At 47.5% G+C, this 72,089-nt stretch overlaps 1 protein-coding gene across 1 annotated transcript; it reads left to right on the forward strand.

The window, feature by feature from the left end:
• Window positions 1–1,269: 1,269 nt before the first annotated feature.
• Window positions 1,270–52,119, forward strand: LOC143785022 (uncharacterized). The gene is made up of 3 exons (XM_077273707.1): window positions 1,270–1,283; window positions 38,881–38,956; window positions 50,381–52,119. Exons 2-3 carry the CDS (start codon window positions 38,923–38,925, stop codon window positions 50,776–50,778), a joined length of 432 nt encoding a protein of 143 aa, XP_077129822.1. The 5' UTR covers window positions 1,270–1,283; window positions 38,881–38,922; the 3' UTR covers window positions 50,779–52,119.
• Window positions 52,120–72,089: the final 19,970 nt, after the last annotated feature.

The raw sequence follows: 72,089 nt of genomic DNA on the forward strand, positions 1-72,089 counted from the left end.
AAAGTGCAGCACAGCAGTGACGTCACCCCTCTGCTGTTAGGGCCGGCGCTCAGTCAGTGCAGGAAGCGGACGCCGGGGGACGCGAATGTGAGTATGTACTGTTTGTTATTTTACATTTTACACTGGTAACCAGGGTAAACATCGGGTTACTAAGCGCGGCCCTGCGCCTCCTAAAACTCATTGTGGACAAAATGGAACTCATCATATATCCTCCATCTCATTTAACTTCCCTACTCTATCTATCATAATAAATAACATCATGCCTTCCCCTGTACCAGAAGTCCGCTGCCTCGGAGTAACCCTTGATTCTGCCCTGTCCTTCAGACTATACATCCAAGCTCTTGCTACCTCCTGCTGCCTCCAAATCAAAAATATTTCCATTATCTACCCTTTCTTCAACCCTCAATCTAATAAAATGTTAGCGTATGCCCTCATCATCTCCCACCTTGACTACTGCAATATTCTCCTCTGTGGCCTCCCTGCTAACACTCTAGCACTTCTCCAGCACATCCTTAGCTCCGCTGCTCTATGCTCCAGTATGTCCCTAATCCACCTCTCTCCTCGCTACTCCTCTACTTGTCCCCTCTGCAAATCCCTTCATTGGCTCCTAATTCCTCCAGTTCAGGCTACTAACATTGACCTTCAAAATCATCCATAGTCTGTCTCCTCCATGTACCTCTGAACTGACCTCCCGATATCTTCCACACATAAACACATAATCACTGGTCCTCCCAAGATCTTATCTTTTGTTTATGTGTAAGTTCATTTTTGTGCTGTGCTCTCTCTTTTTGTATATTGTACAATCATTGCAGCTTGCACCTATTCACATTATATGGAGGTAATGGTCAGGTACCAGACAATCAGACAGGTCTGGATTGGGATTTAAGGTACCACTGGAGTGGTTTTGGAATCCGTCAGATCGGCAACAGAGTTCAGGGACAGTCCGCATAAGAACCAGGGGTTCGGGTTCAGGGACTGGCAACACAAGGACCAGGAGTTCAGGAGATAACTACACAAGGGACCTGGCAACATACAGTTGCAAAAACACTATACACTATTCAGGAACCATAGGGGTTGCTCAAGCATCGCCCTATTAGGGAGGTTGCCTTTTATACTAGATGGCTACAACTTATTGGCTGGGGCCATTTTTGCAGGTGCATGCGATGCCGCTTTAAGAAAGAGGAAGCACGCGCACACACTAGGCTTGCCGTCAGAAAGTGCAGTGTGCACAGAACGCAGGAAACATGCTAAGAGACAGAGGAAGTGACTGCACAGCAACGGCGGTGAGTATGTCGGCTTCCCTGCAGTGAGAGGGATGGGGAACCATGCAGGCATTAGCATTACATCCTACAAGACGAGTTACTTCATGCACTCGAATACTATGGGTATGAAAAGGACGACATATTGTTTCAGCAGGACAACAACCCAAAGCATACAGTGTTTCTTCAACACAACCCACAAGTGTTCGAGTAGGTTGAGGTCTGGGGACTGTGGGGGCCTCTCCAGCACCTCTACTTCAATCTCATTGAACCATTTCTCCGCCAAACTTGACATACAGTGGGGGAAATAAGTATTTGATCCCTTGCTGATTTTGTAAGTTTGCCCACTGACAAAGACATGAACTGTCTATAATTTTAAGGGTAGGTTGATTTTAACATTGAGTGACAGAATATCAAAAATAAAATCCAGAAAATCACATTGTATAAATTAAACAAATTGATTTGCATCTAATAAGTTCAAACGCATAAACATACAGTAGGTACGGAAAGTATTCAGACTCCTTTACATTTTTCACTCTTTGTTTTATTGCAGCCATTTGGTAAATTCAAAAAAGATCATTTTTTTCTCATTAATGTACACTCTGCACCCCATCTTGACTGAAAAAATCAGAAATGTAGAAATTTTTGCAAATTTATTAAAAAAGAAAAACTGAAATATCACAAGGTCATAAGTATTCAGACCCTTTGCTCAATATTAAGTTGAAGCACCCTTTTGAGCTAGTACAGTCATGACTAGTGTTGAGCATTCCGATACTACAAATATCGGGTATCGGCCGATATTCGCTGTATCGGAATTCCGATACCGAGTTCCGATATTTTTGTGATATCGGAAGTTCCTATAAGTTCCCAGGCGTGTGCGGTGCATATGGTTCCCAGGGTCTGGAGGAGAGGAGACTCTCCTTCAGGCCCTGGGATCCATATTCATGTAAAAAATAAAGAATAAAAATAAAAAATATGGATATACTCACCCCTCCGACAGACCCTGGACCTCAGCGGTGCAACCGGCAGCCTCCGTTCCTAAGAATGCAGTGAGTGTAGGACCTGCGATGACGTCGCGGCTTGTGATTGGTCGCGTGAGCGGTCACATGACCAATCACAAGCCGCGACGTCATCGAAGGTCCTTCACTCTGCATTCTTAGGAACGGAGGCAGACGCTTGCAGCGGTGACAGCCAGGGCTCGTGCGAGGATGAGTATATCCATATTTTTTATTTTTATTCTTTATTTTTTACATGAATATGGATCCCAGGGCCTGAAGGAGAGTTTCCTCTCCTTCAGACCCTGGGAACCATCCAGGATCACTTCCGATATTTGTGTCCCATTGACTTGTATTGGTATCGGATATCGGTATCGGCGATATCCGATATTTTTCACACCTGGATTTGGGGATCTTCTGCCATTCTTCCTTGCAGATCCTCTCCAGTTCCATCAGGTTGGATGGTGAACGGATAGTCATTTTCAGGTCTCTCCAGAGATGCTCAATTGGGTTTAGGTCAGGGCTCTGGCTGGGCCAGTCAAGAATGGTCACAGAGCTGTACTGAAGCCACTCCTTTGCTATTTTAGCTGTGTGCTTAGGGTCATTGTCTTGTTGGAAGATGAACCTTCAGCCAAGTCTGAGTTCCAGAGCACTCTGGAAGACGTTTTCATCCAGGATTGCTCTGTACTTGGCCACATTCACGTTTCTTCCAATGACAACCAGTTGTCTTGTCCCTGCAGCTGAAAAACACCCCCATAGCATGATGCTGCCACCGCCATGGTTCACTGTTGGGATTGTATTGGGCAAGTGATGAGCAGTGCCTGGTTTTCTCCACACATACCACTTAGAATTATCACCGAAAAGGTCTACCTTCGTCTCATCAGACCAGAGAAGCTTATTTCTCATAGTCTGGGAGTCCTTCATGTGTTTTTTAGCAAACTCTATGTAGGCATTCATATGTCTTGCACTGAGGAGAGGCTTCCATAGTGACACTCTGCCATAAAGGCCCAACTGGTGGAGGGCTGCAGTAATAGTTGATTTTGTGGAACTTTCTCCCATCTCCCTACTGCATCTCTGGAGCTCAGCCACAGTGATCCTTGGGTTTCTTCTTTACCTCTCTCACCAAGGCTCTTCTCCCACGATTGCTCAGTTTGGTTGGACTGCCAGGTCTAGGAAAACTGCTGGTGGTGGTCCCAAACTTCTTCCATTTAAGGATTATGGAGGCCACTGTGCTCTTACCGTGTTTCCCCGAAAGTAAGACCCTGTCTTACATTAATTTTACTCCAAAAAGTCCCACCCTGTCTTACTTTCGGGGGAGGTCTTACATTAGCTGCAGAAATACGTTACCAACGTGTGGTGTCCTCCCCCAGATCTTGCGTAGTTTTCCGTTGGTGGCGTAGTGGTGTGCGCATGTCCAAGGTCCCAAATCCTCTGCCAGGGGATTGAAAATTGCAGCGATGTCCGTTATTCCTTCGGTGGTCGGTGGGCGCGGCCATCTTGCTTTGGCCGCGCGTGCGCAGAAGCGGCGCTCTACTGGCCGCGGCTTCAGGAAAATGGCCGCGGGCATCCGCGCGTGCGCAGATGGCTGTCGCGGCGGCCATTTTCCTGAAGCCGCGGCCAGCAGAGCGCCGCTTCTGCGCACGCGCGGCCAAAGCAAGATGGCCGCGCCCACCGACCACCGAAGGAATAACGGACATCGCTGCAATTTTCAATCCCCTGGCAGAGGATTTGGGGGACAGCGGCGGCCCAAAGGTAAGGGCCTTATATTTCACAGCGGCCCCCCAACCCTGCCTTACATTCGGGGGAGGCCTTACATTGAAGGACCCCCCCGTAACCCCCACCCTGTCTTACTTTCGGGGGGGTCCTACTTTCGGGGAAACACGGTAGGAACCTTGAGTACTGCAGAAATTCTTTTGTAACCTTGGCCAGATCTGTGCCTTGCCACAATTCTTTCTCTGAGCTCCTTGGCCAGTTCCTTTGACCTCATGATCCTCATTTGGTCTGACATGCACTGTGAAGTCTCATATAGACAGATGTGTGCCTTTCCAAATTAAGTCCTATCAGTTTAATTAAACACAGCTGGACTCCAATGAAGGAGAAGAACATCTCAAGGAGGATCACAAGGATATGGACAGCATGTGACTTAAATATGAGTGTCTGAGCAAAGGGTCTGAATACTTATGACCATGTGATATTTCGATTTTTCTTTTTTCATAAATTAGCAAAAATTTCTACATTTCTGTTTTTTTTCAGTCAAGATGAGGTGCAGAACGTACATTAATGAGAAAAAAATGAACTTTTTTGAATTTACCAAATGGTTGCAATTAAACAAAGAGTGAAAAATGTAAAGGTTCTGAATACTTTCCATACCCACTGTAGGAACAGCAAAGTTTCCCAGAACCTTAGTGGTAAACAGAGCTTTTTAATGTTGCACTGAGCTTTTCAAAATTATTTCATAATTGTATGTGCGTATAAATTTTTAAATTCAATGAAACATTTTGAAAAAAAAAAAAATACCCACAACTGGTTTAAAGGACACTGCGGATACATTGCAGGATGAGAAATCAATACAAATGTACAGGTTACATGTGATTTTTTTGTTGAATTTTGGTTTATTTAATAAAATAGAATGAAGGTTGAATATTTTCCTCCTTGCAGCAGCTTTATCCGCTACTTCAATTAGCGTGTCCTTGTTAAGAAAATGTTTTCTGTTTTGTTTATATCGGTTTGCTATTTTTTCAGCTTATGCTGTATTGCCACCTAGTGTTAAAATGGTTTTTGAATATTTACTTCCAGTTGCAAAAGCATTAAATTCTAAAATCTTATATTGACTCAAAACCACTATTCATTTGCATTTACAAGGATTCCCTGATATGCTACCACTACCAGAACAACTCTCTGTATAAACTGGAGCAATCCCAGTAGTAAAGCAGTTGCTACAACACAGTAGGTCTTAGGCCATGTGCACACGTTCAGGATTTTTAGCGTTTTTTTTGCGTTTTTTCGCTATAAAAACGTGATAAAAACGCGAAAAAAACGCTAACATATGCCTCCTATTATTTACAAGGTATTCCGCATTTTTTGTGCAAATGTTGCGATTTTTTCCGCGAAAAAATCGCATAGCGGAAAAAAAAGCAACATGTTCATTAAAAATGCGGAATTGCGGGGATTCCGCACACCTAGGGGTCCATTGATCTGCTTACTTCCCGCACGGGGCTGTGCACACCATGCGGGAAGTAAGCAGATTATGTGCGGTTGGTACCCAGGGTGGAGGAGAGGAGACTCTCCTCCACGCACTGGGCACCATATAAGTGGTCAAAAAATAAGAAATAAAATAAAAAATAGGCCTATACTCACCCTCGATGTCCCGCGCAGTGTTCCCGCCTCCACTGCACGCTGCCGTTCGGTTCCTGTAGCTGATGTGCGGCGAAGGACCTTGCCGATGACGTCACTGTCCTGTGATTGGTCGTGAGCGGTCATGTGACCGCTCACGTGACCGTGACGTCACGGAAGGCCCTGTGCGCACAGACCAGCTATAGGAAGACGAACGGACGCCGGTGAGGAGATGTCTGGGTGAGTATAAGCATTTTTTTATTTTTTTTATTATTTTTAAACATTCTATCTTTTACTATAGATGCTGCATAAGCAGCATCTATAGTAAAAAGTTGGTCACACTTGTCAAACAGTATGTTTGACAAGTGTGACCAACTTGTCAGTCAGTTTTCCAAGCGATGCTACAGATCGCTTGGAAAACTTAGCATTCTGCAAGCTAATTACGCTTGCAGAATGCTAAAAAAAACGCGAAAAAAACGGAAAAAAAACGCAAAAAAAAAAATGCGGATTTCTTGCAGAAAATTTCCGGTTTTCTTCAGGAAATTTCTGCAAGAAATCCTGAACGTGTGCACATACCCTTAGTCTTCACTCTTCAAACAATAAATGAAGATATTTGAGTTATAAAAATAATACATAATAATAATCTTTATTTTTATATAGCACTAACATATTCCGCAGCGCTTTACAGGTTGCAGACATTATCATCACTGTCCCTGATGGGACTTACAATCTAAATTCCCTATCAGTATGTCTTTGGAATGTGGGAGGAAACCCACACAAACACGGAGAGAACATACAAGCTCCTTGTAGATGTTGTCCTACAAGTTGGGGATTTGAACCCAGGACTCCAGCGCTGCAATGCTAACCACTGAGCCACCGTGCTGCCCATAATATTTTGGACAAAGGCACATAAATGAACTGAAGGCGCCACACAGAACAAAAATATATGGTGGTCTCACTGAAATTCCTAACAGTCAGGAACAAACATTAATGACAATATTTAGGTGATACATACTTCATTTTTATAGATCATGGCAAATGAGTAAAGTTACAATATACTCATTTGTTTGGAACCATTTACTTTTATTTAATATCATACGTCATGAAATCAATCAAGAGATGTTAAAGTTTAGCTGTTATTTCAGGTAACTTTACAGAATAATTTTGCAGATGTGTTTACTTGAGGAATAACACTTTTTTGCCATCATATGACTTGCATTTTGTATTTCTCACAAGTTTTCCCCTCTGCAGGCTTTATGTTTGATAATCAGTTGTCTCAGAGCTAGTTGGTGGAAACAATCTGCCATGATGCCTCCCATGCACAGCACACAGAGATATGAGGGATTACTGCTCTCTTGTCTCTATGTATGTACATGTTCAGCAGGAGCAGCAGCCGGGATGATATTATACAGCAGTACTGAGCATCAGGGTCGATCTAGAGAGTTTACCTAACAGGAAGAACTTAAAAAAAAACTCATCTCCATGTGCAAATCTTTTAGCAGCATAGATCACAGGCAAGGGTGAGATTAAACATTTTACTTTTTCTATTATTCAATTTTCTTCTAGCCAGCCAGTAAATTTATGATTACAGTCTCCCACACACCTATTGCCAACATACATGTGCTGGGTGTGACTAACAAGCCTATTAACATCTTATCACCTGTTTTGCATCTTAAACAGGTTGTTCTAGAAGTTTTTAACATTTTTCCCTAAGCTATACCTCAGCTTAAAAAGTTAACAAACTTTTAATATACTTGTATGAGAAATTCCGTACCTGTCTAATGTTATATTCACCACTCATGTTGGCTGTGACATTATTCCAGTGACATTACATACACAACCCATATGGTATTGCCACGTACAGTTTGGGGAAAAAAAACACGCCCTAGGGAAAAAAAACATACACAGATAAAACCACGTGTCAGCTTTTTTTTCCTAAATATGCACAGAGGGTGATAATGTCACAGACAGTATGGGAAGACTTTGTGCAACACGAGGGAAAGAGGGGAAGAAAACCCAAACACTAGGCAAAGGGGGAGAGGAGACCAATATGCAGAACATTCTGCCTCCTCTACCATCTCTATATTGGTTCCACACCAATCGCTGAGCAGGAACCTAATCCAGGTATATCCCTAGAGCTAGGCCCTGTATAGGGAAGGAAGGGGGATGCAATGGTCAGTCCCCACTGAACTAAAGAGAAGGGAGACAAAAAAGGGGGAAGCAACTTAGCTTGAGCAGACTCAGAGAGGTAACTCCAAACGTCCTCCAAAAGCACCAGAGAGGAAGTTAGCCGACTGTTATTGCTCCAAGCCTTCACAAGGGAAAATGTGAATAGCACTGGCGACTCCCTGAAGCAGACTGGGAGTCTATAAACACCCAGGTCCAGGTGTGTTAATTAGAGTGGGAGGGAGGTTGCCACTGGGTCCAAAAGTCAGAAGGATTAAGAAGACGTCTGCAATGCCAAACACAGAGACCTCAGTATATAAGGTGTTGCATGCAATAAGGAGAGGGAGTGGAGTTTGCGCTACTCACACTGAGAGGAGTAATGTGCTGCAGAATGGAGCTGTTTATCCAGGGGGTAGAAGGAGCAATGTAAAACAATAGAATATACAGTGGATGAAACAAATATTGAAAACATCACCAATTTTTAAGTAAATCTATTTCTAAAGGTGCTATTGACATGAAATTCTCACCCAATGTCAGTAACAAACCATCCAATCCACACAGTCAAAGAAATCAAATCATTGATGTCTGTAAATTAAGTTACCATATATATTCGAGTATAAACTCAGATTTTGAAGCCATTTTTTTAGGCTGAAAGTGCCCCTCTCGGCTTATACTCGAGTCATTGTCCCAGAGGATCGGAGGGGGAGGGGAGCGGCAGCTATCACATCATACTCACCTGCTCCCAGAATGTCTCTGCATGTCCCTGCTTCTCCAATGGTCTCCGGGCACTGGCAGTTCTTCCTGTGTTCAGGGGTCACATGGTACCGCTCATTAAAGTAATGAGTGACTCCACTTCCATAGGGGTGGAGCGCATATTCATTACTTTAATGAGCGGTACCAGTGACCGCAGAACACTGGAACAAGTTGCTGGTGCCAGAGAGCATCGCATCGAAGAAGCTGCCAGGGACCGCGCCGGGAGGGTGAGTATGATGGGGGAGGGTGAGCATTGCAATATTCACCTGTCCCCGTTCCACTGCCAGGCTCCATCTTCCACGTCCTCTGGCTGTGACATTCAGGTCAGAGGGCGCGATGACATGTTTAGTGCGCGTCCTCTGCCTGAAAAGTCACTGCAGAGAGCCGGAAGACACAGCGGTGCACGGCGGTGGAACGAGGACAGGTGAATATTGCAAGTGCCGGTGTCTCTGCCTGCTCAGGACAAGAGGTGAGTATGTCATTTCTTTTTTTGATCACAGCAGCAGCATATGGGGCATAATATTCTATGGAGCATCTTATGGGGCCATAATCAACCTTTGTGCAGCATTATATGGGGCAAATGTTTCTATGGAGCATCTTAAGGGGCCATAATCAACCTTTGTGCAGCATTATATGGGACAAATGTTTCTATGGAGCATCTTATGTGGCCATAATCAACCTTTGTGCAGTATTAAATGGGGCAAATGTTTCTATGGAGCATCTTATGGGGCCATAATCAACCTTTGTGCAGCATTATATGGGGCATATGTTTCTATGGAGTATCTTATGGGGCCATAATCAACCTTTATGCAGCATTGTATGGGGCAAATGTTTCTATGGAGCATCTTATGGGGCCATAATCAACCTTGTGCCTCATTATATGGGGAATATTTTTGTATGAAGCATCTTATGGGGCCCATAATAAACTTTATGGAGCATTATATGGGGGTGTATTTTGTATGGAGCATTATATGGGGCGTATTTTGTTTTGAGCAACTTATGGGGCCCATCATAAACTTTATGGAGCATTATATGGGGTGTATTTTGTATGGAGCATTATATGGGGCTCCTGATTCAATATGGATATTCAAAAACACTTAACCTACTGATGTCTCAATTAATTTTACTTTTATTGGTATCTATTTTTATTTTTGAAATTTACCAGTAGCTGCTGCATTTCCCACCCTAGGCTTATACTTGAGTCATTAAGTTTTCCCAGTTTTTTGTGGCAAAATTAGGGGTCTCGGTTTATACGCGAGTATATACGGTATGTGCAATAATGAGAAATGACACAGGGAAAAAGTATTGAACATGCGTACTGAAATTTATTTAATAAAACTAGAAATGTAAGGCTTTTTAATACAAAAGCCCTTGTTGGTGATGACAGCTTCAAGACACCTCCTGTATGGAGAAACTAGTCGCATGCATTGCTCGTGTGATTTTGGCCTATTCTTCCACACAAACACTCTTCAAATCCTGAAGGTTCTGTGGGCTCCTCCTATGAACTCTGAGTTTTAGTTCCTTCTATAAATATTCTATTGGATTCAGGTCCAGTGATTGGCTGGGCCATTCCTGCAGCTTTATTTTCTTTCTCTGAAACCAATTGACAGTTTCATTGGCTGTATGTTTGGGATCATTGTCTTGCTGAACTGTCCACCCTCTTTTCATCTTCATCATACTGATAGATGGCAGCAGATTTTTATCAAGAATGTCTCTGTACATTTGTCAATTCATCCGTTCTTCAATCACATGAAGTTTGCCAGTGCTGTATGCTGAAAGGTAGCCCCATACCATGATTTTCCAACCTCAAAACTTCACTGTTGGTATGGTGTTTTTGAGGTGATATTCAGTGCCTTTTGACCTTAAAACAAGGTGTGCATTATGGCATCGAAAGAGTTAAATTTTTGTCTCATCTGACCCGACTACATTCTCCCAGTATTTCACAGACTTGTCGAAATGTTGTTGACTGTTGAGCAAACTTTAAATGCACTTGAATATGCTTTTTTGTTCAGCAAAGGAGTCTTGCGTTGTGAGTGCGCATAAAGGCCATTTATGTTGACTGCATTACTTATTATTTTCTTTTAAAAAAATTGCACCTGATGATTTCAGGTCTTTCCGTAGCTGGATTCCTCTGTGAATAGCAATCTTCAAGTCTGACCACAGATTCTCAATTGGATTAAGGTCTGAGCTTTGACTAGGCCACTCAAAAACATTTACACATTTCCGCTTAAACCACTCGAGTGTTGTTTTCGCAGTATGCCTTGAGTCCTTGTCTTGTTGGAAGGTGACCCTCTGTCTCAGTCTCAAATAACTGACTGGTTTTGCTCAAGAGAATCCCTGTATTTCATTTTGATAAATGTGTGAAATGAACTCAATTTTGACACATACCACAGCACCCTTAGTCATGTATAATTACACTCCCACAAAATATCTAAGATGAACAAACTTATTCACCCAATAGAATAATCAACTATCAATAGGCAAATAAATAGACATGGGGCATCCAGTACTTAACTAGGGACACATTATCCCCCAAAACCACCATAGCCACATAAACATGTCACTCTTTGTGAGCATAGCAGGTTCAATAGCGATTCTTGTGAGTTGTAATAACCCTTTAGCATATGAACATTATGTCACTTAGCTTTAGACGAAACTGCATCCCATCCCGAAGCATTTCCCTACCTTTTTAATGGACTAAGGAGTTCATCAGGGGTTTCAGAAGGGAGGGGCTTCAATCAGCTCCCGGTCACTTTCACCGCAAAAGCAGGTTTCTGCCAATCTGTGGACCCTCATGTGGTCATGTGGGAAAAAACAGAAGTAGTTTTCCGGTCACATTACCACTCACTCCGGAAGTGATGCTCTGGTCACCATATGACACAAACCCGGATGTGGTAATACGGTGACACACATTGCGTTCCATGAAGCCGTAAGTGACAGAGTGAAAATCTCAATACATGATCTCCAGAGTAAGTGGCCAGTCTAAATAATGGATACCGGATATGGTAAGGGGGTGGAGAGCATAGCATATCAAGACACTCGGAGGTCATGGAATAGTGAAATGCATGCTATGTAATATAACGCGTTCCACCAAAAAGGCAGACGTGATGTGGTGGAACGCATATTGCGTTCCACCATAGGGCAGAGGTTCGGTATATTAAGCACTTTTTTTCCTTTTTTCACCATATCAAGCTCTGAGAGAGAATTAAATTCAATTGTCATAGATATGCTCCATCGTAAGATACATAACAGATACAGGGCAGCTCTTCATAATATAAATATAAACTGATATAACGCTCCCTTTATTTTTATGTATATATTTATCTTTATATTCTTCGAGGGATACAATAAAGATGCTCTCCCTCAATCATCGCCTGGAGCAGATATAAGTAAATGAATAGATATAGTATGTGTCTATCCTAAACTACTACAAATAAGGGTCACAAATATTCAAGCATAACGCATTTGGCTCAAAAGACTGCATTAATTGGGTGTAAAAAAGATGTGCAAATAGGCCTAATAAAGGACCAAGTTAATGGCAGGATCCCTAAAGGATCAAATAAGCCAAAAGCTAGTATGGCCAGTCAAGCCAATTAAAGGTAGCTAGCGAAGCTCAGTTGTTCATTGATCCCCCTGGACTCATGGACTCAAACAGCCATATCCAGCATGCCTCTCTTTGGAGGATCCTTTTATCCCAGTCACCTAATCTCTTTGGTTGGGGTACTGATTCAATTACCTTAAAGGAAAATGACTTCAGCCTCCCCTGATGAAAACTGGCTATATGACAAGCCAGAGGCGTGTCCCTACCATGATTAATATCACCGACATGTTCCCCAATCCTCACTTTTAGGGGCCTTTTGGTCTTCCCTACATAATTCCCCACATAATTTTGTGGGGGCAGGTGCAAGTGCAGACATAAACAACCCCGGCCGTTTTGCAGTTGGCAAAGTCACTATTTCTATACACTCTGCCTGTGACTGTATTAGAAAAAACCTTTGATACAATGATATAGCAGCAGAAGCTGCATTTTCCACACTTGTAAGTACCAACCTCCCTTCTATCAAGCAAAGTCCCTACTGGTTTTGGGGAATTAAAGTGGCTATGAACCACATAATCCCTTACGGACTTTCCTCTCCTGTAGGAAATCGATGGTCTCGATGTGATCTGATCTGAAATCTTCTGGTCTGCCAAAAAGATACCCCAGTGTTTTTGCAAAATTGACATAATTTTGCCATTCTGATCATCAAAAGTGCCTATCAGGCGTGAAACATCACCCGATGTCTTTCTGGTGACTGGGATAGGCAGGCTCGTATGATTACTCCCTAGTGCGTACTCATATCCAGCATTGATGACTCGTGCTGGGTATCCCCTATTGGAGAATCTCTTTTTCAGATTTGACAATTGTGCCTCAAACTCACCCAGAGAGGAGCAATTGCTTCTTAGCCTAAGGAACTGTCCCTTGATACCCTTCCTAAGGCTAAGTGGGTGGTAGCTTTCCCATCTGAGGAGACTGTTTGTAGCTATCGGTTTACGATAGATTGATGTATTAATGTATCCTCCCGTCCCCCTTGTGATCATGAAGTCCAAGAACACAATTCGATCACCTCCCACTTCACATGTGAATATATAGACTCACATTACTGACATTCAGGTATGAGACAAATGACTCAAAAGAATGTTTATCACCTGACCACAGGACGAGGATGTCATCAATGTACAGCCCCCAGAATTGAACCATGTGACATCCTCTTCCTGGAAAACAACCATGTCCTCCCACCAGCCCAAGAGCAAGTTGGCATATAAGTCACCCACCAGGGCAATGGGGATACTCCATACTGGGTCCAGTTGCTCTTAAAGGGGATGTCACGGTGGCTGCGACCCGGTCCATGGCCCTGGGCACTCAATAAAAGGGGATATGTCTTTAACCCCTTTCTGACCTCGGATGGGATAGTACGTCCGAGGTCAGAAGCCCCGCTTTGATGCAGGGCTCCGGCGGTGAGCCCGCATCAAAGCCGGGACATGTCAGCTGTTTTGAACAGCTGACATGTGCCCGCAATAGCAGCGGGTGAAATCGCGATTCACCCGCCGCTATTAATTAGTTAAATGCCGCTGTCAAACGCAGACAGCGGCATTTAACCGGCGCTTCCGGCCGGGCGGCCAGAAATGAGCGCATCGCCGATGCTTCTGCAGAGTAACCATAAAGGTCCTTGAGACCTCTATGGTTACTGATCACCGGTAGCTGTGAGTGCCACCCTGTGGTCGGCGCTCATAGCACACCTGCATTTCTGCTGCATAGCAGCGATCTAATGATCGCTGCTATATAGCAGAGTCAATCGCGTTGTGCCAGCTTCTAGCCTCCCATGGAGGCTATTGAAGCATGGCAAAAGTAAAAAAAAAAAAGTAAAAAAAAAGTGAAAAAAATAAAAAATATATAAACGTTTAAATCACCCCCCTTTCGCCCCAATCAAAATAAATCGATAAAAAGTAATCAAACCTACACATATTTGGTATCGCTGCATTCACAATCGCCTGATCTATCAATAAAAAAAAGAATTAACCTGATTGCTAAATGGCGTAGCGAGAAAAAAATTAAAAACGCCAGAATTGCGTCTTTTTGGTCGCTGCGACATTGCATTAAAATGCAATAATGGGCGATCAAAAGAATATACCTGCACCGAAATGGTATCATTAAAAACGCTAGCTCAGCACGCAAAAAATAAGCCATCAAACGACCCCAGATCATGAAAAATGGAGACGCTACGAGTATCGGAAAATAGCAATTTTTTTTTTATTTTAGCAAAGTTTGGAATTTTTTTTCACCACTTAGATAAAAAATAACCTAGTCATGTTTGGTGTCTATGAACTCGTACTGACCTGGAGAATCAGTTTTAGCATTTAGTGAACCTAGCAAAAAAGCCAAACAAAAAACAAGTGTGGGACTACACTTTTTTTGCAATTTCACCGCACTTGGAATTTTTTTCCTGTTTTCTAGTACATGACATGGTAAAACCAATGATGTCGTTCAAAAGTACAACTCGTCCCACAAAAAATAAGCCCTCACATGGCCATATTAACGGAAAAATAAAAAAGTCATGGCTCTGGGAAGGAGGGGAGCGAAAAACGAACACGGAAAAATGGAAAATCCCAAGGTCATGAAGGGGTTAAAGGGAATTTGGTAATAACGTCTTTTCATGATGACACCTCTGGTTCTCGGTCACTGGAACCAACGCTGCTTAAAGGGGTCCTCTGAGGTGATGTTGTTGCAGCAAGATGGTGTCACTTCCCACAGGTGAAGCGGGGTCCCCAGGGCTCCCAGGGTGTATGGCAAGGGTGGTGTATGCCGCTAAATAAGTGGAGGACACAGAGTTGTTAAGTCTTTACCTGGCTTACTGGTAGGAGCAGTCCATAGTCCAGGATACCAGGCACAGGTGGTGCTGTGGTCCGGCCGGCTTGGAGGCAAAGGTGATCCCTCTCCCAGGTGAGGTCCGTAAGCCTTTCCTACTTGCGCTGATGTGCGAGGTCCCTGCTGCCTGAAGCTCACTGGCAAAGTACCCCTTCCTTCTCCTGTCCTGGTACAGGTACCTGTATGTGGAGCGCCCCCAGACGCAGGGCCGTGGGGTACTCGATACCGGGCCTCAGTCTCAGTCCTGGGGTTGTCACTGTGGCTAGACCCAGTCCGTGACCCTCCTAAGGGGCGTCCAATGAAAGGTGTGATGGTGGTGCGTGGTGCAAGGCGCGATGAATAACGAGGACACAGGGTTGCAGTCTCTTTACCTCTTTACTGAAGGCTTCAGGACCCGCAATCCAGAGCACTGCTAACAGGGCTGGCTGAGACCGTCCGGTCCGAAGGCACATCCAGAGTTCCCTTTGCAGGTGGAAATCAGTGCCTACCTTCTAGCGCCTGTGTGTTGTAGTACCTCCCTGCTGAGCACCATGGGATAGTCCTCACAACTGTTGTGTCTGTTTCTGATGTTCTTTCTCTCTCTGTCCCCCAGATGATATGGCTAGGACGCACCCGTATGACGGGGTAGGCCTGGAGTTATTCTGGGACCCTAGAGACGCCTCTCTCCCACAATTGCCTCCGTTGTCTTCGTTAGGTGTAAAAGGGTGAGACAACCAACCTGAAGTTAACTGTCCTGCTGTAGTTCGAAGTAATGTGTAGAGTCTGTTACTTCCTCGATGCCCCGGCCACCGGCTATGCGCCTCAGTAGGATGTTGCCACGATCTTAAGGCACGACTCCTACTGGTTCTATTCTCCTTTGCACTGTGATCTCGCTTCTCACTTCTCCACAATAAACCTCGCTTTGTGTCCTTTCTAAGAAGCCTGCCGCTATATCACTCAAGCACGGCTCTGTAACGATCTGTTCTTTTCGCTAGGCCGCTGTCAGGATCCCACCCCTGACAGGTCCTCTCCCGAACTCTCCCGGGCTGCTTTCTCCCTAACTTCCTGTCCAACCCCCAGTTTTACCAGAGCGTGAGGAGTGGCCTACTAGATAGAACCACCCCCCCTGGTGGCCGGAGTGTGAAGTGTAGTGTGTGTGTGATACCTGGTCAGGTGAACTCCTTTAGTGCAATCAGACGTAACATCACTCCCCTTAGCGGCAGAGCAACATCACTGCAACGACCAGGACTCTGGGGTGCTGCACTCCCCCCCAGTTAAATCCAGTACTCCCGGACTGGGAAAATAAGAACGACAATACATGTTAGCAGAAAACACATAAAATTTTGAAATACTATAAACAATTAAACACTATGAACAAGCAAATATAACAGTGCTTCCCTTTATGGGAGGTGAGAACACTTGAACGTTGCGAAAGTTTCAGTCATGCACAGTTCATGACTCCCAGTTCAGTGGGTGCAAACTTAAAACAGCAGGGATCCCGGGTAAACAAAGGGATCCCTTTTGAAAGTTTTGGAGCAATTCACCATCCATACTCCATTGTCCATTGTTTTAAACTTGTAACAAAGATATTTACACAAACACTTTTAACCAAATAACAGCTATCATTAGTATCTCCAAGTTTTGTAGCGAAGTGGAGTTTGATTCCTGGTGCTGCGTGTAGACCTCCGCAGCGCAGGGGTTGCTATTGACCTAACAGGGCCCGCTATACCTGCTACCGCTGGTGTAGTGCACTGCCTTCTAGCTACACTTCTAGTGAGTCTGGGTAGCACTGGCAGGCTGGAGCCCTCAGGGCCGCTTTCACCACCGGTGGGTATGGCAGATTCACCGATAGCAGAGGGAGGATTTGCCGGTTCAACGGTTGGCATGGCATCCTCCGGTGGGGTTCGCTGTGGTTGCGGGTCCGGGTGACCTGGCTCCACATTTAGTTCTGGTGGTGTCAGTTGACGAAACGTTAGGACAGGTACCACAGTGGCCTGGTTTATTTGAGTCCAAGACTGAGGAAAATCGCCAAGAACAGTGTGTATCATCTTCTCCTCTTCCATGGGCGGAGACGTCCCGGGGTCTGTTTCCCCATCTCTCAGCTTATCAGGGCATATCTTAAGGTGGTCTCTGGATATTGCTGTTGATGTTTCTCCTCCATCTTTGCTGATGAGACAGACCTTTGTATTGTCGAAATCAGATGGCAGGATGGTATATGGTTCCCTTTCCCATTGATCATCAAGCTTGTGTAGTCTCTGCTTCCATTTGAGTACCTGCTCCCCGGGTGGCAAGGGAGTCGCAGGAGCATGCTGGTTGTAATCCCTTTCTTCTTTTTGTCGGGCTTGGGCGAGACTTCTTTCCACACACTCTTGTACTTTGCGGTACCTTTGCTGCCTCTCGGTATCCCAGTCTGCATCTAGCGAGATATCTTCGGGGGTCAGGACCCCCATGTCCAGATCCACAGGTAACTTGCTAGACCTTCCTCGCATCAGGTACGCTGGAGTGCAGTTGGTGGAGTTCACCGGGATGTGGTTATACATATCCACCAAGTCTGGTAACTTTGTGGGCCACAAGTTCCGTTCCTCCACAGGTAAGGTCTTCAGCAAGTCGATCACCACCTGGTTCATCTTCTCGCACATCCCGTTGGTTTGTGGATGGTATGGCGTGGTTCTGATCTTCTTACATCCATACAGATTGCAGAACTCCTGAAACACTTCTGCTTCAAATGCTGGCCCCTGATCGGTCAGTACCTTCTCCGGATACCCATGGGGTCAACAGAAGTACTGCTGGAAGGTTTTGGCGGCCGTTCTTCTAGCCGTTAGGTCTTTGACCGGAACGACTACCAGGAATCTGGAGTAGTGGTCCACGATGGTGAGAGCGTAGATATAGCCTGACCGGCTGGGTTAGTTTCACGTGATCCAGCGCGACCAGTTCGAGCGGCTGTTTGGTGATGATGGGCTGCAAGGGAGCCCGCTGGCTGTCACGATCCTTCCGGCGTAGGCTACATGGGCCACACTCTCGGCACCACTTCTCGATGGCTTTCTTCATACCAATCCAGTAGAACCTCCCTCGGAGCAGCCTCTCCAGCTTCCTCCACCCGAAGTGTCCTGCCCCATCGTGGTACGCTCCCAGGATCATTGGCACATTTTGTCTTGGGACCACGATCTGCCATACCAATTCATGAGTGCGTGGGTCAATGCTCCTCCGGCACAGCTTACCATCGTGAATAAACAGTCTGCCCCTCTCCTTCCACAATTGTAATGCCTCTGGTGGGTCATCCGGGCCGGGATGCAAACCTGTCTGCGTCAGGAGCTCTTTCACCCGATGGACCGCAGGGTCACCATCCTGGTTCTCTGCCCACCCGTGATGGGGCAGGTGATTCAACGGGGCACCCCGCTTATTCTTGCGCCTGTTCTCCACCTGATGGGAGCACTGGGTGGCCTTGGGGCGATGGAAAGCGGGCAGCTCTACCTCTTCAAATGCTTCTGGATCTTCCTCCGTTTCGGGCAAGTGGGGCATTCTGGACAATGCATCGGCATTCGCATTCTTGTGCCCTGCCCGGTACTTGATGGTGAAGTTGTAATTGGACAACCGGGCCATCCACCGCTGCTCCAAGGCACCGAGTTTCGCTGTGTCCAAATGCGTTAGCGGATTATTATCCGTGAAGACGGTGAATTTTGCTGAGGCCAGGTAGTGTTTGAACCTCTCCGTCACGGCCCAGACAACGGCAAGGAACTCCAGCTTAAAGGAACTGTAGTTGTCAGGGTTCCTTTCAGTGGGGCGATTACTCTTTCCTTGCCTTTCTGGACCTGGGACAGCACAGCTCCCAACCCCACGTTGCTGGCGTCCGTATACAATACAAACGGTTGGTCATATTCAGGGTAGGCCAGTACCTCTTCTCCCATCAGCGCCGACTTTAAACAAGAGAAGGATCCCTCCAGTCCATCGTTCCAGTCAAATGTGGAGTATTCTTACACTTGGTCTTCTTGGACTCGCCCACCAACAGGTCTTGTAAGGGCGTGGCTTTCTTGGTGAAATCCTTGATAAATCTCCTGTAGTAACCTACCAGCCCGAGGAACTGCCGGACTTCATGGAGGTTGTTGGGCTTCGGCCAGTCTTTGATCACCGTAACCTTGTCGGGGTCTGGGGCCACTCCTTCAGCACTCACCACATGGCCCAGGTATTGCACTTTGGGTTTTCGCAGATGGCATTTGGACGGTTTCACCTTTAAGCCCTACATTGCTGGCATCCGTGTACAGCAAACACGGTTGGTCGTATTCGGGGTAGGCCAGTACCTCTTCTCCCGTCAGTGCCGACTTTAAGCAAGTGAAGGATCCCTCCAGCCCCTCGTTCCAATCAAATGGGGTGTTCCTCCCCTTGGTCTTCTTCGATTGGCCCACCAACAGGTCTTGCAAGGGCGCGGCCTTCTTGGTGAAGTCCTTAATGAACCTCCGGTAATAGCCTACCAGCCCGAGGAACTGCCGGACTTCATGGAGGTTGTTGGGCTTCGGCCAGTCTTTGATCACCGTAACCTTGTCGGGGTCTGGGGCCACTCCTTCAGCACTCACCACATGGCCCAGGTATTGCACTTTGGGTTTTCGCAGATGGCATTTGGACGGTTTCACCTTTAAGCCAAAGTTGGACAGGGCTTCAAACACCTCGGCCAGGTGCTTCAGATGGTCTTCATAGGTCTTGGAGAAGACAATGACATCGTCCAGATATAGCAGCACGGTTTCAAAGTTCTTATGTCCCAGACAGCACTCCGTCATCCTCTGGAACGTTCCCAGGGCATTGCACAATCCGAAGGGCATGTAGTTGAATTCGCAGAGACCCATCGGCATCCTGAAGGCCGTCTTCTCTTTGTCCGCCTCTGCCACGGGAACCTGCCAGTACCCACTGGTGAGATCCAAGGTAGAGAAGTAGTTAGCAGATTTTAAAGCAGCCAGGGACTCCTCTATCCTGGGCAGTGGGTATGCGTCCTTATGTGTAATGCGATTTAGCTGCCTATAATCAACACACATCCTCATTGTGCCATCTTTCTTCCTAACGAGGACTAACGGAGCTGCCCAGGGGCTACAACTATCCATCACTACCCCAGCCTCCTTCATCTCTCGCAACATGTCTTTCGCACACTGATAATGAGCTGGGGGTACAGGACGGTATCTCTCTTTTATGGGTCGATGATCTCCTGTGGGGATATGATGTTGAATCCCTTTTACCTGCCCAAAATCTAGGGGGTGTTTGCTAAATACCCGCTCGTATTCATGAACCACCCTGTAGGCCCCATGTTTCTGGTGAGGTGGGGTAGAGTCAGTGCCCACGTGCAATTCCCGACTCCAATCTTTCAGTTGCCCTGCAGAACCATTGTTCTCCGCCGGATTGGACGGGACCAAGGGTCCAGGTGCCTGTATCACACTATTATTAACAGTAAACAGTTTGGCAAGTGTGGCATATTTGGTTAGATGGACTTCCTCCTCCCCACAGTTAAGAACACATACTGGCACCCTCCCCTTGCGGACGTCAACCACCCTGTTATGATCTGGTGGCCTAAGAGCAGCATGAGACGTACTCTGGAGAAGGTGGTACCTGTACTGACCGCAGACCCTGAACTTAACACCGCAACTAGAAGTAGCCGTGGAATGTACCTAGCACTCCCTGGACATCTCGACACAGCCGGAGGACTAATTACCCCTAGAGATAGAAAAGGGAAAACTATCTTGCCTCAGAGAAAATTCCCAAAGGATAGACAGCCCCCCACAAATATTGACTGTGAGAGGAGAGGGAAAAAACATACACAAACTGAAATCAGAATTTAGCAAAGGAGGCCACTTCTAGCTAAATAGAAAGGATAGGACAGAGTACTATGCGGTCAGTATTAAAACACTAGAAAATATCCACCACAGAAAATACAAAAACTCCACAGCTAACTAAAGATATGGAGGGTATATCTGCATCTCCAGAGATACCAGCTTGGCTAAACAAATCCTTATACAGACCAAGCTGGACAAGACAAAAACATGGAAAAGAACTGAACAATAAGGCCACAGCATGTGGACAGCAAAAAATCAAGGCCAGAACTTATCTTTGTTGAAAAGAACTGCAAAGCAGGAGAGACCAGGCAGAGATGTGAATCCTCCAGGAACAATGGACAACTGGCACTGACTAAAGGGTGAAGCAAGACTAAATAGCCCAGTCAGATTGGCAAAAAGTGAACACACCTGATAAATGCTGCGATTCAGAAACAGCAGCGCTACCACTTACAACCACCGGAGGGAGCCCAAGAGCAGAATTCACAACACCACCCCTCTGGCTGTCAGGAGGGTAGGCCTATTATCTGAATATACGGGTTCTACCAGGGCCTGATAGTTTTTACCCCTGAGGCCTATGGCTGCCCGACACCATATTAACATTTCACTCCTGGGGGGTATCGCAATGGGGTTTGAATCACTCACTGTGACACGACCAATTTCACCACCAGTCAGCTCCACCTGCTGCCTCTGCATCAGAGCCCTGATTTCTTTTTGCAGGGCGCGTTGTTCACTGTAGCCAGCTGTTTCTGCTACCTGCTGTAACAAAACAATAACTTCTGCAAGACAATTTTCTATGACATTAGTACCAATGGTCATCATGGGATTACATTCACGGCGGTCAATATCAACAATTACAATCCCTTGGGCCTCCAATTGTACCCGCCCCACTTTGATGGTGACCTCTTTATACCCCACTTGTGGCAATGGCTGACCATTACTGGCTATGATGGTGAAATCATCATCGGGGCCACGAGTAATGTCGGTGTCCTCCCAATAACGTCTATAAAGGATGTAAGGCATAGTCGTCACCTGGGAACCGGTATCCAGCAAAGCATTCATGGGGATACCGTCGATCACGATGGGGAGAACTGGCCGCCCTCCGATGTATTTGGCTCTCCAATTTTGCAGGCCTGACCGTCCTACTCCTGGGGGTTGGCCCTCTGCCCCAGGGGTTGCTCGTTTAAATGACAGTACCTTGCAAGATGGCCCACCTGGTGGCAGCGGCGGCAGATAGGTCGTCCGTCCCGATGAAAACGATCGTCGTCTCTACCTCTGGTCGACGGAACCCTCCTCTGTCGCTGCCAGGGGACATCCTCCGGTCTGGAAGCCAGCTGGATCTTCTCCTTGGGGGCCTCCTGCAGGGATTGGACGGTCCGGGCTAGGGCAGCAACGCTCCTGGTCAGCTCCTGCATCTGGAGGTGCAGTCCTGCAGGGGAATCATCTTCCAGGGTCTAGGCATCGGCCTCAGCGGAGACGGTTGCTTCTGGCGCCACCTCCTGGTGGTACGTGAGGGCTTGACGCCTGGGAAGTACGGCACGGCTGGACTGTCGCTCTGGCAGTGCCTCGATGGCTTTATCTTTGAATTGCGCAAAAGTCAGGTCTGGATTCTGCATGGCCAGGAAGTGTAGCTGGGCCCTTTGGTGACTGCACAGGAGCCCCTCGATGAACCGCTCTTTCAGGAGTTTATCTTCAAATTGCATGCTGTTTGGGTCACTCTGCTTGATGGTCCGCAGTGCCTCCTGGAGATTAAGGGCATAGTCCCGTAAGCTATCCTGCGGCCTCTGCTTGCACCCATAGAACGTCAATTTAATTTCCGTAGCGGTGCGGGTGTCAAAGGTGGCTTTGAGCTTTGCAAAGACCTGCTGTGCAGTTCTCTTATCCGTGGCGGGCCAGGACTTCACTTCTCTCAGAGCCGCTCCAAAGAGTTGGCCGGTTATCATATGGACTTTCTGAGGCTCCGTCAGGGGATAAAACTCAAGTAGGCTGCAGATCCCTTCTTTAAAGTCAGTTAATGTATGGGATTTTCCAGAGTATCGCGGGAGCCAGGCTGCTCCAGGTAGGTACGGCATGGAGAAGGGCATGATGGCTGCTGTAGCCGCGGCGGTATCTGGCGGGCTGATGGGGGCGGCAAGCTCTACGGCATCCGGCGGTGATACAAGGCCCGCAGCTGCGTCTACTGCGGGGCCTGGAGGTGCCCCTGCGGCTGCAGCCGCCGCCTCTGCTTCTCCCGAATCAGACATGGCCGCTCCTCCCCTCTGCTAACCTGGTGGAAGTTGGGGTTCTTCTTCCAGAGTCGGCACCTCACCGCGTCTCATCGCTCCGCGCTCTTTTCGGTCGACAAAGCTATGGCGGATTTTGGCGGGCACTTTTGGCGGGAATCGGCAATGCACAGTCTTTGCAATAAATCACAGTTCAAGCATAACTCAGACACAGTTCCAAGGCACACATGACCTGATTCTTCAGGCTTAAGTAGATCCTGTTCATGACGCCAAATTGGAGCGCCCCCAGATGCAGGGCCGCAGGGTATTCGATACCAGGCCTCTCAGTCTCAGTCCTGGGGTTGTCACGGTGGCTAGACCCGGTCCGTGACCCTGCTAAGGGGCGTCCAATGAAAGGTGTGATGGTGGTGCGTGGTGCAAGGCACGATGAATAACGAGGACACAGGGTTGCAGTCTCTTTACCTCTTTACTGAAGGCTTCAGGACCCACAATCCAGAGCACTGCTAACAGGGCTGGCTGAGACCGGCCGGTCCGAAGGCACATCCAGAGTTCCCTTTGCAGGTGGAAATCAGTGCCTACCTTCTAGCGCCTGTGTGTTGTAGTACCTCCCTGCTGAGCACCACGGGATAGTCCTCACAACTGTTGTGTCTGTTTCTGATGTTCTTTCTCTCTCCGTCCCCCAGATGATATGGCTAGGACGCACCCATATGACGGGGTAGGCCTGGAGTTATTCTGGGACCCTAGAGACGCCCCTCTCCCACAATTGCCTCCGTTGTCTTCGTTAGGTGTAAAAGGGTGAGACAACCAACCTGAAGTTAACTGTCCTGCCGTAGTTCGAAGTAATGCGTAGAGTCTGTTACTTCCTCGATGCCCCGGCCACCGGCTATGCGCCTCAGTAGGATGTTGCCACAATCTTAAGGTACGACTCCTACTGGTTCTATTCTCCTTTGCACTGTGATCTCGCTTCTCACTTCTCCACAATAAACCTCGCTTCGTGTCCTTTCTAAGAAGCCTGCCGCTATATCACTCAAGCACGGCTCCGTAATGATCTGTCCTTTTCGCTAGGCCGCTGTCAGGATCCCACCCCTGACAGGTCCTCTCCCGAACTCTCCCGGGCTGCTTTCTCCCTAACTTCCTGTCCAACCCCCAGTTTTACCAGAGCGTGAGGAGTGGCCTACTAGATAGAACCACCCCCCCTGGTGGCCGGAGTGTGAAGTGTAGTGTGTGTGTGATACCTGGTCAGGTGAACTCCTTTAGTGCAATCAGACATAACATGACTCCCATTAGCGGCAGAGCAACATCACTGCAACGACCAGGACTCTGGGGCGATGCATATGGCGGGTGTTATGATCCTTAGTGGCTGAGGATCACAGAACTGACGAGCTAAGTAACTGAACATAGAACGAGCTCTAGGGAGGTGGTAACTGGACTGACCGCAATCCTGATTCTAACCAAACACACTAAAGGTAGCCGGTGAACGTGCCTGAATTCCTAGACATCACGACGCAGCCTGAGAAACTAGCTACCCCTAGAGATAGAAAGTAAGACCTCACTTGCCTCAGAGAAATAACCCCAAAGATATAGAAAGCCCCCAACAAATAATAACGGTGAGGTAAGGGGAAAATACAAATGAAGAAATGAAAACAGATTTAGCAAATGAGGCCCGCTAGTACTAGATAGCAGAAGACAGATAGGAAACTGTGCGGTCAGTAGAAAACCCTATACAAAATATCCACGCTGAGAATTCAAGAACCCCCACACCAACTAACGGTGTGAGGGGAGAAACTCAGCCCTCTAGAGCTACCAGCAAGCAAGGAAATCACATATTAGCAAGCTGGACAAGGACAGATAATAAACCAAGAAACATATTGAACACTGATGATCAAAAAATGAACAAACAGAAACTTAGCTTCTCTTGGAGCGACTGATAACGAAGGTAGTCAGGAGAGATCAAAATAGCACTGAATACATCGACAGCAGGCAACAACTGAAAGTCCAGGTGAGCTAAATAGGAAACCAACCAGCAGATAACGAGACAGCTGATCCCAGCCACAGACCTGCAGAATGACAAAAAGAGCCACCAGAGGGAGCCCAAAGATAGCAATCACACAGTACCACTTGTGACCACAAGAGGGAGCCCAAAAACAGAGTTCACAACAGTACCCCCCCTTGAGGAGGGGTCACCAAACCCTCATCAAAACCCCCAGGGCGATCAGGATGAGCAACATGGAAGGCATGAACCAAATCGGCCGCATGAACATCAGAGGCGACAACCCAGGAATTATCCTCCTGACCATAGCCCTTCCACTTAACCAAATACTGAAGCCTCTGTCTAGAAATACGAGAATCCAAGATCTTCTCCACTACGTACTCCAATTCTCCCTCAACCAGCACCGGAGCAGGGGGCTCAACAGAAGGAACCACAGGCACCACATACCTCCGCAACAAAGACCTATGGAACACATTATGAATGGCAAACGACGCTGGGAGGTCCAAACGAAATGACACAGGGTTAAGGATTTCCAAAATCTTATAAGGACCGATGAAGGGAGGCTTGAACTTAGGAGAGGAGACCTTCATAGGAACATACCGAGAAGACAGCCATACCAAATCCCCAACACGAAGTCGGGGACCCACAGCGCGACGGCGGTTGGCAAAGCGCTGAGCCTTCTCCTGTGACAACTTCAAATTGTCCACCACATGGTTCCAAATCTGCTGCAACCTATCCACCACAGAATCCACCCCAGGACAGTCAGGCGGCCCCACCTGACCCAAGGAAAAACGAGGATGAAAGCCAGAATTACAAAAAAAAGGCGAAACCAAAGTAGCAGAACTAGCCCGATTATTAAGGGCAAACTCGGCCAATGGCAAAAAAGTAACCCAATCATCCTGATCAGCAGAAACAAAACATCTTAAATAAGTTTCCAAGGTCTGTTTAGTTCGCTCGGTTTGGCCATTCGTCTGAGGATGGAAGGCAGACGAAAAAGACAAATCAATGCCCATCTTAGCACAAAAGATCCGCCAAAATCTGGACACAAACTGGGATCCTCTGTCAGACACAATATTTTCAGGGATGCCGTGCAAGCGAACCACATTCTGAAAAAATAGAGGAACCAAATCGGAGGAGGAAGGCAACTTAGGCAAGGGCACCAAATGGACCATTTTAGAAAAACGATCACACACCACCCAGATGACAGACATTCTCTGAGAGACTGGAAGATCCGAAATAAAATCCATGGAAATGTGCGTCCAAGGCCTCTTCGGGACAGGCAAAGGCAAAAGCAAACCGCTGGCACGAGAACAGCAAGGCTTAGCCCGAGCACAAATCCCACAGGACTGCACAAAGGAACGCACATCCCGCGACAAGGAAGGCCACCAGAAGGATCTAGCCACCAAATCTCTGGTACCAAAAATCCCAGGATGACCTGCCAACACCGAAGAATGAACCTCGGAAATAACTCTGCTGGTCCATCTATCTGGGACAAACAGTCTCTCTGGTGGACAACGGTCAGGTCTATCCGCCTGAAATTCCTGCAGCACCCGTCGCAAATCTGGGGAAATGGCAGACAAAATCACTCCCTCTCTGAGGATACCAGCCGGCTCTGAAACTCCCGGAGAGTCAGGCACAAAACTCCTAGAAAGAGCATCAGCCTTCACGTTCTTCGAACCAGGCAGGTACGAGACCACGAAATCTAAACGGGAGAAAAACAACGACCAACGAGCCTGTCTAGGATTCAGCCGCTTGGCAGACTCGAGATAGATCAGATTTTTGTGATCAGTCAAGACCACCACACGATGCTTAGCTCCCTCGAGCCAATGTCGCCACTCCTCAAATGCCCACTTCATAGCCAACAACTCCCGATTACCAACATCATAATTCCGCTCGGCAGGCGAAAACTTTCTTGAAAAGAAGGCACAAGGCTTCATCACAGAGCAATCAGAGCTTCTCTGCGACAAAACAGCCCCTGCTCCAATCTCAGAAGCATCAACCTCGACCTGAAAAGGAAGAGAGATATCAGGCTGACATAAAACTGGAGCCGAAGAAAACCGGCGCTTCAGCTCCTGAAAGGATTCCACGGCCGCAGAAGACCAATTAGTCACATCAGAACCCTTCTTGGTCAAATCCGTCAAGGGTTTAACCACGCCAGAAAAATTAGCAATGAAGCGACGGTAAAAATTAGCAAAACCCAAGAACTTCTGAAGACTCTTAACAGATGTAGGCCGAGTCCAGTCATGAATAGCCTGGACCTTGACTGGGTCCATCTCAATAGTAGAAGGAGAAAAAATAAAACCCAAAAAGGAAACCTTCTGTACTCCGAAGAGACATTTTGAGCACTTCACAAATAAGGCATTAGCACACAGGACCTGAAATACCATCCTGACCTGCTTCACATGGGACTCCCAATCCTCAGAAAAGACCAAAATGTCATCCAGATACACAATCATAAATTTATCCAGATATTCTCGGAAGATGTCATTCATGAAGGACTGAAACACAGAAGGAGCATTAGAGAGTCCAAAAGGCATCACCAAGTACTCAAAATGGCCTTCGGGCGTATTAAATGCTGTTTTCCATTCATCCCCCTGCTTAATACGCACAAGGTTATACGCACCACGAAGATCTATCTTGGTGAACCAACTGGACCCCTTAATCCGAGCAAACAGATCAGACAATAATGGCAAAGGATACTGAAATTTGACCGTGATTTTATTTAGAAGATGATAATCTATACAAGGTCTCAGAGAACCATCCTTCTTGGCCACAAAAAAGAATCCTGCACCAAGAGGGGATGAGGACGGCCGAATATGTCCCTTCTCCAAAGACTCCTTTATATAACTCCGCATAGCGGCATGTTCTGGTACAGACAAATTAAAAAGTCGTCCCTTAGGGAACTTACTACCAGGAATCAAATTTATAGCACAATCACAATCCCTATGAGGAGGCAGGGCACCGGATCTGGGCTCATCAAATACATCCTGGTAGTCCGACAAAAACTCAGGGACCTCAGAAGGAGTGGAAGAAGCAATGGACACCAAAGGAGCATCGCCATGAATCCCCTGGCAACCCCAACTTGACACAGACATAGCTTTCCAATCCAGAACTGGATTATGGGCCTGCAACCATGGCAGACCCAAAACGACAACATCATGCAAATTATGCAGCACAAGAAAGCGAATCACCTCCTGATGTACAGGAGTCATGCACATGGTCACTTGAGTCCAATACTGAGGCTTATTCTCAGCCAATGGTGTAGCATCAATTCCCCTCAGTGGAATAGGGAATTTTAAAGGCTCCAGGACCAAACCACAGCGCCTGGCAAACGACAGATCCGTCAGATTCAGGGCAGCACCTGAATCCACAAAAGCCATAACCGAGTAGGATGACAAAGAACAAATTAAAGTAACAGACAAAATGAATTTAGGCTGTATAGTACCAACGGTGACAGATTTAGCGATTTTTTTTAAGCGCTTAGAGCATGCTGAGATAACATGAGTAGAATCACCACAGTAAAAGCACAACCCATTTTGACGTCTATGACTTTGCCGCTCAATTCTGGTCAGAATTCTGTCACATTGCATAGACTCAGGTCTCTGTTCAGAAAACACCGCCAGATGGTGCGCAGATTTGCGCTCCCGCAAACGCCGATCAATCTGAATGGCCAAAGCCATTGAGTCATTCAGACTTGCAGGCGTGGGGAACCCCACCATAACATTCTTAATGGCTTCAGAAAGACCTTCTCTGAAATTTGCAGCCAGGGCACACTCATTCCATTGAGTAAGCACTGACCATTTCCTAAATTTTTGACAATACACCTCTGCTTCATCCTGTCCCTGAGATAGGGCCAGCAAAGCCTTTTCTGCCTGGTTCTCAAGATTAGGTTCCTCATAAAGCAGTCCAAGCGCCAGAAAAAAGGCATCCACATTCAGCAATGCAGGATCTCCTGGCGCCAGGGAGAAAGCCCAATCTTGAGGGTCGCCACGTAACAAGGAGATAACAATTTTAACTTGCTGAGCGGAATCACCAGAGGAACGAGGTCTCAAGGAAAGAAATAATTTACAATTATTCTTAAAATTCAGAAACCTAGATCTATCTCCAGAAAACAACTCAGGAATAGGTATTTTTGGCTCTGACATAGGACTGTGAACAACAAAATCCTGAATGCTTTGCACCCTTGCAGCAAGATGATCCACACTAGAAGTCAGACTCTGAATATCCATGTCTGCAGCTGAACTCAAAGCCACCCAGAGATTAAGAGGATGAGAGAAGCTGGACAGACTGCAGCAAAGGGAGAAAAAAAAATTGCACTCAGGACTTCTCTTATCCCACTTCTGCGATGCATTAAACACTTTTTGGCCTGCTGTACTGTTATGATCCTTAGTGGCTGAGGATCACAGAACTGACGAGCTAAGTAACTGAACATAGAACGAGCTCTAGGGTGGTGGTAACTGGACTGACCGCAATCCTGATTCTAACCAAACACACTAAAGGTAGCCGGTGAACGTGCCTGAATTCCTAGACGTCACGACGCAGCCTGAGAAACTAGCTACCCCTAGAGATAGAAAGTAAGACCTCACTTGCCTCAGAGAAATAACCCCAAAGATATAGAAAGCCCCCAACAAATAATAACGGTGAGGTAAGGGGAAAATACAAATGAAGAAATGAAAACAGATTCAGCAAATGAGGCCCGCTAGTACTAGATAGCAGAAGACAGATAGGAAACTGTGCGGTCAGTAGAAAACCCTATACAAAATATCCACGCTGAGAATTCATATTAGCAAGCTGGACAAGGACAGATAATAAACCAAGAAATATATTGAACACTGATGATCAAAAAATGAACAAACAGAAACTTAGCTTCTCTTGGAGAGACTGATAATGAAGGTAGTCAGGAGAGATCAAAATAGCACTGAATACATCGACAGCAGGCAACAACTGAAAGTCCAGGTGAGCTAAATAGGAAACCAACCAGCAGATAACGAGACAGCTGATCCCAGCCACAGACCTGCAGAATGACAAAAAGAGCCACCAGAGGGACCAGAGATAGCACTCACACAGTACCACTTGTGACCACAAGAGGGAGCCCAAAAACAGAGTTCACAACAGGCGGGCAGCTTGAGCCATTTTACAGGGTCTCTATCATGACTGGGATCTTCAGGTGCTGCTTCATCTTCAGTGTGGTGTGGGCAAATCACATACAGTCCTAAGCCTTCCGGTTCTGCTAAGTGTCTGTTGTAGCTGTTTTCGTTCTGACCCATTGTCAGCTGACAGATCACCAGTGAGGCCTAATTGTGGAATTACGCCCGTCATTTTACAAGCGCGCTTGGAGACAAAAAGACACCTCACACATATCCTGTGAGCACGTCACTTTTATCTGATATATTAAAAGCCAAAGCAATGTTTTACACCATTTACACAAAATGTATTTCAATGTAACTCATGTAGCCCCCACCATCACCCAGGGTCATACTGACCTTTATTCCTCACAACGTACCAAATAACATGTTGTGACTGACTATTGAGAACATACATGATAAGAAGTGTAGTCTCCTTGAAGGGGAGACCATCAGACTACTGCGTTAACAGATTCTAGTAATTCTAGCAATTAAAGGCAAGAGGCACTTAAAGGCAAACTATTAACCCTTCTATAACATGTCCTAGAGTCCCACTAAAGCCTTGGGCTCCCGGTGCCCGGTCTCTGTGCTTCGGCTCTAAGGGTGCCCAGTCACAGTTCCCCTCTGAGCGTTTTTCCACTCCTGTGCTTCTTCCCTCACTTGCTCCACTGCAAACGACAATCCTTCGGGTTCTAGTCTTTTCCTGGAGCTGCAGCTCAGTCCTGGCTGGACGGCTCCATAGTCTGCCCTCTGCAGACTTCCTTTCTCTGCAGTGTTTCTCTACAACTCTCCTAACTCCTCCTCCAGACCAGGATATATCTATCTGAGGGAAGCTCCCCTGAATCCGGGTCCTGAGTTCCCCCTTCTGGCCTGGATTTGGAATGTGTTGTTTGTGGGTGCCTTACCTGGTGAAGGGAATCTTCCTTGCCTCCAAGCATGATATCGCCCCCCCCTAAAGGAAGGCAACATCACTGTAACAACCGGTTACCTGGGGTGTTAAACATACGTAGGGGCTTGTGTATCGTGTAATATTTATTATAAAAAGTAGAGATAAAAAAAGTAGAGCGAAAAAATTTAGAAGAAACACTTAAAAGAAAAAAAAGGACAGAAAAATCAGATGTAAAGAAATGTTTGTATAAAAAATTAGAGATGTCCACTACACTAATGCCCTCCCCTATAAATTTACCCAGAGCTAACTATTCTTTTTTTTTTTTTTGCAAAAGAAAAATTGACGTCACCAACAATTATTATGCTCCACTAAGGCTGGTTTCACACTTGCGTTTTGATCTGCAGAGTTTTTTAAAAAAACGCAGGTGGTGAAAAAACGCATGTAAACGCGGCAAAACGCCGCGTTTTTTAGACGCATGCAAAAACAACGGCGTTTTGCCGCATTTACATGCGTTTTTTCCTGCGTTTGCGTTTTTTAAACGCATGCTGAGAAGTGTGTGACAGCTGCCAATCATCAAAATCAACTAGAAAACCCACTATAAACAGAAATAGCTAGGGTTAGGGTTAGGGTTAGGATCCCTAGTAACCCTAGGGATCCTAAACCTAACCCTAACCATAGGGATCCTAACCCTAACCCTAAGGGTTAGGATCCTAACCCTAACCCTAAGAGTTAGGGTTAGGATCCCTAGGGTTAGGGTTATGGTTAGGATCCCTAGTAACCCTAGGGATCCTAACCCTAACCCTAGGGATACTAACCGTAACCCTAACCCTAGGGATCCTAACCCTAACCCTAAGGGTTAGGATCCTAACCCTAAGGGTTAGGGTTAGGATCCCTAGGGTTAGGGTTAGGATCCCTAGTAACCCTAGGGATCTTAACCCTAACCCTAACCCTAACTCTAACCCTAACCCTAGGGATTCTAACCGTTACCCTAACCCTAACCCTAGGGATCCTAACCCTAACCCTAACTCTAACCCTAACCCTAGGGATCCTAACCCTAACCCTAACCCTAACTCTAACTCTAACCCTAACCCTAGGGATCCTAACCCTAACCCTAAGGGTTAGGATCCTAACCATAACCCTAAGGGTTAGGATCCCTAGGGTTAGGGTTATGGTTAGGATCCCTAGGGTTACTAGGGATCCTAACCTTAGGGTTAGGGTTAGAGTTAGGGTTAGGATCCCTAGGGTTACTAGGGATCCTAACCTTAGGGTTAGGGTTAGAGTTAGGGTTAGGATTCCTAGTAACCCTAGGGTTAGGGTTTTCTTGTTTTTTCTTGTGTTTAGGGTTAGGGTTAGGGTTTTCTTGTTTTTTCTTGTGTTTTCTTGTGTTTTTCTAAAAAAACGCATGCGTTTTTAACGCAAGCAAACGCATGTGCTTAAAAACGCTTGCGTTTACATAGACAGCAATACATTTTTTTGCCGCGAATAAACACATGCGTTTTTTTTTCGGCAAAAAAAACGCCGCTAGAAATTACTACAGGTTGCATTTCTGCAACTGAACGCACGCGTCAAAAAACGCATGCGTTGCTGAAAACGCGTCAAAACGCACGCTAAAAAACGCATGCGTTTTTTAATGTTAAGTATAGAAAAAAAAACGCATGCGTTTTTTAGCGCTAAAACGCTGCAGATCAAAACGCAAGTGTGAAACCAGCCTTCTGCACTCGCTAAAAATCTACTTGGCGCAAGTAATTATTTGTTTGCAAAATAAAAATGAATGTCACTAAAAATGCGAAGTACGCTCCCGGAATGCTCTAGAAATTACACAGTGATACCAATTATTGTTTTATGCAGAAAAATGCTACCTCTCTACCTATAAAACTACTCTGTACGATTTTTTTTCTCTAAAACAAATCCGACATCACCAAACACAGTGACGTCCACTACTCTGACACGCTACCTATAAAACTGCACTGTACAAACTACTATTATTTTTCTTCTACACTGCAAATTCCCTATGCTAACTAAAAAAAGAAAAAGTTCCCTTGGCGCAGTCTCTGATCAGCAGCAATACTGATCGGAGTGCTGCAGCCACGGGAAGAGCACGCATGCTCAGCGCAGAAAACCGCGCACACTAAAAAAAGTGCCAAAAACTGAGCTAAAAATTCAATTGGAAGTGGGGGGAGGCCACCAATAAATCTTCATCACATGTACACAGGGGGGTCTCACAACCACTCTGCACTCCAACTCTGAGGTAAAGATGGCATGCATAGCAGTGATTGCTATTTTTGATTAACCTACAACCTGCAGTAATCACCGATCGACCAAACCACTGCACGAGCAGCTCTATCCTCACCTACTGTATCCTCACCCATCCCTTGTAGATTGTGAGCCCTCGCGGGCAGGGTCCTCTCTCCTCCTGTACCAGCTGTGGCTTGTATTGTTCAAGATTATTGTACCTGTTTTTATTATGTACAGTGGGGCAAAAAAGTATTTAGTCAGTCAGCAATAGTGCAAGTTCCACCACTTAAAAAGATGAGAGGCGTCTGTAATTTACATCATAGGTAGACCTCAACTATGGGAGACAAACTGAGAAAAAAAAATCCAGAAAATCACATTGTCTGTTTTTTTATCATTTTATTTGCATATTACGGTGGAAAATAAGTATTTGGTCAGAAACAAACAATCAAGATTTCTGGCTCTCACAGACCTGTAACTTCTTCTTTAAGAGTCTCCTCTTTCCTCCACTCATTACCTGTAGTAATGGCACCTGTTTAAACTTGTTATCAGTATAACAAGACACCTGTGCACACCCTCAAACAGTCTGACTCCAAACTCCACTATGGTGAAGACCAAAGAGCTGTCAAAGGACACCAGAAACAAAATTGTAGCCCTGCACCAGGCTGGGAAGACTGAATCTGCAATAGCCAACCAGCTTGGAGTTAAGAAATCAACAGTGGGAGCAATAATTCGAAAATGGAAGACATTCAAGACCACTGATAATCTCCCTCGATCTGGGGCTCCACGCAAAATCCCACCCCGTGGGGTCAGAATGATCACAAGAACGGTGAGCAAAAATCCCAGAACCATGCGGGGGGACCTAGTGAATGAACTGCAGAGAGCTGGGACCAATGTAACAAGGCCTACCATAAGTAACACACTACGCCACCATGGACTCAGATCCTGCAGTGCCAGACGTGTCCCACTGCTTAAGCCAGTACATGTCCGGGCCCGTCTGAAGTTTGCTAGAGAGCATTTGGATGATCCAGAGGAGTTTTGGGAGAATGTCCTATGGTCTGATGAAACCAAACTGGAACTGTTTGGTAGAAACACAACTTGTCGTGTTTGGAGGAAAAAGAATACTGAGTTGCATCCATCAAACACCATACCTACTGTAAAGCATGGTGGTGGAAACATCATGCTTTGGGGCTGTTTCTCTGCAAAGGGGCCAGGACGACTGATCCGGGTACATGAAAGAATGAATGGGGCCATGTATCGTGAGATTTTGAGTGCAAACCTCCTTCCATCAGCAAGGGCATTGAAGATGAAACGTGGCTGGGTCTTTCAACATGACAATGATCCAAAGCACACCGCCAGGGCAACGAAGGAGTGGCTTCGTAAGAAGCATTTCAAGGTCCTTGAGTGGCCTAGCCAGTCTCCAGATCTCAACCCTATAGAAAACCTTTGGAGGGAGTTGAAAGTCCGTGTTGCCAAGCGAAAAGCCAAAAACATCACTGCTCTAGAGGAGATCTGCATGGAGGAATGGGCCAACATACCAACAACAGTGTGTGGCAACCTTGTGAAGACTTACAGAAAACGTTTGACCTCTGTCATTGCCAACAAAGGATATATTACAAAGTATTGAGATTAAATTTTGTTTCTGACCAAATACTTATTTTCCACCATAATATGCAAATAAAATGATAAAAAAACAGACAATGTGATTTTCTGGATTTTTTTTCTCAGTTTGTCTCCCATAGTTGAGGTCTACTTATGATGTAAATTACAGACGCCTCTCATCTTTTTAAGTGGTGGAACTTGCACTATTGCTGACTGACTAAATACTTTTTTGCCCCACTGTATACCCCTCCTCACATGTAAAGCGCCATGGAATAAATGGCGCTATAATAATAAATAATAATAATAATAACCACTTTGGAACTGATTGGCCAGAAACTATTGTTCAGCCAATCAGCGCCAAAGGGGTTAATAAGGCGAGGTGATGTTGTGATAACCCCAGCCATGGCTGTGATTGGTGCTGTGTCACAAAGCACCTATCACAGTGTCGCGCCCCCAGGCAAGGGCAATGGGGTACTCGGTACCGGGTCCTTCGGTTCGGTAGTGATGTCATGGTGGCCCGACCCGGTCCGTGGCCCTTTGAGGGGGGGGGGGGCGTCAACAAAAGTAATAGTCTTTATGGGAATAGTGTTCGTGACGCCACCTGTGGTATTCAGTCAGGGTGACCGACGCTGCTTAGGGGTCCGCTGGGGATGATGTGATGGCAGCTAGATGGTATACCTTCCCACAGGTGAAGTGTATCCCCAGGGCTTCCCAGAAGTTTAGGTGGTGATGGTGGGCGATGTAAGGCACAGAGAATAACGAGGACACAAGGTTGCAGTCTCTTTACCTTTACTGGAGGCTTCAGCATCCACAGTCCAAGGTACAGACCACAGGGTAGGCAGAGTCTGGCCGGTCTGAAGGCAAACCCAGAGTCTCCTTATCCAGGTGGAAATCAGTAGCCTTCCTCTAGCGCCTGTGTGTTGTAGTACCTCCCTGCTGAGCTTCTCGGTAAGGTCCTCACAACTGTTGTAGATGTTCTAGATGTTATTTCTTCCTCTCTGTCCCCCAGATGGTGTGGATAGGACAAACCTGTATGACTAATGGCCTGAGGCTTGTTTATAGGGACCCTAGAGATGCCCCGACCCCCACAAGTTGCCACCGTGTCTCCTAGGTATTAAGGTTGGGCAGCCAACTTGAAATTGACTGTCCTGCCGGTCTCTGGAGCAAGGCTTGGAGACTGTTGCTCCCTCGGTGTTCCGGCCACCGGCTACGCGCCTCAGAAGGAGGCAGCCTATTACAGGGCAGAACTCCTTCTGGTGTTATCTCCTTGTGCTATGACTTCGTGTCTCACCCTCTACACCACAATTCTCTTCGTGTCCTTTCTTAGGATGCTGCCGCACGTTGGGCAGGAGCAGCTCCGTGTCTTTCTGTCTTGCTAGGCCTCCGACAGGATCCCACCCCTGTCAGGGACCCTCTGTCTGCAGCTCCGATGTTCCTCCATTCCCCCTGTCTGCCTGACAGGTGTTGCCTGGGCAAAGCCCAGTCAGCTTCTCACTAACTTTCTATCCAGCCCACCAGTTTTACCCTTCTGTGAGGAGTGCCCTAGTAGATAGGAGCAAGGCTCCCAACGACCAGGACTCTGGGGCGCTGCAACAGCATGTCAAATGCTTTTTTTTTTTTTACTTTATTGACACATTGCTGTGATTAGCTGGTCAGAATTGACGTGATGCAGTGCGGCGACCAGAAATAGTGGCACCATATATACTGCTCTTTGCGGGAATGCGGCTTCCGCAGAGCACTATATATATGGTGCATGTCGGGAAGTGGTTAATGTGACCTCCAGACACGTTTAAAATGTCCATGGGGGGCAAATGTGCAGGAGAAAAGCCAAAAGGAACCTCATTTCTCTGCTATGCCTACTGGACCCCAATGATCTAAATGCTACAGCATATCCTTGCTACATGGAATATTATTCTGATATGGAAACACTCTCAAAAGCTGATGGCGAAATTTAACAAAAAATGAAAAAAAAAACCTTAAAATAGCAGCAGTGACGTCTGATTAATATTGAGATTTTTACTGAACATAAAACCACAATCTTAGGACCATTAAAACCAATACCAGCCTCTTTATAGACAATTAATTGCCAACACAAGTTATTTTACTCTCAAACATTTCTGCAGCTCCCCCTTATAACTGTATGAAAAATATGAAGAGATATACACTCACCGGCCACTTTATTAGGTACACCATGCTAGTAACGGGTTGGACCCCCTTTTGCCTTCAGAACTGCCTCAATTCTTCGTGGCATAGATTCAACAAGGTGCTGGAAGCATTCCTCAGAGATTTTGGTCCATATTGACATGATGGCATCACACAGTTGCCGCAGATTTGTCGGCTGCACATCCCAAAGATGCTCCATACAAGGCAGGATGGATCCATGCTTTCATGTTGTTTACGCCAAATTCTGACCCTACCATCCGAATGTCGCAGCAGAAATCGAGACTCATCAGACCAAGCAACGTTTTTCCAATCTTCTACTGTCCAATTTCGATGAGCTTGTACAAATTGTAGCCTCAGTTTCCTGTTCTTAGCTGAAAGGAGTGGTACCCGGTGTGGTCTTCTGCTGCTGTAGCCCATCTGCCTCAAAGTTCGACGCACTGTGCGTTCAGAGATGCTCTTAGGCCTACCTTGGTTGTAACGGGTGGCGATTTGAGTCACTGTTGCCTTTCTATCAGCTCGAACCAGTCTGCCCATTCTTCTCTGACCTCTGGCATCAACAAGGCATTTCCGCCCACAGAACTGCCGCTCACTGGATTTTTTTTCTTTTTCGGACCATTCTCTGTAAACCCTAGAGATGGTTGTGCGTGAAAATCCCAGTAGATCAGCAGTTTCTGAAATACTCAGACCAGCCCTTCTGGCACCAACAACCATGCCACGTTCAAAGGCACTCAAATCACCTTTCTTCCCCATACTGATGCTCGGTTTGAACTGCAGGAGATTGTCTTGACCATGTCTACATGCCTAAATGCACTGAGTTGCCGCCATGTGATTGGCTGATTAGAAATTAAGTGTTAACAAGAAGTTGGACAGGTGTACCTAATAAAGTGGCCAGTGAGTGTATAAGTGAGTGCTCACATGTTATCTGTACAGCCCCATATATTAACCAAAATGATGTAAAACATATAATAAAATACACCATATTACAATATTAGTCTCCCGTTCCTTTAAATCTGCACATACTTTTGTCACCATGGTAACTGCATTCATAAACAGCCAATAGGATTCTTCGGTTTGAATTTGAAAAAAAAAAAGTCCTATGTGGTCAGTTTGTTCCATCTCATCTGAGTGTGAAGACAGACAGCAGCGATCAGCGAGAGATTTCAGGTATAACTCTGCTCTCATATAACGGACGGACCCCACATCCCTCTACACGCACCCAGCGACCTCCACTCACAGGAATGGTCACATTTATCAGAAAATACGTCATCATTTCCCCAACACATGATACACTGAGACACCAGTGGGTGCCGACACCCGTTACATCTCCCATCTGGATGGATCCAGAGACGAGATCCTGATATTTACCCCCAGCTCCGCGCCTCCATGGGGAATGGCCCTGGAGGACGCAGAATGGCCCAAAGTGTAGTGATGCTAGAACTCTGCACGATATCCCGTCCTCCATATACACTACACAATAAAGGTATAAAGATGTGCTCCAATTGGGACAGGTCATCACCTATCTGAGGTAAAAGTGAGAAATTCCAGGTCGGTGGGGGTAGATTGGCTGGGAACCCACCTAATCCCTGTTAGTACCATCACCCGACCTTCATTCTCTATGCAGGAGAAAGCTGAGCACAGCGCTCCCCACAGTCCTCATAGAGAACGGAGCGACAGTCGAACATGTGCACTTCCGCTCCCTTCTATCGGGTATAAAGTGGCTGTTTTGGTGATTGGGTCACAACCCCCAAGGAGCTAAAAGGCATCACCTATCCAGAGATCAGTGACCACTTGTTCCAACTAGACATCCCCTTTAACGGAAGGGATCACATATTTATCAGTCAATTTATTATTCATTTCCCAGTGTTTCCCCCCTTCAGTAACGCCCCCGAATATATAGCCCTCCCAAGTCAGAGAAATGTGAGCAGTTCCCAAACCCCCTGCTGACCGCTCCTCATGTTTTATAGGATTTGGATCGGTTTCTACAAGTGGAGATATCAGCGGAGACCATGGGGATCGGGCATTCTGCCAGCGCTGGACCAGGTAGGATCCATCAGTCTGTGGGATCTGACCCTTCTCTGTACTGCTGTTATGTGGGGTCTTCAGCTTCACTTTAACCCCTTCCCAACATGACCAAGCTAGGTTTTTTTTCCCCCTTTTTCCAAGAGCTATAACTTCTCTATAGTCCGTCCACATAGAAGTGTGAGGTCTTGTTATTTGCGGGACGAGTTGTACTTATAAATGACCCCAATCATATTACCACATTGTGTACTAAAAAATGGGGAAAAAATATCATCTGCAATAAAATTGTGAAAGAACCCCCCCACAAGTCTGACATTGTTCTTTCTACATTGTTACCTGGTAATATGATCCTACTCCTCAGTGTGATTACAGTAAATCCAATCTGGTCCAGTTATTTGATCGTATCTCCATTTTTTCTTAGACCAGTAACATTTTCATTTTTCAGGCTGTTGGAGCTCTGTGAGGGCTTCTTACAGGATTTTCTGCAGTATTGTGGTAAATGAAAAAATGCAATTTTGGGGTTTTGAATTCTTCCTGTTTACGGGTTAATTATTTTTATATTTTGTTAGATCGGACTACTCTGGAAGCGACAATACCACATATGTGTATTTCTTTATTATCTTTATTGTTAGTGGGAGGCGAGTTGAATGTGTGGGGTTCTTTTTATATTTTTATTTTATTTTCACCATATTTGTATATATCACCTGATCGCTTGTGCTATATACAGGTCCTTCTCAAAAAATTAGCATATAGTGTTAAATTTCATTATTTACCATAATGTAATGATTACAATTAAACTTTCATATATTATAGATTCATTATCCACCAACTGAAATTTGTCAGGTCTTTTATTGTTTTAATACTGATGATTTTGGCATACAACTCCTGAAAACCCAAAAAACCTGTCTCAATAAATTAGCATATTTCACCCGTCCAATCAAATAAAAGTGTTTTTTAATAACAAACAAAAAAACCATCAAATAATAATGTTCAGTTATGCACTCAATACTTGGTCGGGAATCCTTTGGCAGAAATGACTGCTTCAATGCGGCGTGGCATGGAGGCAATCAGCCTGTGACACTGCTGAGATGTTATGGAGGCCCAGGATGCTTCAATAGCGGCCTTAAGCTCATCCAGAGTGTTGGGTCTTGCGTCTCTCAACTTTCTCTTCACAATATCCCACAGATTCTCTATGGGGTTCAGGTCAGGAGAGTTGGCAGGCCAATTGAGCACAGTAATACCATGGTCAGTAAACCATTTACCAGTGGTTTTGGCACTGTGAGCTGGTGCCAGGTCGTGCTGAAAAATGAAATCTTCATCTCCATAAAGCATTTCAGCCGATGGAAGCATGAAGTGCTCCAAAATCTCCTGATAGCTAGCTGCATTGACCCTGCCCTTGATGAAACACAGTGGACCAACACCAGCAGCTGACATGGCACCCCACACCATCACTGACTGTGGGTACTTGACACTGGACTTCAGGCATTTTGGCATTTCCTTCTCCCCAGTCTTCCTCCAGACTCTGGCACCTTGATTTCCGAATGACATGCAAAATTTGCTTTCATCAGAAAAAAGTACTTGGGACCACTTAGCAACAGTCCAGTGCTGCTTCTCTGTAGCCCAGGTCAGGCGCTTCTGCCGCTGTTTATGGTTCAAAAGTGGCTTTACCTGGGGAATGCGGCACCTGTAGCCCATTTCCTGCACACGCCTGTGCACGGTGGCTCTGGATGTTTCCACACCAGACTCAGTCCACTGCTTCCTCAGGTTCCCCAAGGTCTGGAATCGGTCCTTCTCCACAATCTTCCTCAGGGTCCGGTCACCTCTTCTCGTTGTACAGCGTTTTCTGCCACATTGTTTCCTTCCAACAGACTTACCATTGAGGTGCCTTGATACAGCACTCTGGGAACAGCCTATTTGTTGAGAAATTTCTTTCTGGGTCTTACCCTCTTGCTTGAGGGTGTCAATGATGGCCTTCTTGACATCTGTCAGGTCGCTAGTCTTACCCATGATGGGGGTTTTGAGTAATGAACCAGGCAGGGAGTTTTTAAAAGCCTCAGGTATCTTTTGCATGTGTTTAGAGTTAATTAGTTGATTCAGAAGATTAGGGTAATAGGTCGTTTAGAGAACCTTTTCTTGATATGCTAATTTATTGAGACAGGTTTTTTGGGTTATCAGGAGTTGTATGCCAAAATCATCAGTATTAAAACAATAAAAGACCTGACAAATTTCAGTTGGTGGATAATGAATCTATAATATATGAAAGTTTAATTGTAATCATTACATTATGGTAAATAATGAAATTTAACACTATATGCTAATTTTTTGAGAAGGACCTGTAGTAAAATCACGGTCTCCTTTGCAGCCCACTCACAGGTAGGGTGTCAATGAAGCTCCATGATGACAGACATGGAGGTCTTCAACAGACCCACGGCTGTTATAGATCTTCGCTCCACCCGCAGCTCTTCGAGGCAGGTCCTGGTTGTTTTTCACAGCCACTATCTGCCTGTATGGGGCGAGTTGACCCTGTGAGCCTGCTCCATACACCCGCTACTGACTTACGCCATGCATTTACGGCAGATGTTGGTAAGGAGGTGTGGTGCAGTGACCCATGTTACAACCATGGGGCACTGTATGTGCTCGTCAGGATACGCATGGAGGCGTATCTGTAATGATGATAATGAAACAGTGTCCGGCATGATTGTAAATAACCGGTATGTGTTGCAGAGGGAGTCTGCGCTGTAAGCCAGTAGTATTGTTGTTCTGGGACCTGTAGTCCCACAAGTATTTGTTATAGTTTGTAAAGGGAGGCTTGCAGGGCTAGTTTGAGAGCTGGGCGGGTTGAACTAGCCACATACACCTCCCACCTATGGGAGTAGTTACAACTACAAAATGTGACCAGGGTTTGGGTCACATGTTCAGAGTGTATGGACCGGAATGGTTGTAGCACCCCCACTGCCGCAGGGCCGAGGGGTACCCGGTACCGGGCCTCTGAGTCTCTGCTCTGGGATTGTCACGGTGGCTAGACCCGGTCCGTGACCCTGCTGAGGGGCGCCCAATAATAGGTGTGGATGGTGTTGGTAGTGCGGTGCAGTGCCGGTCACAGTAAATAACGAGGACACCAGGTTGCAGTCTCTTTACTTCTTTACTGAAGGCTTCGAGTTAGCCAATCCAGAGCACTGTTAACCGGGCTGTCTGAGACCGGCCGGTCCAAAGGCACATTAGGAGTTCCCCTTGACAGGTGAGAATCAGCGTCTACCTGCTAGCACCTATGTGTTGTAGTCCTTCCCTGCTGAGCACCCCGGGATAGTCCTCACAACTGATTCTGTCTGTCTCTGATGTTCGTTCTCTCCGTCCCCCAGATGATATGGCTAGGATGCACCCGTATGACGGGGTAGGCCTGGAGTTCTTCCGGGACTCTAGAGTCGCCCCTCTCCCACAGCTGCCTCCGTTGTCTGCTTAGGTGTTTAAGTGAGACAGCCAACCTATAATTGGCTGTCCTGCCGTGGTTTGAAGTAATGCTTAAAGTCTCTTACTTTCTCGGCGTTCCGGCCACCGACTGTTTGCGCCTCAGAAGGATGTTGCCTCGATCTTTCAGCACGACTCCTTCTGGTCCTATTGCCTCCTTGCTGTATTCCCGTTGCTCACTTGTTGCGTTGTTCTCTTAGGAGTCTGCCAGGATCCCATCCCTGACAGGTCCTCTCTCTAGCACTTCCCAGTTACTTCTCTCTGTCTTGCTGTCCAACCCCCAGTTTTACCAGAGTGTGAGGAGTGTCCTACTAGATAGAACCACCCCCCCTGGTGGCTGGAGTGTGAAGTGTAGTGTGTGATACCTGATCAGGTGAACTCCCTTAGTGCAATCAGACGCAACATCACTCCCCTTAGCGGCAGAGCGACGTTACTGCAACGACCAGGACTCTGGGGCGCTGCACTCCCCCCCAGTTAAATCCAGTACTCCCGGACTGGGAAAAGAAGAACAACAATACATGTTAACAGAAAACACACAACATTTTGAGATATTGTAAACAATTAAACATAACAGTGCTTCCCTCTATGGGAGGTGAGGACTCTTGAACGTTGCGAAAGTTAGGTCATGCACAGTTTATGACTCTCAGTTCAGTGGTTGAAACCGCGGGGACCCCGGGTAAACAAAGGGGTCCCCTTTTAGAAGTTTTTGGAGTAATTCACTGTGCATTACTCCTTTGTCCATTTTAAAACCTGTAACAAAAGATATGCACACAAACAATTGTTGACTAAATAGCAGCCCTCACTAATACCTCCAAGTTTTGTAGCGGAGGGGAGTTTGATTCTGAGTGCTGCGCGTAGACCTTCGCAGCGCAGGGGTTGCTACTGGCCTAACAGGGCCCACTATGCTTGCTACTGCTGGTGTAGTGCACTGCCTTCTAGCTACACTTCTAGTGAGTCTGGGTAGCACTGGCAGGCTGGGGCTCTCAGGGCTACTGCTAGCAACAGTGTGTACGGCAGGCTCGCCGATAGCAGAGGGAGGATTTGCCAGTTCAACGGTCGGCACGGCATCTTCAGGTAGGGCTTGTTGAGGTTGCGGGGCCGGATAATCTGGTACCACCATTGGTTCTGGTGGGTTCGGCTGTTGGAACGTTAGAACAGGTACCACGATGGCCTGATTTATCTGAGTCCAGGACTGGGGAAAGTCACCAAGGACAGTGTGGATCATCTTCTCCTTTTCTACAGGTGGGGAGGTTCCTGGATCCATTTCCCTCGCTCTCAGTTTATCAGGGCAGGCTTTAAGGTGGTCCCTGGATATCACCGTCGAGGTCTCCCCTCCATCCTTGCTGATGAGGCAAACCTTCGTGTTGTCGAAATCGGATGGCAGGACAGTATACGGTTCCGCTTCCTATTGGTCGTCGAGTTTGTGTAGCCTCCTCTTTCGTTTGAGTACGTGCTCACCAGGTGGCAAGGGAATTGCAGGGGCATGCTGGTTGTAGTCCCTTTCCTGTTTTTGCCTGGCCTGAGCAAGGCTTCTTTCCACGCACTCCTGTACCTTGCGGTACCTTTGCCGCCTCTCGGTATCCCAATCAGCATCCGGCGAGGTATCCTCGGGGGTTAGGACCCCCATGTCCAGATCAACGGGTAACTTGCTAGACCTTCCTCGCATCAGGTACGCTGGAGTGCAGTTGGTGGAATTTACTGGGATTTGATTATATATGTCCACCAAATCAGGCAACTTCATTGGCCACAGGCTCCGTTCCTCTACGGGCAAGGTCTTTAGTAAGTCGATCACCACCTGGTTCATCTTTTCGCACATCCCATTGGTTTGGGGATGGTACGGTGTGGTTCTGATCTTCTTACACCCGTACAATTGGCAGAACTCTTGGAACACTTCCGCTTCGAATGCTGGTCCCTGATCGGTCAGTACCTTCTCCGGGTAGCCATGGGGCCTACAAAAGTACTGCTGGAAAGCCTTGGCGGCCGTCCTGGCCGTTAGGTCCTTGACAGGCACAACCACCAAAAATCTGGAGTAGTGATCCACGATGGTAAGAGCGTAGACATAGCCTGACCGGCTAGGTGTCAGCTTCACATGATCCAGCGCGACCAGTTCGAGCGGCCGCTTGGTGATGATAGGCTGCAAGGGAGCCCGTTGGCTGCCACGGTCCCTCCTGCGTAGGCTACATGGACCGCACTCTCGACACCACTTCTCAATGGCTCTCTTCATGCCAATCCAATAGAACCTCCCTCGGAGTAGCCTCTCCAGCTTCTTCCATCTGAAGTGTCCGGCTCCATCGTGGTAGGCTCCCAGAACCATGGGCGCATCTCGCCTTGGCACTACTATCTGCCATACCAATTCGTGAGTACGTGGGTCGATGCTTCTCCGGCACAGCTTGCCATCATGGATAAACAGTTTACTTCTCCCCTTCCACAGCTGTTGGGTCTCCTGTGGATCGTCTGGGCCGGGATGCAACCCTGCCTGCGTCAAGAGCTCTTTCACCCGACGGACCGCGGGGTCACCATCCTGGTTCTCCGCCCATCCATGGTGGGGCAGGGGATTCAGCATGGCATCCGGTTGGTTCTTGTGCCTGTTCTTCACATGATGGGAGTTCTGAGTGGCTTTGGGGCGATGGAATGCAGGCAGCTCCACCTCTTCAAGCACCTCCGGGTCTTCTCCCGTTTCTGGCAAATTGGGCATTCAGGACAGGGCATCGGCATTCGCATTCTTGCGTCCTGCCCGGTACTTGATGGTGAAGTCGTAGTTGGACAGTCGGGCCATCCACCGCTGTTCCAAGGCCCCGAGTTTGGCGGTATCCAGATGCGTTAGCGGATTGTTATCCGTGAAGACGGTGAATTTCGCTGAGGCCAGGTAGTGTTTGAACCTCTCTGTCACTGCCCAGACGATGGCAAGGAATTCCAGCTTAAAGGAACTGTAGTTGTCAGGGTTCCTTTCCGTGGGACGAAGCTTCCTGCTGGCGTAAGCGATTACCCTTTCCTGGCCTTTCTGGACCTGGGACAGCACGGCCCCCAATCCTACATTGCTGGCATCCGTGTACAGCAAACACGGTTGGTCGTATTCGGGGTAGGCCAGTACCTCTTCTCCCGTCAGTGCCGACTTTAAGCAAGTGAAGGATCCCTCCAGCCCCTCGTTCCAATCAAATGGGGTGTTCCTCCCCTTGGTCTTCTTCGATTGGCCCACCAACAGGTCTTGCAAGGGCGCGGCCTTCTTGGTGAAGTCCTTAATGAACCTCCGGTAATAGCCTACCAGCCCGAGGAACTGCCTTACTTTGTGGAGGTTGCTGGGCTTTGGCCAGTCCTGGATCCCCGTGACCTTGTCGGGGTCTGGGGCCACTCCTTCGGCGCTCACCACATGGCCCAGGTACTGCACTTTAGGTTTCAGCAGATGACATTTGGACGGTTTCACAATTAAGCCAAAGTTGGACAGGGCTTCAAACACCTCAGCCAGGTGCTTCAGATGGTCTTCGTAGGTCTTAGAGAAGACAATGACATCATCCAAATACAGCAGTACGGTTTCAAAGTTCTTGTGCCCCAGGCAGCACTCCATCATCCTCTGGAACGTCCCCAGGGCATTGCACAATCCGAAGGGCATGTAGTTAAATTCGCAGAGACCCATCGGTGTCGTGAAGGCCGTCTTCTCCTTGTCCGCCTCCGCCACGGGAACCTGCCAGTACCCACTGGTGAGATCTAAGGTAGAGAAGTAGTTAGCAGATTTTAAGGCAGCCAGAGACTCCTCTATCCTGGTCAGTGGGTATGCGTCCTTATGTGTAATGCGATTCAACTGCCTGTAATCAACACACATCCTCATTGTACCATCCTTCTTTTTAACAAGGACTAATGGAGCTGCCCAGGGGCTACAACTGTCTCTCACCACCCCGGCCTCCTTCATTTCTCGCAACATGTCCTTGGCACACTGGTAATGAGCTGGGGGTACAGGGCAATATCTCTCTTTTATGGGTTGGTGATCTCCCGTGGGGATGTGATGTTGGATCCCTTTCACCTGTCCAAAATCTAAGGGGTGTTTGCTGAATACCTGCTCGTACTCGTGAGCCACCCTGTAGGCCCCCTGTTTCTGATGGGATGGGGTAGAGTCAGTGCCCACATGCAATTCCCGACACCAATCTTTCGAGTGCCCTGCAGAACCATTGTCCTCCGCCACGTTTGACGGGACCAAGGGTTCAGGTGTCTGTATCACACTATTATTGACAGCGAACAGTTTGGCGAGCATGGCATACTTGGTGAGGTGGACCTCTTCCTCCCCACAATTGAGGACACGTACGGGCACCCTCCCCTGGCGGACGTCGACCACCCCCCGGGCTGTCAGGATAGTAGGCCTATTGTCTGAATATACGGGTTCTACCAAGGCCTGGTAGTCCTTACCCCTGAGGCCTATGGCTGCCCGACACCATATTAACATCTCACTCCTGGGGGGTATCGCGATGGGGTTGGAATCACTCACAGTGACACGACCAATCTCACCACCAGTCAGCTCTACCTGCTGTCTCTGCATCAGAGCTCTGATTTCTTTTTGCAGGGCGTGTTGTTCACTGTGGCCAGCGGTTTCTGCTACTTGTTGCAACAAAACAATAACTTCTGCAAGACAATTTTCTATAACATTAGTACCGATAGTCATCATGGGATTACATTCTCGGCGGTCAATATCAACAATTAGAATCCCTTGGGCTTCCAATTCCACCCGCCCCACCTTGATGGTGACCTCTTTATACCCCACTTGTGGCAACGGCTGACCATTACTGGCTATTATGGTGAAATCGTCATCGGGGCCACGAGTAATATCAGTGTCCTCCCAATACCGTTTATAAAGCACGTAAGGCATAGTCGTCACCTGAGAACCGGTGTCCAGCAAAGCGTTCATGGGGATACCGTCAACCACTACAGGAAGAACTGGTCGCCCTCCAATGTATTTGGCTCTCCAATGCTGCGGGCCTGATCGTCCTACTCCTGGGGGTCGGCCCTTTGCCCCAGGGGTTGCTCGTTTAAAGGACAGTACCTTGCAAGGTGGCCCACCTGATGACAGCGGCGGCAGATGGGTCGTCCGTCCCGATGGAAGCGATCGTCGTCCCGGCCTCTGGTCGGCGGAGTCCTCCTCTGTCGCATCCAAGGGACATCCTCTGGTCTGGAGGCCAGCTGGATCTTCTCCTTGGGGGCCTCCTGTAGGGACTGCACCGTCCGGGCCAGGGCAGCAACACTCTTGGTCAGCTCCTGCATCTGGAGGCGGAGTCCTGCAGGGGAGTCGTCCTCTAGGCTCTGGGCATCGGCCTCGGCAGCGACTGGGGCATCTGACGCCACCTCCTGGTGGTATGTGAGAGCGGGACGCCTGGGAGGCACTGCACGGCTGGGCTGTCGCTCCTGCAACGCCTGGATAGCTTTATCCTTGAATTGCGCAAAAGTCAAGTCTGGATTTTGCATGGCCAGGAAGTGCAATTGGCCCCGTTGGTGACTGCACAGGAGCCCCTCAATGAATCGCTCCTTCAGGAGTTTATCCTCATCCTGCATGCTGTCGGGGTCACTCTGCTTAATGGCCCGCAGCGCCTCCTGGAGATTAAGGGCATAGTCCCGTAAGCTATCCTGCGGTCTCTGTTTGCATCCATAGAAAGTCAGTTTAATTTCTGTAGCAGTGCGGGTATCGAAGGTGGCTTTAAGCTTAAACCTGCTGTGCAGTTCCCTTATCTGCGGCGGGCCAGGACTTCACTTCTCTCAGAGCCGCCCCGAAGAGTTGGCCGATTATCATATGAACCTTCTGTGGCTCTGTCAGGGGATAGAACTCGAGCAGGCTGCAGATTCCCTCTTTAAAATCAGTTAAGGTGTGCGTCTCCCCGGAGTATCGCGGGAGCCAGGCCGCTCCGGGCAGGTATGGCATAGAGAAGGGCATTATGGCCTTTGTGGTAGCGGCAGTGTCCGACTGGCTGATGGGGGCAGCGGGCTCTGCGGCCAGCGGTGGTGGTATTAGGGCCGCGGCTACATCCGCTAAGGGGACCGGAGCTGCCTCTGCGTTCACGGCTGCGACCGCCGCCTCCGCTTCCCCTGACTCAGACATGGCTGTCCCTTCCTCCCACTAACCTGCTGGAGGTCGGAGTTCCTCTTCCGGGTTTGGCACTTTACCACGCTTTCTCGTTCCGCGCTTCTTTTTGACCGGTTCCGCCCACGAAGCTAAGGCTCCTTCCTCCGTGCGCGGCGATGGCGAATTGTGGCGGGAACTCTTGGCGCAATAACAATGTGCAGTCTTTGCAATAAGTCACAGTCCAAGCACAATAAATCACAGTTCCAAGGCACACATGACCTGATTCTTCAGGCTTAAGTAGATCCTGTTCGTGACGCCAAGTTGTAGCGCCCCCACTGCCGCAGGGCCGAGGGGTACCCGGTACCGGGCCCCTGAGTCTCTGCTCTGGGATTGTCACGGTGGCTAGATCTGTTCCGTGACCCTGCTGAGGGGCGCCCAATAATAGGTGTGGATGGTGTTGGTAGTGCGGTGCAGTGCCGGTCACAGTAAATAACGAGGACACCAGGTTGCAGTCTCTTTACTTCTTTACTGAAGGCTTCGAGTTAGCCAATCCAGAGCACTGTTAACCGGGCTGTCTGAGACCGGCCGGTCCGAAGGCACATCAGGAGTTCCCCTTGACAGGTGAGAATCAGCGTCTACCTGCTAGCACCTATGTGTTGTAGTCCTTCCCTGCTGAGCACCCCGGGATAGTCCTCACAACTGATTCTGTCTGTCTCTGATGTTCGTTCTCTCCGTCCCCCAGATGATATGGCTAGGATGCACCCGTATGACGGGGTAGGCCTGGAGTTCTTCCGGGACTCTAGAGTTGCCCCTCTCCCACAGCTGCCTCCGTTGTCTGCTTAGGTGTTTAAGTGAGACAGCCAACCTATAATTGGCTGTCCTGCCGTGGTTTGAAGTAATGCTTAAAGTCTCTTACTTTCTCGGCGTTCCGTCCACCGACTGTTTGCGCCTCAGAAGGATGTTGCCTCGATCTTTCAGCACAACTCCTTCTGGTCCTATTGCCTCCTTGCTGTATTCCCGTTGCTCACTTGTTGCGTTGTTCTCTTAGGAGTCTGCCAGGATCCTATCCCTGACAGGTCCTCTCTCTAGCACTTCCCAGTTACTTCTCTCTGTCTTGCTGTCCAACCCCCTGTTTTACCAGAGTGTGAGGAGTGGCCTACTAGATAGAACCACCCCCTCAGGTAGCGTTATCTCACAGAGGTAAAAGGGTTGTTCAGCTTTGGGGACTTTTTTTTACTTCAATACAAGTATTTGGGGCTAAAACTGATTGTTGCAATTGAGTTTCATTACAAACGTTGCCTCCAATAGCCTCTGTGCTGTACTGTCTATTACTGAATGCACAACTAGCTAACTGAGAATCTATCAGTGAGCTCCTTCTGCCATTCTTAAGGAAGAGTTCATAGATCTTTCATCTCTTTTTACCTGAGTGCCTCTTAGCTGATTTATGACAAAAGAACATATGAAAGCTGAAGGTGCAGGGAAATAATGAGCCTGTAAAAGCCAGTGAAAAACTTTTAATAAAACCTAAATGTAAAAAATTATTTTTAGCAGTAAATACATGGACATAAGGATAAAAACTTACTGCAGCTTTAATGCTATTTATTAAGTCTCAAGTAATTTTCTGACCAACTATATACTGTAGCTTGAAAAATACCAAAAAGCTTAAGTCCCCAATGGAAGCTGATATCACCAGTGAGAACACGGCCTATGTGTCATCTATAGGGAGAGGAGGACATTATTCACTCCAGTTTCTTGTGTCCCCTCCGGACCACAGACTGCTGTACAGTCGTCTGCATTCTGCTCTATGTCTCAATAGAAGGAAAAACACATTCTTTGTACTTAGCGGGATGAGGGGCAGCGCGGCGGCCAGTAGTGGCGCTATTCTGTCATGTCCTCGCTGTACGGCTAGGATTGCTCCTAACACCTGGTTGTGTTTTCTTCAGTTTACGTCACACTGGAGGAACACCTGAGAAGACTGGCGGATTGTGTGATGCGTCTCCCGTCACCCCTCTTCCAGAAGGAGCGCCCGATGGTGACCAGCCCCATTGCAAAAAGAAGAAGATATGCCATAACTGAGGAAGAACCAGCCAGGGGGAAAAGGAAAAGGGAAGAAAGAGGCAAGACACTAAAACTGTGCAACTGCCTGGATGAAAAGGAAGAAGAGGAGAAAGCATCAAAGAAGATTAAACTGGGCATCACGGAAAATGAATTAAGACTCAAGACCCTAAAAGAAATGTGCGCCTGGCTGGATGAAGAGGAAGACGAGGAAGAAAAGAAGGAAGAAGAGGAGAAAGCAAAGAAGATGAAACTCTGCATAAGGATCCCTACAAGCAGCACATGAAGCAGGACCAGGCCGACATCAGCCATTACATCAGCCAGTATATGAGAGGAAAGAGGAACATCATGTGGACCGTCCTGCCGGGACCTCTCTGCCGAGAACATCACATACGGCAATACCGGCAGGTAAGTATAAACCACCAGGAATAATAAGAGCAGGATAGTAGTAATATAGCGGTAGTATATCAGTGTTAGTGTAATAAGAGTAATAATATTAGTGATAATAGTAAGAAAGAAAGAAAAATAGTAATAATATAACAGTAGTAGGTAGAATAGCAGTGTGATCCAGGGTTCTAGGACTGATCGCCTTTTCCCGGGGTCAAGAAGGAATTTTTCCCCTGAGACACAAATTGGCTGAAGGTGTCCAGGGGTTTTTGCCTTCTTCAGGATCAATACTGTAGGCATAGGATAGTATTAGTACTGATAGGAAAAAAGAGTACAGTACTAAGAGAGGAGGATATTAATAATAATAATAATAATAATAATAAAAAATAGTTATATCTATAAAAAGAACAAAAACCTGAATACAAATAATTCTAGAAGTAGTTCAATCAGTACTGTAATATTAAATAGTTATAGAAAAGTTAGAATAGTACTGTAATAAGAGAGCAGGACATAATACATAAAAAATCTATTCAAAGAACAAAATCTATATTAAAAGAACAACTATATTCTTACATTTAGTAAGGTAATATTAATTACATAACTAGTAATAATGTAATTAGGTTTGATCCAGGGTTCTAGGACTGATCGCTTTTTCTCGGGGTCAAGAAGGAATTTTTCCCCTGAGACACAAATTGGCTGAAGGTGTCCAGGGGTTTTTGCCTTCTTCTGGATCAACATTGTAGGCATAGGATAGTATTAGTAGTAATAGGAAACAAGACTAATACTGTAATAAGAGAGGAGGATATTAATAATGATAGTAAAAATATCAAATAGTTATATTTACAAAAACAACAAAAACTAATTTAAAATAATAACTACAGTAGTACAATAAGTAGTGTAATATTAATTATTTAATGTGAAATAACATTATTATGTTTGATCCAGGGTTCTAGGACTGATCGCCTTTTCTTGGGGTCAAGAAGGAATTTTTCCCCTGAGACACAAATTGGCTGAAGGTGTCCAGGGGTTTTTGCCTTCTTCTGGATCAACAGCTTTAGGCATAGGGATTTTAGCAACCATTATTAGAATCACAAGATTAATTTAAAAAAAAATAAAACTAAGTTAAAAAAAATGATAAAAGTTACATTTTTATTGAAATAGTGCAGCAATAATAAAAATGGTAATAATAATAAATGGAAGAGGCCTAGTCCCAGTTAGTTAGTAAGTTAGTGTTAAGTTAGTGTAGGGACCCATCTGAAGAGGTCGCCTTGTCGTTGGCAGATGGGCTCGCACAATTTTCTAAAAATGTGCGCTAAGAACCTCCTATTACTATGTACAGGAGATGTAGCAGTAATACCAATCAGCAGACAGACATCTGTGTACACACAATTTGTTATTTCCTTTTCTGCAGCACCACAGGGAAGGTATACAGGTACAGGGGGCTCAGAGTTATGTCTCCTGCTCTGCAGCTATTAGAAATACCTAGGACTGATTGTTTGCTATGTGCAAATTCAGTCATAGCCCCATCCCCACAGGAGCGCTGTGCTACCACTGGTGTGACCAGGGCCATTGGGCTCCTAGATTGGCCAGATGAGCTTGTTTTCAGCAGTAGCCGGCTGAGGAGAGTGGAGTGACTTGTATGGAGCTCCTGCACAAGGAGCAGCTCACAAGGTGGAGAGTTAGCTGTAGATGCGGTGCCCGGGCTGTGTTATGCTGTGCAGTCTGCATAGTCGCTGCCTCCTAGGACCCTAACGTCACCCTCTAACCGACACAGCAGAGTTTGAATGGCTGCAAGCGACCGGAGATCGGCTGATTAGTAGCTGCTTCATCCCCTGCAGCTCTTGTCAGCTCATAAAAGAGCCATACAGGGGAAAGGGGGGGGGGGGCAAGTGAAGAAGAATATCGGGAAGTGTCCACTACTGACATGCCCTATATGCAGCCTCCGAAAGTAAAGTCTCAGTTGCGCCTCCTCCCTCCTTCACTGCTGACGGACTCCATTCCTTAAAGAGGATGTCTGATGAAAACAAGTTATCACTTATCCACAGGCTCAGTGATAGCTTACTGATCAGTGGGGTCCGACAGCTGGGAACCATCGTCTGATCGGGAACTTTATTCTGTTAGAAATGAGCGGAAAGTCAGGAACCAACTGCAGCTCCATTCATTCTCTATGGGGCTGCCAGAAAAAGCTGAGCTCAGCGCTTGGAGGCCACATAGGGATTGATGGAGCGAACTCCGGAGTAATAACATGTACTCAGCTCCTCAGCTTTCTCTCTGTGTAAGTGGCTCATCCTTTTTCTCCTCTTTTAGACCCGGCTTGTGAGGTGGTCCCTGTGTACTTCCGCCTATGAAGAAGAGGACGCCCCTTTTCCCCTTCTCTCAGTCCTCTGTGGCTTTTCCCCATCGCTCAGTGCCACCATTATATGCAATAAAGATTATTCTTCACCCCTTCTCTGGCCTTAACCCCCCCCAGTCTGACCAGTGCACAAGATAATAAAAATGTGAGGTGGAAGGTCCACAAGTATTAGATGTGTTGTGAAAAGTCTCCACAGCAAATCCAGAGGAAACTGCAGGGTGACCCACTTGTGAAAGCTGTGCCAAGTCAAGCAGATTTTGATGTAGATTTTTTTTTCATATTTCGTAGTATTCCCTGGCGGTTCTGGGGCAGCGATTCCCTGTTTCCCCACCAGTTTTTGTATCCTGACCTTCAGACATTTCGTTTGGTGCCAACTTCCAAAAATAAAAAGTAGCAGAACATCAGGAAAAATGTGATGTTCCAACTTACACAGAAGCCTCCTCCTGACCGGATGAAGACGTGAGTGTTAGTACATCGCGGTTTTGTGTTCTCTGGCTGATTATTGTGGATTATGCGCAGCTTTTCATCATCCATGTTGGGCTGTTGTACGTAGTGTGGATTGCTCTGCTTGTTGGATACTGGTGTCACCACCAGCACTGCCTTTATTTTGTGATTTCTGTGCCGCTGATCATTTCCACCAGCCAGGGCCGGCTCCAGGTTTTTGAGGGCCCCTGGCGAAAGAGTCTCAGTGGGTCCCCCCAGGGCCAGCGTAAGCATCTGGTGCATCCGAGCAAGTGCCGGGGCCCTGGCGAGACGGGGGGCCCATTCATGGTACGGTACACTGAGGCTCCGGGGGGCCTCTGCAGGCAGGGCCGGCAATAGGGACAGGCAGTTGCCTGTCCTAACGGCACCAGACCTACTGCCTCTCCTTTCTTACAGGACCGCTCCTTTCAGCCCGAGCCTTCTGTCTTTTCAACTACTATACACAGTATAGAACGTAACATTACTTTCAGTTTTAAGAGCACTGAGCCATCTCTATATGGCTCCTAGGAGGACTCAGGGTTTACCTTCTATCCTCATTTTCTATCAACGTTATCAACATTTTCTTAAAGTATTAACTTCCATCATTACTTTCTTACTAGCAACTATGCAGGACACTACGTCTACCCCTACGGGCCCACTGCATCTTTCTTCTAACTTTCACTTTCCTTCGGGGAACATTATCAGCATTCTTTTACAATTAACTAGTTAGTTACATTAACGATTACATATCAACAGCATCATTAACTTTCTCTTTTAAGACATTATTGCTATCTCGCAGTCTTAAAGCAATACCATTCTTTAGATGCACAAGTGAACATCCCCTTTAAGAGGGGACCAAGTCTTTATGAGGTAGCATATCTTCTCAAGCTACCAGTCCGTACTTAGCAAAGGTTCCAGTGTGGTATCTTCACAAAGAGTCCTTTTTGAAGTAAAACCAGTAGGGAGCACCTTTAATAAGGTGCAAACTATTTACAGAGAGTTTGTATCATGCACTGTTCATGATGGCGGCAGTTCTGGAAACTTGTGCAAAACTTAGAAAAACAAACAAAACAATAGGGATCCCGGGTCAACGAAGGGATCCCCTTTAAAAGTTAACCCAAAACGGGTTTAGCAAAACAGTAGAACAATAACTATATACATAAATAAAGCATTTATGCTTACTCAGTCTTCTTGTGCAGAGGACGGCCTTCTTCCAGGCCTCACCCGGCCAACGGGTCGCCTTGGGGTAGTAAGGGCCGGTCCTGGCTCCAGCAGCGACAGGATCCCACGCCGGGATGCCCTCCTCGCTTGTGGGCGAGCGCGACCCAGAGGCACGTGGTGGACCCGGACCTCCTGAGATTCCTCGGGGGCTGGTTCCGGCATCTTCTCTGCAGAAGGCTCATCCTCCAGCGTTCTGGCAGCAGCCTGCAGGGCGACACACCGCTGGACGCCCCGAGCTATCCAGCCAGTTCCACCCGCTTCCTTCCTCCACCGGGTGTAGGTCACGGTGTCGCCAGGCTCCAGATCGGAGTCGTACCTCCCTCCACAGGGCTCGACTTCCTCGCGGTCAACACGGACCTGCAGTGGCTCCCCGATCTCCTGGATAACTCCCCTTCTGTGTCGGGAGTTAAAGGATACCACCACGCCCCAGTGCGACGGTGGGGTTTCTTCCACACTGGTTAGATCAACCTGAGCCGCAGGCTGAGGCCTGTTCCGTCAGGCTGCCATTAAGCGCCGCAGATGTTCTACCTCCGGCAGGATCCTCAGGCCCGGCGCCCGCAGCGCACCTTCAGCCGCGGCCGGGTTGGGTGGAGCAGGGGACACCGGAGACAAACGGACCTCCATGGGCTGGCCCAGCCGAGTGAGCACGCGGGTGTCAGCCTCCAAGCGGCGTGCTATCTGCCGGGCCTCAGCTGCAGCCACACACTCCTCAGACAGTGGCAAGGGGGGTCGGCCCATCGGTGGCTCTGCGATGATCAGTCCCCGCAACGTTGGTGCATCTGGGGCTGTGTCGGGTCGTGCAGCCTCAGACCAAATCGGGTGAGTCCCACGCGGTGTTCCCGGTGCCGCCATCTTTTCTTCTTCTCCAGTGTCCTCTTCCTGCGGTCTCTTTCGTGGGCGGCCTCGTCCCCATGGTCTCCACCCTCCAAACAGGATCAGGAGGCGGACCTCGGCTGTTGACGGACACGTCCTCAGGACACAGAAATATTTAGACTGGGCGGCCATTGTCCTTCGCGCTCTTCAGCTTGTTTACGCCCACTCCACGCCCCTCTTCTCTTCCTGCGCTCTCCTCAGCGCTATAATGGCGGCGGATTTTGGCGGCAAATGGCACAGCACAGTCTTTACAATAAAGTACAGTCCAAGCACAATAGATCACAGTTCCAAGGCACACATGACCTGATTCTTCAGGCTTAAGTAAATCCTGTTCGTGACGCCAAGCTGCGGCGCCCCACCCGCCGCAGGGCCGAGGGGTACCCGGTACCGGGCCTCTGAGTCTCTGCTCTGGGGTTGTTGTCACGGTGGCTAGGCCCCGGTCCGTGGCCCTGCCGAGGGGCGTGCAGTGAATGGTAGATGTGGGTAGATGATGGTGGTGCTGTAATAGTGCGGTGCAGTAAATAATGAGGACACCAAGTTGCAGTCTCTTTACCTCTTTACTGAAGATCTCTTGGTCCTCAGTCCTCAGTCCAGATAGCCAGGCTGCGCAAGTCCGGCCGGTCCAATGACACCTCCAGAGCTCTCTTAGCAGGTGGAAATCTGTGCCTTCCTTCTAGCGCTAGGTGTTGCGGTCCTTCCCTGCTGTGCTTACGGAAAGTCCCCACAACTGTTGTGTCCGTTTCTTAAGTTCCCTCACAACTCAATTAGATGATGTTCTGCTAATTCTCCGTTCCTCCCTGTTGTTACGGTTAGAACGGCACCCGTTTGACGGGTAGGCTCGGAGCTCTTCCGGGACCCTAGAGTCGCCCCTCTCCACAAGTTGCCCCCCAAGACTGCATATGTGATTTAGGTGAGACAGCCCGCCTTAGACTGACTGTCCTGCCGCTGTTTAGAGTATTGCATGAAGCTGAATATTGTAATACTCCCTCGGCGTTCCGGCCGCCGGTTGTGCGCCTCAGTAGAATGTTGCCTCGATCTTACAGCACGACCCCTACTGGTATTCTCCTTGTTGCTTTGATCTCGTTTCTCACTCAGCACAATCTATCTCGCTTCCAATCCTTTCTTGGGCACCGCCGCTATACTGAGCAGGCACGGTCCCGGTCTCTAGTTGCCAAGTCTCTGCCAGGATCCCATTCCTGACAGAGACCCTACCGAATCTGCTCCTGCAACACCCTCTGCCACAAGGTGTTGCCTGGCTCCAACCCAGTCAGCTCTCTCTCTAACTTCCTGCCTGACCCCCAGTTTTACCAGTGTGTGAGGAGTGGCCTAATGAATAGAACCCTTAGCTCACCCTGGAGGCCCGGCGGTGAAATGTATTGGTGTCTGTGATACCTGCTCAGATGAACTCCTTCAGTGCCATCAGACGTACCATAGCTCCCCTTAGTGGCGGAGCCACAGTACTGCAACGACCAGGACTCTGGGGCGCTGCAGGTCCACCCCCCAGCCCTTTATATACCATGATCGTCCAACTCATAGCTCCCTATATAGTGTTTTGGTTCCCCACAAACCCCCAAAAATCAAAAAAATCCCCATACTCACATAATCTAGACACTTCATCCTCTGCAGTGTCTGACTCATCCTCTATCCATTCTTGCTGTGGATGCTGGTGGCGTGATGCAGTGATGTCATTGCACCGCCGGCCTCCATCAGGTCACAGCCATAAAGGACGCCTGCAGCCTGGTGGGGCAAGTGATGGAGGCAACAACTTTGTGCTCTGTCACAACTGTTAACAGGATTGGCGTCTTGAGGATGCAGATTCTAATAACAATGTAGCAGACAAGGCAGCCCACAACCTGACAGCTCCTTCTGGCATTAGCCAGAATTGCCAGATGGCCAGTCCGGCCCTGGTCCCGCCTAACTTAGGACTGTCAACTCTAGGGGGCGTATTCTCCTCATTTTTACCTCTCATACATATTACATCTACAAACACCTCTACCTTTATCCACCAGTCCCACAGTACTTCCAAGTCCCGACCTATTACCGAGGATACAGCAAGTCCGCGACTACACCCACCTCGTGGTATGTGGAAACCTCAGCCGCGACAATGTAAAGGGAGGCTATCAGAAGTCCTTTAACTTCCTCACATATGCCACTTACTTTCATCTTTGTCCCAGATGACATAGAGCATTCAGGAGGGGCCCTTAGTAAGGACACTCCAGTCGTCGGGTCTATCAGTCCTATCACAGGTTCTCCATCCAGCCAGATGGGACACAGTCATGATGCCTCATTGGCCAAGCCATCTACACTATAAAGTGGACCTGCATAGCATGAACCTCACTGTTCCCGGCTACAGTCCAATGGCACAACTGTCACCCCTTTTCCCTTGGGACACTCCGCCCTCTTTTTGGACTACACCCCCTTTTGGCAACCATCCCTTTTTGTGTCACCACCTCCTTTTGGGACTCCACCCCATTTTGGGCAACCACCCCTTTTCTGGGGTACACCCTGTGGACTCCCCATGGCATTCTCAGGCCCCAGTTCACACACTACACTGATATCTCTCTGGGCTTGTACTGGCCCTTTAAGAGTTCATACGACCTGGTTTACCAATGTCCTCTTCTTGCACCCCTCCAGCTCCTGCTGGTGCTGCCACAGCTCCTGCCGCTGGATCTCCTGGCAGCTCCAGCTGCTGATCACAAGCCGCTGCTGCTGCTCCTGCAGCTGCGCTCCACAGAACTTCATGGACCCGCCGATCTACCGCAAGCTGTCTTGAAAAATTTTTTGTGGACCCTTAGATCCACTGCAAACCACTGCTGCAATGCCCACACACGCTTCCTGGACCATTGCCCGCAGTCTAGTACCATATGTATAGCGCTCACTGAATGTGTTGGGGAGCACTCACTTGGCAGCGGGATTAAGGCACACAGGAACAATTTTCCACTTAAAGGGACTCTGTCACCTGATTTTGGCGGGACCAGTTTTGGGTCATATTGGCGGGTTTTTGGGTGTTTGATTCACCCTTTCCTTACCTGCTGGCTGCATGCTGGCCGCAATATTGGATTGAAGTTCTTGCTGTGTGCTGTGTCCTCCGTAGTACATGCCTGCACAAGGCAATACTGCCTTGCGCTGGCGTGTACTCCGGAGGACAGGTAATGAACTTCAATCCAATATTGCGGCCAGCATGCAGCCAGCGGGTAAGGAAAGGGTGAATCAAACACCCGAAAACCCCGCCCATAGGACCCAAAACTGGTCCCGCCAAATTCAGGTGACAAAGTCCCTTTAACAGTCCATCCGGTTTATTTAAACACAGCATAAACCGCATAAAGTACAGTCTACTTCATTACAGCAACGAAACATGTTGCGACCACCAGTCTGTTCCAATAGCAGATACACCTGTCTGCCTTTCATACAACCCCCTTGTCCGAGGTTGCCAGAAAATGCAGGTGCGGATTTAATGCATTTTTGATGGGGTTTTTATGCGTTTTTGATGGGTTTTTTGATGCGTTTTTTCCATGCAGATTTGTATGCGTTTTTGAAAGCTAAATAAAGATCTATTATTGAACAAAAAAAAAAGAATTGTGATGTCATTTTTTGTCCAACCTCTTCATTTGCATACTCCATTGAAGAATAATGTTTACACACACAGATAAATAGATAGATAGATCTATAGATATATCTATCAATCTATAGATATAGCTATCCATCTATCTATTTATCTATAGATATATCTATCTACAGTATATATCTATCTATAGATATAACTATACATATATCTATTGATATATCTATATATATCTATATCTATAGATAGATAGAAAATACTAAGCCCGATGTTTAGTAATAAACATAATAACATGGTACATAAAGAGTTAAATAAAGACACACACACACACACACACAAAATCTGCGTTGGTCGGGGTCACACTTGCGAGAACCTCACACGAGTCTCGCACCTCAATACCTGGCACAGCCACCGTCACTGGGACCGGAGCGTTCAGCTGCAAAGAAATACATGCAGCCGCACACTCCGGTCCCAAGTGCAGGGAGTGACGGGTATTGACGTGCAAGATTCGTGTGAGTTTCTCGCAAGTGCGACCCCGGCTTTAAATGCAATATCTGTTTAATTAAAAAAAATGGAAAAAAATTCCATGGGCTCCTGCGCAATTTTCAAGTCCAGAGTGGGAAAGCCAGCCACTGGGGGCTGATGTTTATAGCCTGGGAAGGGGTTAATACCCATGGAGCTTCCCAGGCTATGAATATCAGCCCGCAGCTGTATATTTAGCTTTTACCGGCTATTAAAATAGGGGGACCCCCCAAGAAAATGATGTGGGGTCCCTCTATAATTTACAGCCAGAAAGGCTATGCAGACAGCTGCCGGATGATATTCATAGCCTAGAGAGGGGCTACAAATACCAGCACCCAGCCACCCCAGAAATGGCACATCTGTAAGATGCACCAATTCCGGCACTTAGCCTCTCTCTTCCCAATGCCCTGTAGTGGTTGCATATGGGGTAATAAGGGGTTAATGTCACCTTTGCATTGTAAGGTGACATCAAGCCTGGTTAGTAATGGAGAGGCATGAATAAGACACCTATCCATTACTAATCCTATAGTAGTGAAAGAGTTTAAAAAAGACACAACCAGAAAAAGTATTAATATTCTTTATTTCATCATACTTACAACCATGCCTAATTCCCTGAAGCCATCGATCACCTCCAAAAAATAAAAAATAATAAATCAACCGAATACTCCCTGTCCGGCGCAGTCCAATTAATAACGAGTGTTCCACGACGATCTCCGCTATAGTACAGTGACATCGGGTGATCGGAGGATTACCCCCGTTGTCAGTTCATCGTGGGGCCCCTGTAGAGCGCTGACATCACTGATGTCACTGTTCTACACAGGAGATCGTCGTGGGACACTGCTTTGTCATGTTCTCAATGGCAAGAGAACATAGCATCAGCATATATAGGAACTAGCTCTTGGAAGATGGGAACTGAGCTGACCATGAACTAAACCTAACACACAACTAGCAGTGGCCGGGTAGCATGCCTACGTTGATTCTAGATGCCCAGCACCAGCCGGAGGACTAAATAATGCTAGCAGAGGAAAATATTAGTCCTAGCTCACCTCTAGAGAAATACCCCGAAAGGAGACAGAGGCCCCCCACATGTATTGGCGGTGAATTAAGATGAAACAACAAAACGTAGTATGAAAATAGGTTTAGCAAATTTGAGGTCCACTTACTACATAGCAGAAGACAGAAAGAACACTTTCATGGTCAGCTGAAAACCCTATCAAAACACCATCCAGAAATTACTTTAAAACTCTGGCATTAACTCATAACACCAGAGTGGCAATTCCTGTTCACAAGAGCTTTCCAGACACAGTAACGAAACTACAGCTGTGAACTGGAACAAAAAATGCAAAAACAAACATGGACAAGAGTCCAACTTATCTAGTAGTTGTCTAGGAGCAGGAACAAGCACAGAGAGGCTTCTGATAACATTGTTGACCGGCAAGCAACTAACAGAGCAGCAAGGTTATATAGCGACTCCCACATCTTGATGGGAACAGGTGAACAGAGAAGATGAAGACACCAGTTCAATTCCACCAGTAGCCACCGGGGGAGCCCAGAATCCAAATTCACAACAGTACCCCCCCCTCAAGGAGGGGGCACCGAACCCTCACCAGAACCACCAGGGCGATCAGGATGGGCCCTATGAAAGGCACGAACCAGATCAGAGGCATGAACATCAGATGCATTCACCCAAGAATTATCCTCCTGGCCGTATCCCTTCCACTTGACCAGATACTGGAGTCTCCGTCTGGAAACACGAGAGTCTAAGATTTTCTCCACAACGTACTCCAACTCACCCTCAACCAACACCGGAGCAGGAGGCTCAACGGAAGGCACAACCGGTACCTCAAACCTGCGCAATAATGACCGATGAAAAACGTTATGAATAGAAAAGGATGCAGGGAGGTCCAAACGGAAGGAAACAGGGTTAAGAATCTCCAATATCTTATACGGGCCGATGAACCGAGGCTTAAACTTAGGAGAAGAGACCCTCATAGGGACAAAACGAGAAGACAACCACACCAAATCCCCAACACAAAGCCGAGGACCAACACGACGGTGGCGGTTGGCAAAAAGCTGAGTCTTCTCCTGGGACAACCTCAAATTGTCCACCACCTGCCCCCAGATCTGATGCAATCTCTCCACCACAGCATCCACTCCAGGACAATCCGAAGATTCCACCTGACCAGAGGAAAATCGAGGATGAAACCCCGAATTACAGAAAAACGGGGACACCAAAGTGGCAGAGCTGGCCCGATTATTGAGAGCGAACTCCGCCAATGGCAAAAAAGCAACCCAATCATCCTGGTCAGCAGACACAAAACACCTCAGATATGTCTCCAGGGTCTGATTAATCCGCTCGGTCTGGCCATTCGTCTGAGGATGGAAAGCGGACGAGAAAGATAAATCTATGCCCATCCTAGCACAGAATGCCCGCCAAAATCTAGACACGAATTGGGTCCCTCTGTCAGAAACGATATTCTCAGGAATACCATGCAAACGAACAACATTTTGAAAAAACAGAGGAACCAACTCGGAAGAAGAAGGCAACTTGGGCAGAGGAACCAAATGGACCATCTTAGAGAAACGGTCACACACCACCCAGATGACAGACATCTTCTGAGAAACAGGCAGATCTGAAATAAAATCCATCGAGATGTGCGTCCAAGGCCTCTTAGGAATAGGCAAGGGCAACAACAATCCACTAGCCCGAGAACAACAAGGCTTGGCCCGAGCACAAACGTCACAAGACTGCACAAAGCCTCGCACATCTCGTGACAGGGAAGGCCACCAGAAGGACCTTGCCACCAAATCCCTGGTACCAAAAATGCCAGGATGACCTGCCAACGCAGAAGAATGAACCTCAGAGATGACTCTACTGGTCCAATCATCAGGAACAAACAGTTTATCAGGTGGGCAACGATCAGGTCTATCCGCCTGAAACTCCTGCAAGGCCCGCCGCAGGTCTGGAGAAACGGCTGACAATACCACTCCATCCTTAAGGATACCTGTGGGCTCAGAGTTACCAGGCGAGTCAGGCTCAAAACTCCTAGAAAGGGCATCCGCCTTAACATTCTTAGAACCCGGTAGGTATGACACCACAAAATTAAACCGAGAGAAAAATAATGACCAGCGCGCCTGTCTAGGATTCAGGCGCCTGGCGGTCTCAAGATAAATCAAATTTTTGTGGTCAGTCAATACCACCACCTGATGTCTGGCCCCCTCAAGCCAATGGCGCCACTCCTCAAAAGCCCACTTCATGGCCAAAAGCTCCCGATTCCCAACATCATAATTCCGCTCAGCGGGCGAAAATTTACGGGAAAAGAAGGCACAAGGCCTCATCACGGAGCAGTCAGAACTTTTCTGCGACAACACTGCCCCAGCTCCCATCTCAGAAGCGTCGACCTCAACCTGAAAAGGTAGAGCAACATCAGGCTGACGCAACACAGGGGCAGAGGAAAAACGGCGCTTAAGCTCCCGAAAGGCCTCCACAGCATCAGGGGACCAATCAGCAACATCAGCACCCTTCTTAGTCAAATCGGTCAATGGCTTAGCAATATCCGAAAAACCAGCAATAAATCGACGATAAAAGTTAGCAAAGCCCAAAAATTTCTGAAGACTCTTAAGAGAAGAGGGCTGCGTCCAATCACAAATAGCTTGAACCTTGACAGGATCCATTTCAATGGAAGAGGGGGAAAAAATATATCCCAAAAAGGAAATCCTCTGTACCCCAAAAACACACTTAGAACCCTTCACACACAAAGAATTAGACCGCAAAACCTGAAAAACCCTCCTGACTTGCTGGACATGAGAGTCCCAGTCATCCGAAAAAATCAGAATATCATCCAGATACACAATCATAAATTTATCCAAATAATCGCGAAAAATATCATGCATAAAGGACTGGAAAACTGACGGAGCATTTGAAAGACCAAAAGGCATCACTAAATACTCAAAGTGGCCCTCGGGCGTATTAAATGCGGTTTTCCACTCATCCCCCTGCCTGATTCGCACCAAATTATACGCCCCACGAAGGTCAATCTTAGAGAACCACTTGGCCCCCTTTATGCGAGCAAACAAATCAGTCAGCAACGGCAATGGGTATTGATATTTAACAGTGATTTTATTCAAAAGCCGATAATCAATACATGGTCTCAAAGAGCCGTCTTTTTTTGACACAAAGAAAAAACCGGCTCCTAAGGGAGATGACGATGGACGAATATGTCCCTTTTCCAAGGACTCCTTTATATATTCTCGCATAGCAGCATGTTCAGGCACAGACAGATTAAATAAACGACCCTTTGGGTATTTACTACCCGGGATTAAATCTATGGCACAATCGCACTCTCGGTGCGGAGGTAACGAACCAAGCTTAGATTCTTCAAAGACGTCACGATAGTCAGACAGGAACTCAGGAATTTCAGAGGGAATAGATGATGAAATGGAAACCACAGGTACATCCCCATGAGCCCCCTTACATCCCCAGCTCAACACAGACATAGCTCTCCAGTCGAGGACTGGGTTGTGAGATTGCAGCCAAGGCAATCCTAGCACCAAATCATCATGTAGATTATACAGCACCAGAAAGCGAATAATCTCCTGGTGATCCGGATTAATACGCATAGTTACTTGTGTCCAGTATTGTGGTTTATTATTAGCCAATGGGGTGGAGTCAATCCCCTTCAGAGGAATAGGAGTCTCCAAAGGCTCTAAATCATACCCACAGCGTTTGGCCAAGGACCAATCCATAAGACTCAAAGCGGCGCCAGAGTCGACATAGGCGTCCGTGGTAATAGATGACAAAGAGCAAATCAGGGTCACAGATAGAATAAACTTAGACGGTAAGGTGCAAATGGAAACAGATTTACCAAGCTTTTTAGTGCGCTTAGAGCATGCTGATATAACATGAGTAGAATCACCACAATAGAAACACAACCCATTTTTCCGTCTAAAATTCTGCCGCTCGCTTCGGGACAGAATTCTATCACACTGCATACTCTCTGGCGATTTCTCAGTGGACACCGCCAGATGGTGCACTGGTTTGCGCTCCCGCAAACGCCTATCGATCTGAATAGCCATTGTCATGGACTCATTCAGACCCGCAGGCACAGGGAACCCCACCATAACATCCTTAATGGCATCAGAGAGACCCTCTCTGAAAGTCGCCGCCAGGGCGCACTCATTCCACTGAGTAAGCACAGACCATTTACGGAATCTTTGGCAGTAAATTTCCGCTTCATCTTGCCCCTGAGATAGGGACATCAAAGTTTTTTCTGCCTGAAGCTCCAAATGAGGTTCGTCATAAAGCAACTCCAAGGCCAGAAAAAACGCATCCACATTGAGCAACGCAGGATCCCCTGGTGTCAATGAAAAAGCCCAGTCTTGAGGGTCGCCCCGGAGCAAGGAAATCACAATCCTGACCTGCTGTGCAGGGTCTCCGGCAGAGCGAGATTTCAGGGACAAAAATAATTTGCAATTATTTCGAAAATTCTGAAACCCAGATCTATTCCCCGAGAAAAATTCCGGCAAAGGAATTCTCGGCTCAGATACAGGTGCATGACAAACAAAATCTTGCAAATTTTGTACCTTCGTGGCGAGATTATTCAAACCTGCAGTTACACTCTGAAGATCCATTACAAACAGGTGGACACAGAGCCATTCAAAGAGAGAAAAAAAAAAAAAAAAAAAAATTTCAGCAGACTACTTATTTCTCTCCTTTCTCAGCCAAGGATTTTAACCCTTTAGTGGGCCGGTCAAACTGTCATGTTCTCAATGGCAAGAGAACATAGCATCAGCATATATAGGAACTAGCTCTTGGAAGATGGGAACTGAGCTGACCATGAACTAAACCTAACACACAACTAGCAGTGGCCGGGTAGCATGCCTACGTTGATTCTAGATGCCCAGCACCAGCCGGAGGACTAAATAATGCTAGCAGAGGAAAATATTAGTCCTAGCTCACCTCTAGAGAAATACCCCGAAAGGAGACAGAGGCCCCCCACATGTATTGGCGGTGAATTAAGATGAAATAACAAAACGTAGTATGAAAATAGGTTTAGCAAATTTGAGGTCCACTTACTACATAGCAGAAGACAGAAAGAACACTTTCATGGTCAGCTGAAAACCCTATCAAAACACCATCCAGAAATTACTTTAAAACTCTGGCATTAACTCATAACACCAGAGTGGCAATTCCTGTTCACAAGAGCTTTCCAGACACAGTAACGAAACTACAGCTGTGAACTGGAACAAAAAATGCAAAAACAAACATGGACAAGAGTCCAACTTATCTAGTAGTTGTCTAGGAGCAGGAACAAGCACAGAGAGGCTTCTGATAACATTGTTGACCGGCAAGCAACTAACAGAGCAGCAAGGTTATATAGCGACTCCCACATCTTGATGGGAACAGGTGAACAGAGAAGATGAAGACACCAGTTCAATTCCACCAGTAGCCACCGGGGGAGCCCAGAATCCAAATTCACAACACTGCTTATTAACTGGACTACGGCGGAAAGGTGAGTATATGTTGGTTTATTATGTTATTTTTATTACAGGAGAATTGAGGACTTCAGAGACTAGGTGATTGGTAAGTATGTACTCTATCTTATATGTTGTATGTTCTTTATGGTTTGTTTTTTTTTACTACTGAACACAGCCATTGTCTAATGGGACTACTTTCCAGTCATCGGCAATGCTGTCACTGTGAGCATTCATTGCCGGATGGGAGCAGTAGTCCTATCAGACAATGGATGCTTACACAGATCCTCACACACACTGGGACACACAGACACACAGACCCGCGCACACCCGCACACAGACTCAGATTCATGCAGACACCGGAACACACATATACACGCACATAGCTCCTCCCACACAATCCCTCCTCCCGATCTGCAGCGTTTCATCCGCAGCAAAACCGCAGAGGATTACCCACGCTGTCAGTTCATCGTGGGGCCCCTGTAGAGCGCTGACGCCCGATGTCACTGTTCTACACGGGAGATCGTCGTGGGACACTTGTTATTAACTGGAATACGGCGGAAAGGTAAGTATATGTTGGTTTATTATGTTATTTTTATTACAGGAGAATTGAGGGCTTTGGGGACTAGGTAATTGGTAAGTATGTGCTCTACCTTATATGTTGTATGTTATGTGTATGTCCCGTATGTTATATGTTGTATGTTCTGTATGGTTTTGTTTTTTTTACTACTGAACACAGCCATTGTTAGATGTGACTACTTTCCCATTATCGGCAATGCTGTCACTGTGAGCATTCATTGCCGGATGGGAGCAATAGTCCTGTTAGACAAGACAATGGATGCTTACACAGACCCGCACACACATAGGGACAAACACACACATGCAGACACACAGACCCGTGCACACCCGCACAAACAGATTCACGCAGACACCGGCACACACATACACGTGTAACACCCGAGGTAACCGGTTGTTACAGTGATGTTGCCTTCCTTTCGGGGAGGACAATATCATGCTTGGAGGCAATGAGGATTCCCTTTACCAGGTAACACACCTAGATACAACACATTCCGAATCCAGGCCAGAAGGGGGAGCTCTGAACTCGGATTCAGGGGAGCTTCCCTCAGATAGTTATATCCTGGTCTGGAGGAGGAGTCAGTCAGTTGAAAGCAGACAGATGAACCAGGCAGTTGTTGAGAGACACTGAAGAGTGAGGACTGAGAATAGACAGTGGAGCTGTGCAGCCAGGACTGTGAGCTGCAGCTCTAGGAAAAGGAAGAGAACCTGAAGGGTTGGATTGTAGTGACCATCAGAGGAAAGAAGCAACAGGAGAAGGAAGGGGGCTCAGAGGAGAACTGTGACCGGGCATCCTCAGAGCCGAAGAGCAGGAACCTGGCACCGGGAGCCCGAGGCTGTGTTGTACTCCAGGTCGCATGGCAGAACCGGAGTGCATAGCACTTTATGTAATTTGCCCACACCCACACCTGAAGGTGCAGCAGTATATTAGGAGCCCGGGTCGTGATAGAGATCCTATAAAAAGGCTCACACTGCCCATCAGACAGGTAACTGTCCCAGGACAGGAGAGAGAGGACTTTTCCAGCAAGCTACAGGCAGCAGAGACTTCGCATATGAGCGCGAGTAGGAAGGCTTACGGACCTCACCTGGGAGAGGGATCTACCTTTGCCTCCAGGCCAACCGGACCACATCACCACCTGTTTCTGGTACCCTGGACTGTGGACTGCTACCATCAGTAAACCAAGTAAAGACACTACAACTCTGTGTCCTCCATTTATTTGCTGGCAAACACCATCCCTGCCCAGCACACCGGGAGCCCTTGGGACCCCGCATCACCTGTGGGAAGCTTCCCCATCTTTGCTGCAGTAACATCACCCCAGAGGACCCCTTTAAGCAGCGTCGGTCCCCTGTGACCGAGAACCACAGGTGGCGTCACAAACACAAACTTTAATACAAATCCCTTTAAAAGACCTTTCCCCTTTAATTGGGTGCCCAGGGCCATGGACCGGATCGCAGCCACCATGACATCCCCTTTAGGTGCAACCGGACCCGGTACCGAGCATCCCCACTGCCCAGGTGGTTGACTCAATTTTGGCGTCACAAACAGGATGGACCGACCCATTGAAATGGGTCCTGTGCACGATGGACTGTAATGACCGTGTGAAATTGTTTAATGGCCGCCATTATTGCACCACGAGGCGGATAGAGAATGAGGAGGATGTGTTGCCATGGGTGGAGTTCAAAAACCAGCGCGAAAGCTGGATCCACCCCCTGCAGACACGTTAGGGCCACCAGAACATGTCTGTCAGGAGGACAGATCCGCCCCTGGAGATGGCTGGCGGGAAAGTAGAGCAGAGACCGCCCACGAAGTGAAGAGAAGGAGGATGATGCGGTAAAGCGTGGCCGCAGCATGGCTGCACGCTACCCAGGAGAAGCCATGGCGGACAGCATTGGAGAGCCGCTGGGACCTGCCGACACCAGAGAGGATGTCCCAGAGCAAAAACAAGAAACACCGGACCCGATTAATACCTTGGAACTGGAGCTCCTCGGAGATGGAGGAGCTGGCCCGACGACTCCAGTGGACCCAGATGACTGCGGTGACCGCATGGAAGGAGTCCCTGATTCGAAGGATGATGACTGCACAGCCTCAGAACTCACCAATAGCACTCACAGCCCCAGCGGAGCCAGAGGGAGTGGCGCTGCTGCAGGAGATGGCACCGACGAAAGACCCGGAGCCTGCACCTTTAACCCCAGCGCAGCCGGAAAGTGAGTCGCTGCCAACGGAGATGACAATGCCGCAGCAACAGGCCCTGCAACAAGCGATCCTGACCACGGCGGAGGCGGAAAAGGACACCAGCACTGGCGAGACAGGTACGCAAACTGCCCCGATAGCTGGGGAAACCCTGGTGGGACCCCTAGAACCCCCGCCAACCTTAACACCTGGCCAGGTAGTCACCGTTACAGTAACATGGGACCGCATGATAGACCTGGGGAATGATTTAACTGACCCAATGATACCTGAATCCTCGCCCCTGAAGGCATGCAGGCTAAAAGAAGCCATATACTGGAGGCACCCTAAAACAGACCTGATGGGATTCCCAATAGAGGACCAAGCAGCAGCCAATAACGTAATAATCATAGACAAAGAGGAGTATTGCAGACAACAGATATTCTTGCAGCAGAGGAAAAGGAACACAGAGCTAAGTTGGAAGCAATGGAGGAAAGGAACATATTGGCTAAAGCCCGGATCCGCAAAGCTAGACCTGCTGATAGAGGACCATTAAGATCAGGAACTGTTGTCACCTTTAACTTGGACAGAGGATGGGGTTTCATAAAAGAACATGGTGGAACAACTGAACTGTTTGTTAACCGTAGAGACGTTCAGTCACATCTCTTAAGAGGACACCCTGACCATGACCTGTACCCAGGAGATAAAGTGACCTTTACCCGGCACCACGGCGAAAGGGGATATTATGCCCTACATGTTAAAAGGTGCCCAGGATAGCATACCAATACCTGTGTAGCCACTGAAAGTGGAATGCAAACCCAGGCTACACAAACCCCTGATGATGGACAGTTTCCTATGGAGTCACTTGTTGACACCTACACCAAAGAACTTCCCCAGTCAGGAAGCTGTGGACACCAGGACCTGCCCTGGAAAAGGAACAAGTAGAGAGACATTTACCTGCTTGGAAATACTGTTGATTATGTTTTGTTGATGTTTTCTTGCAGTTTAAAAAAAGGACAGTAGGGTATGGACAGTGCTTACTGAAGAACTTTTCCTGTAAATAGTTGGCACCCTCAAGGTGCACCCTGGTTCTACCAACATTTCCAGCATGTGTAGGACCTTGTTACCCTTGTTTGCTTTTACAGACCTAGGGAAAACTGTATGGCGTGGCGGAGACCAGGACTGGTTAACACGCCTTGTAGCCCACCCAAGGACGTTGGGGGTTGATGACTGATCCTTCATATCATTGTTATCATTGGTGCACAAGGACACTTTGCTATTTAAATGTTGCACTTAATTTGTAAAATGTTTGCACTTGTCACCTGTGTGCACTTATGTAAATATGTTATGTAACGTTCAAGAAACAGTACCTCCCATAAAGGGAAGCCTAAGTTTTACCAGTTAAACCTATTGACATGCATATCTAAAAGTTTTGCATCTTTAAACTGTACTGTTGTTTTTCCCTTCCCAGTCCGGGAGTACTGGAGTTAACGGTGGGGGGAGTGTAACACCCAAGGTAACCGGTTGTTACAGTGATGTTGCCTTCCTTTTGGGGAGGATGATATCATGCTTGGAGGCAATGAGGATTCCCTTTACCAGGTAATGCACCTATACACAACACATTCCGAATCCAGGCCAGAAGGGGGAGCTCTGAACTCGGATTCAGGGGAGCTTCCCTCAGATAGTTATATCCTGGTCTGGAGGAGGAGTCAGTCAGTTGAAAGCAGACAGTAGAACCAGGCAGTTGTTGAGAGACACTGAAGAGTGAGGACTGAGAGTAGACAGTGGAGCTGTGCAGCCAGGACTGTGAGCTGCAACCTGAAGGGTTGGATTGTAGTGAGCATCAGAAGAAAGAAGCAACAGGAGAAGGAAAGGGTCTCAGAGGGGAACTGTGACCAGGCACCCTCAAAGCCGAAATGCAGGAACCAGGCACCGGGAGCCCGAGGCTATGTTGTACTCCAGGTCGCACGGCAGAACCGGGGGGGCATAGGACTTTATGTAATTTGCCCGCACCCACACCTGAAGGTGCAGCAGTATACTAGGAGCCCAGGTCGTGATAGAGACCCTATAAAAAGGCTCACACTGCCCATCAGACAGGTAACTGTCCCAGGACAGGAGAGGACTTTGCCAGCAAGCTACATGCAGCAGGGACCTCGCATGCGAGCGCGAGTAGGAAGGCTTACGGACCTCACCTGGGAGAGGGATCTACCTTTGCCTCCAGGCCGGCCGAACCACATCACCACCTGTTCCTGGTACCCTGGACTGCTACCATCAGTAAACCAGGTAAAGACGTTACAACTGCGTCCTCCATTTATTTGCTGGCATACACCATCCCTGCCCAGCACACCGGGAGCCTTGGGGACCCCGCTTCACCTGTGGAAAGCATCACCATCTTTGCTGCAGTAACATCACCCCAGAGGACTCCTTTAAGCAGCGTCGGTCCCCTCTAAGAACCACAGGTGGCGTCACGAACACAAACTTTAATACAAATACCTTTAAAAGACCTTTCCCCTTTAATTGGGAACCAAGGGCCATGGACCAGGTTGCGGCCACCGTGACATCCCCTTTAAGTGCAACCGAACCTGGTACCGAGTATCCCCACTGCCCAGGTGGGCGACTCACACGCACATTGCTCCTCCCACACTCCCCCTCCTCCCGATCTGCAGGGTTTCATCTGCAGCAAAACTGCAGATCTTTTTTACATCTGTGTTTGCTGTGGATGTGCCTGACACAATGGAAGTCAATGGGTGCAGAAACGCTACAGATCCACCAAAAGAATTGACATGCTGAGAAAAAAAAGCCGCGATTCTGCGTGTTTTTTTCCGCAGCATGTGCACAACAAATGTCAATTTCATATAGACTAATATTGGCTGTGCACTACACTGCGGATTTGATGCAAATCCGTGCAGCCAAAAACGCCGTGGAAACACATCAAAATCCGCAACGATATTCACATAGTCTTATTGTATGTGTGCGAGTGAATTGTGTGTGCCGGGGCTG

Source organism: Ranitomeya variabilis, chromosome 1 (genome assembly GCF_051348905.1).
Source record: "Ranitomeya variabilis isolate aRanVar5 chromosome 1, aRanVar5.hap1, whole genome shotgun sequence".
NCBI lineage: Eukaryota > Metazoa > Chordata > Amphibia > Anura > Dendrobatidae > Ranitomeya > Ranitomeya variabilis.

What these genes read in the sequence shown, in the direction of transcription:
- LOC143785022 (XM_077273707.1), top strand. Translation starts at nt 38,923, where the DNA reads ATGGGGATCGGGCATTCTGCCAGCGCTGGACCAG. An exon ending in TTCTGCCAGCGCTGGACCAG is followed by an intron (nt 38,957 to 50,380) that starts GTAGGATCCATC and finishes TGTTTTCTTCAG; the next exon opens with TTTACGTCACACTGGAGGAA.